This window comes from Populus euphratica, unplaced genomic scaffold (assembly GCF_000495115.2).
Source record: "Populus euphratica unplaced genomic scaffold, PopEup_1.0 scaffold181.1, whole genome shotgun sequence".
Classification (NCBI taxonomy): Eukaryota; Viridiplantae; Streptophyta; class Magnoliopsida; order Malpighiales; family Salicaceae; genus Populus; species Populus euphratica.
The window spans coordinates 201296-272475 of record NW_011499958.1 but is presented as its reverse complement, the minus strand read 5'-3'; the positions used below and the strand labels follow the sequence as shown (position 1 = coordinate 272475).

The 71180-nt window shown below is 33.9% G+C and overlaps 8 protein-coding genes and 1 pseudogene across 10 annotated transcripts; 4 read left to right on the top strand and 5 right to left on the bottom strand.

Annotated features, from left to right (window-relative positions):
- Window positions 1-14011: 14011 nt before the first annotated feature.
- LOC105138468 (uncharacterized) lies at window positions 14012-16327 on the bottom strand. Its single transcript, XM_011044547.1, has one exon. It carries the CDS (start codon window positions 15733-15735, stop codon window positions 14392-14394), a length of 1344 nt encoding a protein of 447 aa, XP_011042849.1. The 5' UTR covers window positions 15736-16327; the 3' UTR covers window positions 14012-14391.
- Window positions 16328-20102: 3775 nt separating this feature from the next.
- Window positions 20103-21903, top strand: LOC105138467 (U6 snRNA-associated Sm-like protein LSm3). The gene is made up of 3 exons (XM_011044546.1): window positions 20103-20299; window positions 20511-20606; window positions 21549-21903. Exons 1-3 carry the CDS (start codon window positions 20111-20113, stop codon window positions 21627-21629), a joined length of 366 nt encoding a protein of 121 aa, XP_011042848.1. The 5' UTR covers window positions 20103-20110; the 3' UTR covers window positions 21630-21903.
- Window positions 21904-22872: 969 nt separating this feature from the next.
- Window positions 22873-34357, bottom strand: LOC105138466 (exocyst complex component SEC5B-like). The gene is made up of 21 exons (XM_011044545.1): window positions 33734-34357; window positions 33357-33508; window positions 32962-33056; window positions 32126-32320; window positions 31806-31933; window positions 31557-31715; window positions 30592-30696; window positions 29926-30000; window positions 29638-29775; window positions 29340-29531; window positions 27961-28104; window positions 27011-27137; window positions 26728-26938; window positions 26129-26244; window positions 25800-26034; window positions 25577-25670; window positions 24972-25049; window positions 24809-24865; window positions 24349-24498; window positions 23710-23925; window positions 22873-23397 (listed from the first exon to the last, which is right to left on the bottom strand). The coding sequence occupies exons 1-21, from the start codon at window positions 34130-34132 to the stop codon at window positions 23158-23160; spliced, it is 3306 nt and encodes a 1101-aa protein (XP_011042847.1). The 5' UTR covers window positions 34133-34357; the 3' UTR covers window positions 22873-23157.
- A 1194-nt stretch (window positions 34358-35551) lies between these two features.
- Window positions 35552-40421, bottom strand: LOC105138465 (fructose-1,6-bisphosphatase, cytosolic-like; annotated as a pseudogene).
- Window positions 40422-47836: 7415 nt separating this feature from the next.
- Window positions 47837-54667, top strand: LOC105138464 (protein FAM188A-like). The gene is made up of 7 exons (XM_011044544.1): window positions 47837-48744; window positions 49081-49159; window positions 50897-51048; window positions 51922-52036; window positions 52182-52367; window positions 52754-52825; window positions 52964-54667. The coding sequence occupies exons 1-7, from the start codon at window positions 48296-48298 to the stop codon at window positions 53786-53788; spliced, it is 1878 nt and encodes a 625-aa protein (XP_011042846.1). The 5' UTR covers window positions 47837-48295; the 3' UTR covers window positions 53789-54667.
- A 2285-nt stretch (window positions 54668-56952) lies between these two features.
- Window positions 56953-57838, bottom strand: LOC105138463 (probable sulfate transporter 3.3). The gene is made up of 3 exons (XM_011044543.1): window positions 57584-57838; window positions 57197-57387; window positions 56953-57073 (listed from the first exon to the last, which is right to left on the bottom strand). Exons 1-3 carry the CDS (start codon window positions 57803-57805, stop codon window positions 56968-56970), a joined length of 519 nt encoding a protein of 172 aa, XP_011042845.1. The 5' UTR covers window positions 57806-57838; the 3' UTR covers window positions 56953-56967.
- A 608-nt stretch (window positions 57839-58446) lies between these two features.
- Window positions 58447-60501, top strand: LOC105138461 (cytochrome b-c1 complex subunit 6-like). Its single transcript, XM_011044538.1, has 5 exons — window positions 58447-58490; window positions 58740-58783; window positions 59620-59704; window positions 60108-60197; window positions 60275-60501. Coding segments are annotated over exons 2-5 (210 nt in total). The 5' UTR covers window positions 58447-58490; window positions 58740-58781; the 3' UTR covers window positions 60308-60501.
- Window positions 60502-61311: 810 nt separating this feature from the next.
- Window positions 61312-63665, top strand: LOC105138462 (cytochrome b-c1 complex subunit 6-like). 3 transcript variants are annotated; one of them, XM_011044539.1, is made up of 6 exons: window positions 61312-61642; window positions 61827-61874; window positions 62529-62613; window positions 62820-62888; window positions 63151-63240; window positions 63328-63630. In XM_011044539.1, coding segments are annotated over exons 2-6 (279 nt in total). In that variant the 5' UTR covers window positions 61312-61642; window positions 61827-61872; the 3' UTR covers window positions 63361-63630. The 3 variants fall into 3 exon arrangements, with proteins under 3 accessions (XP_011042841.1, XP_011042843.1, XP_011042844.1); XM_011044541.1 differs by lacking the exon at window positions 62820-62888 and adding an exon at window positions 62959-62987 and having other exon boundaries at window positions 61315-61642; window positions 63328-63665; XM_011044542.1 differs by lacking the exon at window positions 62820-62888 and having other exon boundaries at window positions 61327-61642.
- Window positions 63666-64153: 488 nt separating this feature from the next.
- On the bottom strand, window positions 64154-65316 carry LOC105138460 (vacuolar iron transporter homolog 1-like). The gene has a single exon (XM_011044537.1). It carries the CDS (start codon window positions 65179-65181, stop codon window positions 64516-64518), a length of 666 nt encoding a protein of 221 aa, XP_011042839.1. The 5' UTR covers window positions 65182-65316; the 3' UTR covers window positions 64154-64515.
- Between the last annotated feature and the right edge of the window lie 5864 nt (window positions 65317-71180).

Below are 71180 nucleotides of genomic sequence, written 5' to 3'. Positions count from 1 at the left end.
ATGGTAAAGGAAACACAAGGGGCTATGAGTTAATAAGAAAAGGAGGAGGGGGAAACGGGGTGAATATGATAGGTTGGTAAGGCATGCATCGGAAAGAAAAATGGCACCGTTTTATTTGATAATTTATATTCTAGAGATCTCCATGATAAATGACAATGAGAGGAGCACACATGCCTTTAAGATTCGTTCTTTTGCTTTTCACATTTGCCTTTTCGCCTTCAATTAATTACATATAACACTATGCTATTATTCTTCGTATACTTGGCTTCCAAAAGGAGGAATTCTATTCTTTCATCAAATGGTGTTTCCAAAAAGTGAGAATTGTAATTTTATATTATATTCTTTTCCTTGCCACATGCAAACTCAAGAAAATAAAGTTTCTTTTTGCAAGATAATTTTACATTAAAAAAATATTAAATCAATATTTTTCAGTCATATATATTTTTAAAACGTGTCTAAGCACGGATTTAAATACCGCAATGATAAATAACATTAAGTTTGACATCTATATGTAATATTTTTATCTTTTAGAACATGTTTAGTATTATGGTAGCTTTTGTAGTTATGATTTGAAAAAATCAGTTTAATAAAAAATACTTTTATGAGGTTTATTTAAAAAAAATTGATGTTTGATTAAAATTATGGTTGTAGTTGTGCTTTGAAAAAAAGTAGTTTCTTGTGTTTGGTTAAAACTATAGTTAAAATTGTGGTAAAAAAAAAACAGTTTTGTGTTTGGTTAAAAATATGGTAAAAAAATAGTTTCTTGTATATGATTAATATGCTTTATGTTTTAGATTTGATTTTAGAATTACTTAAAAGAACATACACACACATATATAATTGCAAAACATAGGTGTTTTGTAATTATGATTACATAACAAAATGAAAAATCCTTATATATATTAATGTATTCCTTTATTATTTTATCAAACTATTTGCAATTTCATCTCGTATAAAATCCATACATGAAGGCTTCTGTGATCCTTGAACGACCGAGCAATGAACAATATCAGGTAAAAAGTCATATGGGATTAAATTGAGATTGCGATCATACTCAGAAAAAACCGCATCATCTTGCGATCTCTTTCTAATATAGTTATGTAGTGCTATTGAGACAACTACAATCTCAACTTGTGTTTTGTATGGATAAGCAGGCATGTTTTGCAAAATTTTCCACCTATGTTTCCATACCGTAAAAGAACATTCGATCACATTACGTAGTGATAAGTGTGCACGATTAAACATTTATTTCCGACCACTTGGTTATCCACGACGCCTAAATTCTTTGAAGTGATACCTCTTGCCTTTGCAGGGACTCAAATACCCTTACTTATTTGGATATCTAACATCAATCAAATAGTATTTTCCTGCAAATAATAATAACATGGTAATTTTAAACAAAAATTTAGAAAAAAATTATATTCCTTCAAGTACCAAATCTTTAATTTAGTCAAAATCACAACCTTCTGGAGGTTTTGAAAATTTTATATTGCTATTGTCAATAATCTCAAGAAAAATACGCTTATCGTGTGCATTGCTTTCTCATCCTACCTACACGAACATGAATTGCATGTCAAAATTACAAGTGATCGTGACATTTTGTGTTGGTACACCTTTTCTTCCAATAAATGAAATTTAATTTTCAAATAATAAGTAGGCACGAACATGTGTTTCATCAATTGCACCGACACAATTCTACGAGCCACAAAAACATTAAGTACTCATAAACATTTATAACATATTTCATACTCATTTAAACAACTTAATTAAACTATTTAATTAAACAAAAATTCATCTTACCTTGAAATGTAACATCTTAGATTCATAGCAATTTCTCTTGGTGTGCTCGTAAATTATGGATTTACTAGTTTTATGACTTTCACAGCAAACAAACATAATAATTTAAGTATTTTTTTAAAACATCTATTAATAGTTTCACTTTAATGATGAAATCTTTCTTGCACTTGTTTATTTGACGCCAACTGCTATTGTAAATAGAAACATTGTCACCTTTTCAATAACGCTCATTTTTTTTATGGTTTTAAGCTATAATGCATTTCTAATTTAGTACACAAACTCAACAAAGTGGTTGTGTCCATCCTGAACATGTTAACACTTTGTTTCAATTACCTCTTAAAACCTCTATCAACCAATGCATTCCTGTGTTATACAAAACTATAAATGATTCTTTATACATATAATTAATACATGTAACTAATATAATACATGTTTATAGCTCCAGCTATGCATATAATTATTTTTTTTCATATCAAAATGCCTCTTTAAAACAAATTCATTGTCATCATCACTGTTATCATCATTATTATTATTTTCATCAGCGTCATTTCCATCACCGTCATCTCTGGGACCAGCAATTGAGGCACCACTACCTTCACAACTAGGATAATTAATATGGTTTACAATACGGTTCATTATATTATCATAATTACCATCGAAATCCCCATTAAATATGTCATTAAACCATGAATCATCCATAACTTCAATTGAATGTAAACAAAAAAAAAATTATATATTGTTAATAAAAATATTTAAATAATTTAAATATCATTCAATAAAAAAACTATAAAAAAGTTGGTGCAACATAAGTTTTTTCATACCTGTAAAGCTAACAAAAACAGAGTGTTCCACTTGCTTATATAAAATGCAGTTGAAGTTTGAGAGGTTTGTTATGAAGTAAAATAGTTCTTTGAAAGTTGACTTACAAACATTCCTCTTTATATAGAAAAAATTCAATGTTGTTTACGTCTCTTTTACAAGTTATTCAGCTTTCAACATAAGTACATTATCGCATATATAAACTATAAAAGTAACATATAATGTTAGTTTTACATATCATACATGGATAGCATTCTAGCATGTATTCTTTTATTTTGTGTTCTCATTCTATTATTCAATATTTCTTGACCTATTTTTTTCCTTTATTTATCACCATGATAAACCATGATAGTTCACACCTAAAAACATGTACTGTAATCATCTAAAAAATAATAGTAATTGAAATACAATTCACACCTCACAAAATAAACATAATTTATATATATAAACTCCAACAATAACTGCATCAAAGAGAACACGCATTCCAATTGAATCGGTGACAAATCTAGCAGCTAAAACAACAGTTAGAGTAACACATACATATATTTCATACATTGGCTCATATGCATACAGTAGCTAAAATAATCATTTTAATAGCATAAACAGCATAAACAAATAAGACAACAACTTCCATCAATCCTCATGGCAGAAAAGAAGACAAATGCAGGTTCCACACCTCACAAGCACACAGTAGCTGCACATGGCATATCAATGAATACCAGCTTGACAAACAAGGTTGTAGCTCTCATCACCTCACGGTAGTAAAGAAAACAAACCAATATTCACATAATAGCTACACATGGTGTATTACAATTATAGTTAGACACATAAGGCAGCAGCTCCCATCACCTCGCGGTAGAAAAGAAAACAAACAAGGTTGCACATGGTATATTATAATAAAATAAGCATTTTAATAGCAACACTCAAGACTTAAGACTTTTAGGAAACAACACAGTGAAGGTAAATTACCAACTAAATCCATCTAAGGGTCAACCATTTAACATTAATAAAAACCAATGTAATAGTTTTAATTCATCGATAAAATACAATATTATAAACCAGTAATATTCTCATATAAGTATATTAACTCCTAAAAAGTAGTTTGATATAAATACAATAGTAAACAAATTACCACAAATGGAAATGCCCATATATCTCACCATGAAATGTGGAAGAATACAATGACTTGGATAAACTTTGGCAATTGGAAAATACTCTTTTTTAAAATCGGCATCCCATTATTCTACAACAATAAAATAAACTTGTATAAATACATTAAGCAAGTAAATATAGTTAATTGATTAATAGTTAAGAAAATTAAATAATATCATGTCAATTAAGCATGTTTAGTGCGTGCATACATTCGTTACAACCATTTCAACTTCTACTCCTTATCACCCATACTACCCCACATTTCTCTTTTCCTTCTTAAACTTGAACTCATCTTCAATTGAAACTCTAGGAATTGAGTATAACTTTGCCATCACCTCGCGAATACTACAGCCTTCGCGATCCATATTAACAGACATGGAATCACTCTTAGTCGACATACTCTCAAGTAGTTGATTGCACTTTGACAGCAGCTGAACACCAATTCCAAATGCTTTTTTTTTTTTTTTTACCTCGCACCTCATAAGGATCTTGTTCTTTTCTTTTACCACCGCTTGTTGTGTTGCTACTGCTAAACATATTTGCCCCTTCAACCATTCGAGCTATGTCAGTTTGGAAATCTGGAATCACATTTTTCTTTGAATCATCGCTTTCTTCTTTCAAACCATCACGATTAATGTTGGCATTACTTGTATCAAGATCGACATCAATGCCAACAGGTACTCCTAATGAAGGAGCCCATGCAAATGCTCTAGTCATGATAATGTTGGAATATATTTTATCAAATTTATTCTTAAAAGATGGCTCAATATTGACTTGTCTAAATTTTTTAGCTCCTCTAATTTCTTGCATGTAAATAAAATCAAGGATTAAAGGATCAAAACTAGTAAAATTTTGGTGTTTGAATTTGACAATAATAAAAAAAATTGTTAGGATGACAAGGAATATACCTGAATTTTTTGTTTCCATAACTCATCGCTAGTTAAAATTGTGCTTAATTCACTATTTCAGCCAACACCAATTTCAGAAACCAGTTTATTCCATATCCTCCAATTATTTTTGCATCCATCCCATTTGTTTTCCAATTATGTTTTAGTGAATGCATGGATAGTATGTTTTTTGAATGATGTTATAAGAAATTTTCACCCCGTTTTATCAAAATAAGTATTAAGTCTCATTCTCATATCAATTTCCTTAATGTATATATCACAAAATATATGTAATATTTTCCTTGTCCAAATAGCTTTATAGAAAGATTCAAGACCTTCCATAATATCTTTTAACACATTTAACAAAAGTTTAAAATCAATCAATGATATCAATTACATTGTGGCATATATATAACCGTGGACTTAACCAATAATAAAACACTTCATGTTAAGCATTTACAAAAGCTGTGTGGTTAGCAACAAATATTGACCATGCATTTATCTGAATGAGAATGTTCCCGTTAATTTGTAATGAAAACTAATTGAAACCTTTTAATTTTTAACTATTCAGAAAATTCAGTTTCAACCATAATATATTTGAATTACCAAGCAAAACATCATTGTCATCATACTGTTTGGATGCTAAAAACAAAGGGGGAAAAAAACAAAAAGTCAAGAATTTATTTCTATATTCAAAGTAACACAACTTTCTTTCACAGCATGCAAACACATAAATGCAAACTTAAAGTTCTGATTTTGATGTCAAAAGTAGAAATCAAAGTAATCCTACATGACATTCTAATAGGTCACTCATTACGATTATTATAAACACACACACAATAAAGAAATCTACAGTTGCTTAAACAGAAACAACATCAATATGCACAATTAACATATCAAACCATAAAGAACAACACATAAATAAGATTTTTAAGCATCATATTATTTTTAATAAACAAATAATCCAACAGCAGCACTATCAAATGGTAGTAGACATCAAAAACCAAACCAGATTTAAACGAAGAACAACACTAATTATGCATAGTACACAAACCATGAAGCAGCATATAAATACATGTTTAGCTCAAGTAAAAAATATTTAAGAACACACAATACAGGTCATGAAAAATAGTATAAAGAAGCAATGAAATTTGTTAAATTCAAAGCAATTGATAAAGGCATGGTAAACAGAAGACAAGCAACAATAGCAATGAAATTTGTAGATTAATTCAACAATTGCAGAACACATAGTAATTGATCATGCAGCAGCACAGACATGCAATTTTTCATCTAAAAAACAAAAATAAAGATGGAGATAAGGCAAGAACTTACCTCAGTCTCTCTCTTTAGGTGTCCAAACTAGCACAATTCTACAACTTTATTTTGCAAACAAAAACAATAGAGACCCTGAACATAAATTAGATTTTGAGCTACATTTTAAACAAAATTGACAAAGATAATGCACAGTACTTATAGGTCTCTCACTCGTGGACCTTTCCCAGCATGAATCTGTTGGGTTTTTCTGCAATGGTAACAATAAAGGGATAGATCGATGAAGGTTTGTGTTTTCAATTTTTGTTTGGAAAGAAGAAGGGACAGAGGGGAAGAAGCTTGCTCTTGCGTCGTCCTGTATATTAGTAGTTTTTACACAACATAGAAACAGGGTTGTTGTAGCAAGAGATGAGAGAGGAGAGTAGTTTGGGGAAGGAAATAGGAGTTTAGATCAACGATAACATTGATCTGCAACCATAATAGAAAAAAGTTGGGAGGGTAAAGGACCGTAATTGACCGTGTAATGAAAAAGTATTGGTGGTGAAAGAAAGATAAAACACATAAAGGAAAAGTATCGATGGTGAGAGAATAAGAGTTTAGATCAATGGTAACATTGATCTACAATCTTTTATGAATAATTTTTTGTGAGGGTGACAATTGAAAAAGAATTGGAACAATTAGAAAAGTAATGAAAAAATATCGGTAATAAGAAAGAGGAGAACATGCATGAAAAGCAATGTGTAATTGCTTTTCACATATTGGAGTTCAACCTCATTTTGAATTGGATCCTACATAAAAAAAAATATAGTTAGTGTTAACCAAACATATATTAAACTGTTTTTATTTTTAGCCACAGCCATCCCAGCATATCAAATTAATAATTAGCACCATGTTTACAATTATAAGAAGAATTATAGAAATGGGCTCTCGAATTAATAATTAGCGGTAGCTGAATTTGTACAAAGTAATTATTGTATATTTGTATCTATTTTCATGGTGGGTGCGTATTGTTTTATGAGTTTTTTTTGCTTATCTCACAAGATAGACTTTATACTTGCTGGTTTTGTTTTCTTGCAATTGCTTCGCTGGCAAGAACTTCTCTAGCTCGGATGGTATAGATTGATAGATAGCAAGATTTAGATGCCTTGTAGAACTTCCCCAGCTGGATAGATGCCTGCCACTATGTTTGCCCCCCCTGGCTATTATTTACAGCCTAAATTCCACTGTTATATATATATACTTACTGTAGCAGGCTACCGCATCTTGTAATTGTTAGGGGAAAAAAGGAGAAAGAAAAGAACCACATGGTACAAAAGTGGAGCTTGTGGTTTAGAATTTAATGAAAGTCGAGAGGGGCTACATGTAACAAGTTGCGTATTTAACGTCGTCATGCTCTCAAGGAAGATCTGATCGATCGATGTTGTCTTAAGCAGGGGAATATATCAATATATGATGTTTGGAGATGCTGCTGTTTTTATGTTTGAATATGAAGGGAAGATTAATTAATATGGTAATTAATTCATATTTAAACTAGTTACTTAATATTGCTATATTAATCAAGGCACGATTAATTATTTTCAAAACTCAACTCTAGCTAGGAAAGCGAAGGGCACGAACATGTAGCCCAGTTTTTGTTGCTTCCATCAGATTCTATCCTCACTGAAACGTAGCAAAATTCAATCACTCACCGAGTCCACACAAAGTCTTTTATAAGACGGAACAAGAGGAAAAAATCCTGAATTAAAAAAGAAAAAGAATTGATAAGTTTTCCACTTCAATTAGTGAGATGGAAAAAAAAACAGTAATACACTAACATTTGTTTACATGAGGAGTGAGAGTATGATGGTAATTTAATCCAAATTTAATAAATATTTATAAATTTTATTTAAGTATTTTTTAAATTTGATCAATAATGAATAGGATATGAATATCATCAAACTCAAAATATATATTTATATTATATAAATATATTTATAAAATATTTAGATTTTTTTTAATACAATATAATATATTTATATCTTAATATTAGCATAAAATACATACATACATAGAGGGGTAGAGCTGGGTATATTTTAAGTGGAGACTAAAATTAATATAATAATATATATTATTAAAAAACTTATTTATTTAAATTAAAAATATTAAATAAAAAAATTTAAAATATTTTACAGGGCCGGGCTGCTTGCCACTCTCAGGTTCCGTTCTTGCATACGTACATATATATATATATATATACATACAAACATATGTATAATATTTATTATTTTATTATTTAATATACATATTTATACTTCAAATATATATTAACTATTTTAATTTTTATTCATTAATAAATAATAATAGATAATAAATATTCTCGAACCTGATTAATAATTTATAAGTATTTAAATGTTTTTATCAAATTGATTATGAACCGAACACAGATATTAAGAAATGGGATAGAGATGGCTAACTTTAATTTACTGGCCCATATGAAAAAGTTACAAGTAGACAAAAGGTTTACTTCACATGGGTAGGCATGTGATGTGAATGTACACTCACATCTTCTGTCTGTCTACCATGTGGATTAACCTCTCCATTCATCTGTCACCAGCTCAGCAACCACCAAGTTGATTCTCTTTGGGCGCGCTCCCTCCCCTTTTCTCCTTAAATGCAATTAGTACTGTAATCCACGTCACATATTCTCACGGGGAGAATTTTCACATTTTTACAACTTTTTCCTCCCTTTAATTGCCAATATTCACTACCTGAAGGACGCCCCACAAGCTCTAAAATAATGCTACAATGACTCTTCTACCCATCATGATACCTGTCACTCCTCCTCCTCCTCCTCCTCCTCCTCCTCCTTGTTGTTGTACTGCTCTGGTCTACTTGTTTTAAGAAATAAAAAATAAAAAACAAAATAAAACATTACAATGATTATATTCATTAGTGATTGATTGGTCATCATCCTCGTTAATTAACTTGGTGATTATTGTTAATTAATCAACACTAATCGAACCTTCCAACATGTTCATCTACCTCTTTCCATTATTTATTTTCCCCTCTCATTCCAAGAAAACCCGTCAAGGGTTCGCCTGCATTAAATCTCAACATTAAAATAGTGTTTTGTAATTAAAAATGAATAAATTTATTTAAAAACACGGTTAAATCACGAAAATAAACACCGTCAGAAATAAAAAAAAAAAAGAAAGGAGGAGTAAAATACAAGCAACATTCACTACCATGTGCAAAGATATTCATCGTGGTTAACAATAATGCCTCAGTACTTGACGCCACTGAAGTAGAATCATTGGAACATGAAAGCATGTGCATCTGCTGGTAAAACCTAAATGATCCCTAGGCCAATAATAATATAAATAAAACCATTAATTATTAGCATGGTTATTAACCCAAAAAAAAAAGAAATTAAAATAACCAGAAAAGTAGACATTTGTTTTGTAAAAGAAGTCACTGTGGATGGGACCCATGAAGGCAAAAAGAAAGCACTCAAAAAGCCCTTACCAGGGTGGAGGCCCCCATGTGACCACGAACGACCTCCAATGGGGAGGATGAAGGGGGCAGAGTACGAGCACAAAAAAACACGTTCCTCCCACGTCCACTTCTCTCTGACGTGAAGAGTGGGACGCAGTACAAATTGGATAACAGGATAAGCCTTGGCTCTGCTAAGAGACTACTGTGTTTTGTAATTCTCTGTAGGTTTACTTCCAAACGGCTCACAATCAAGCCGAGATATTATCCTATCTAGTAGCTACCTCTCCATCAATTTCAAAAGCGAGCACTAACGTTCTGCCCTTAATTATTTGGCACAGCAAAAGGTGCCAGATGGTGTTGCAAATACTAGCTAGTACTAGGAATGATTCGTACTGAGAAAAAAAGGCAGGAAAAATGGGTTCTTCAGCTGCGCCATGAATGCAAGATTATCCAAGCTCTTTTGGCCGATGTGACGGAAGACTTAATATAAACAACTTACCTCGAGAGCCTGCATTTACATCGAGCTAATTTATCATCCCCGTTGCACGATGCCGTCAGCTTTTTCTGTTTCACGGACAATACGATTACCATTTGCTGTATCTGCTGCGCATCTCTTCCATTTTTATTCTTTATTGCTTCTACTTGTATTTCCAACCATAAATATATATTATCTATATTCTTAGAAATATATCTAATTTAAAATTTGTTTTCAGATCTACTATTATTCATCATATAGTAAATTTTAACTGTGGATAACATAGCAAGTCAAGCGGGAGAGTACAAACTAGTTGCAGATTAGGCTTAACGTGTTAAGCCGTAACTGATTGGCAACAATTTTATCTTCGTCGTTCAATAATACGATCTTCTTCAAGAAATCGACTCCATTTGATAGGTTTTAGATCAAACGGGTGATCTGTGGCTGCCAAAAAGTCTATTCCCTACATGCTTTTTTGCACCTCCTACCCCCACAACCCGCTGTTGATGTTGAACATGAGGCCCCAATCCAGGATCACAAACTCCAAAGCATTCACACTTGTTTGCAACTCTGTACCCCAAAGAGAAATGAAAGAATACAGATAACACTGCAACCCAAGAGCTTGGCTTTCTTAAGGGCACCGAGTGATCAAGTAAGCTCCTCAAAGATGGCTGTGTGCCATATCCCAGAACCAGACCACTACCCTTCGTTATATTCTCCACACAAGAATGATTGGAGAGCACCATGATGCCTTTAAAATCTCCATGAATTCATGCGAGGAGAAATGTTGCAGTAGTGATTTATATAAAAAGGCACTTTAAGACACGCACGATAATGAAATTCATTCTAAGCATCATAAGCTCTGCAGAAAATTTTGAAGAAAGGCAGAGCTTGGCTGTCATGCTAAGAGCACTGCTATTCATTTTCATCTGTTTACAACTCATTCAGACGTGCATCTCCATACGTCTGATTGCACAACATAAACCGAAGTTATTGTCAATCTTTAAGGCATGAAAAGACCATACAACTACTAGTTGCAGTTCATAGCAAAACAGTAGTGGGTCATAGTAGTAATGTTTCCCGGGTGAACATTTGAAACAGCTACATGAAAGCTGCTGTTAATGGTCTATCATTGCATTGGCCTAGTGGAATACTACCATTAAACTTCCATTTAGAAAAAGGCCTTGAAACTAATTCTATTTACAAAGCAACCAATACTCTGCCATAGTTGAGCATTGAAAAAAGTCCAAGTTTGAAAGATCTGGCGAAGAAAAAAACATCAAGATTCAAGGTCCTAAAGGGAATCTAGTATCGAAACATTTGAAAGCCTCAGGCCATTCCAAAATATCCTTTCCTCAAAATATAAAGGCACTACCTTGGAAAGAAGGCACGCGGCACATGATATGGATAAGAAAATGTTAATCATTAGAAATAAAAATGTGGCGAGAACAAGATTTGACATATCTTCCTTGCAAGCACTTGGTGAACCATTAAAGCATAATCTGCAGGTATCGAGCAAGACTAGACACCATCTGCTGTATAAATAAATAAATAAACTAAGCAAATTTAGATACCATGAATGAACAATTTATCTTGTACTAATAACCAGTTGAGCTGCAGCTATTTGCCAGCTACTCACCAACAAGGTCAAGTCACGCACCCTCTGGCTTCTCCCAGAGTGAAAAGTCTTTTTTCTCTCTAAGCCTGAAGAAGATAAAGTGCATGCTCTACATGATGGATGAAACTTCTTTAGATATGATTAAAGAAGGATAAATCCAGCCAGAGGTCACTACTTTAATTCACAAACTGAGATTCTAACTAAGAATTTAAATACTGAAGTTTCCAGCATTCTCTGAAACAGAAAATGTATCATCTTAATATTGAAGTCCCGTTTTCAGAATCAGGTCCCATGTGGAATACCAAGCAATTTCGCCATCCACTAATCTGGGATGATTCTTACTGTTACTCAACTGCATGTGTCATATACCATCCAAAAAGCAACCTAAAGGGCACACCAGAGCACCTTCACCAATTGCAGCTCACTAATTTAAACATACTTCGTTAAAATCATTCAATCATCAAATCAGAAATGATCACCATTTCATGCAGTATCTGAACTAAATTGTGTGCATACTTGGGTCGCCTTTTAAACCACATCTTTAAACAATAAAACCATCCAGTACTAACCATTTCGTTCAAACAGAACGACCTACAAAACTCTGTGGGTGCTCTTTCACTTATGAAAGGTCATGTTCAAAGTCAGCAATTTTCAGTTCTATATCATTCAAACAAAAATTCACGGTGGCGAAATACAATCTACCACTGCCCTTTTATTTTGACAGTTTCACCTGCATTAAAAGAGTATGGCAACACCATTACAGAAGATTACAACCTACGTTGTGATTTTTAGACTCCAAGTTGGAATTTGCATGCTTGCAGACACACATAGATAAGAAACTAAATTTTATCAAGCCACAGAAGGAAACACAAGGCAGCCTCCAAATCAATATGAATAAGCATTTGATCACATTGAGATGTATTAAACCACCTTTTGGGGAATATTGGTCAATTCAGCATATCCAGTCAGTTTTTACATGCATAAATATTCCTCATCAAACAAAGGATGTGCACACTTAGTTCTTGACATGTAGCGTTACAATTATATTTATGAACTAAATAGAGACAAGTTTGAAGAGAAATCCGCGAAGAAACCCTTATGCATGAAGCTTAAAGCTGTTGTTTTAATTATTTTTCTAGTTAATTTTAAATTTTAATTAGTATTTAAGAATCCTAATGCTACATGAATTCTATTAATTAGATAAAAAAATTTAAGATTAATATAAATAAAGATATCTAGTTTATTTGAAGAATATAATTATTATTAAAAATTTTAATAAAATATAACAGAGTTTTCTCTAGATTTCTTTACGGATTAGATTTATAACCCACTTTCTCTGTAACCCAATTCCTCTACGGATTAGATTTATAACCCACCCACCGTGTCAGCTTCCTGCCAGGAAGCTATGAAAACAGAATTGTTTTAGAACACGAACTTTTACTAGAAATTAATCCAAAGAAAATTCTTCTCACAGAACACTGTTATTACTTGGAAGGACATTGTGTTTAAAAGGCAATCACATTACAGCTATGGTCCTACCTTCAAGATTTTTGCATCGAGTGGCTGTCCCTGAGACTCAGACCTGCATTCTTATGGTAGCAAACTCAGACTTTTTACCATCACCAAACAATAGTCCCTAGTTTATACTGTTCACTTAGAATTCTCAGGAACCCAAGAGCTTCATCTGTAGAATGAGATTTAATAATACTACACGTGTTAAAAACTGCTGGTTCTTCTATCCATAAAAAGACGCTGTTTCTAATGCAATGGCAAGTTTTTTAGCTTAATGATATTAAACTGAAACTTGATAGCTGATATTCTTAAACGCCATGTTAATAAACATCATTTATAATAGCCTAATGGTCTAAGAACATGAACTGAAAACAGTAACAGTAACAGCAACAGCAAAAGCGATGGTAATGATGATGTTCAAATATTGTATTCCAACATCACGCACAAAAAATGACTATTTTGTGAGCAGTTTAAAAAGTAAAAACATCCTCGTGGTAGTCAAAATTTCCACCATTCAACTCTCTGTCTAATCCCACCAAAATCCCAAATAATTGCATACTTACAGCGCAGATGCCTTTTTATTTATAGCTATCAGATGCAAACTCTGTTATTATCGCTCAGAAGATTTAGGATAGCATATTAAAGGATAAGTTGCTGAACTAAAATAAAAATACTAGACAGCAAAATGTTGTTGTCTCACAGAAGTTAATACAACCATTAAACAAATCACTGGAAAAAACCCTAACTGACAAGATGTGCCCCAGCAAGCTGAGAAAATATTTTTAAGAGGGGAGGCAGGACATGTCACATCTAGTGAATGACAACTACTTGTATATCTCCCATGATGAAAGGACCTTAAAGAACTTGTCCATCATAATAAGAACCAAAGAAGAGAAGTGTAGTTGAACAGGAAAAAAAGGAAACACAGTTATTGAAGTAAAAACCCGCTACTGCATGGCCTCTGACCTTGGGATTGTGAACAAAACTCTGGGAATTTTAACTTCATTGAACACGGTTTGCAACAATCATTAGCCAATACTCAAAGGTAAACATTTGAAGCAAAAATATGTTGCTGGATCATCAAGCTAATACTAGAAATTCAAACTTCAACTCAGAAAACAAAATACATGACAGGGGAAAAAAATATTGCCACAATATCTTTGACCATAGGCAACTATAATTCTACAGTGTCAACAACAAAGCGATGCGAGACATTATTGTGACTATCCTAAGTTTACACAATATATGCAGACAGAGTAACAATTTCTCAATAGATAGCCTTCCTAAATGATACACCAGTTCCAGAAGCAGCTTACCATAAACACAAAATTGATTTGCTTGCAAGTCCAGATGTTATGATGAACGAAATCAACAGGACCAGACAATCAATTAAAATCAGCACCCATTTCCTTGCGTTTCAACTCTAATGCCATCTGATCATTCTCAAGTTTCATCCTCTCATTTTCCATCCTCAACTTTTCTAGTTCACGGTCTCTTTTCTTGCTAAATCTTTGCCACTTAAAGCGCTGTTTTTCCAACTCCAACATCTCTTGTTGAATTTGCAGCTTCCGTTCTTCTAACTGAAGGGTGCGGGATTCCATCCACTGCTTCTGCAACCAAACTGCTCTTGCACTCTCACTTGAGACTTGATTCACATCAACCTGGGCAGCCAGTGGATGATAAGAAGAAGACCCTTTATTAGGCTCCCGAGATGAATTCCCAAAACAAGCATCTTCATGGCCCTGGCCCTGTCTGGGCCTCTTTGCAGAGCCCCCTAAAACCCCATGTATGCCCCTGCAATCCCCATGTGAAGCATGATTATCCTCAAATTCATCATGATCATCAGTTTCAATCTCTTGATCATCTTCATCAAGATCATCATGTTGGTGCCTCCTTGCATCATCATTATCATGATCATCTCTACTTCTTAGAGCCAACTGTAAGGAACGCTGCAAAGCTGGATCATGAGGCAGGTGCAACCTATTTCCATTGTGATAGGAACACATTTCTTCATAGAAAAGATGCTTTGAGTTTAATATCTTCCTAACATCATCTTTCTCCTTTTCTGTTAAGTAATCTATAACATCCAAAAGTGCAGGGTTTTCCACAACCTGACAAGAAGTGCCCCTCCCAAGCATATCATTGAGCCTTTTATACCTTTTATTAAGGTCATTGAATTTATCCTCACACTGCTGTGGAGAAACATGGAAGCCCCTTTCAGCCATGACTTTTGAAATTGATTTCCACTTTCCCTTTTTCTGCAAAACAGTGAATTTCCTACGCATCCCACCACCACAATCTGAAGTCCCGTCCTCACCTATATAAGACACGGCAGTTATCAAGAGCCTAACCATCTTATCAGTCCACTTAACACGCTGCCACGGCGTCCCCTTTTTCCCCGTGATTGCATCATTGTGACCATCAGCTCCTTCTTCAGTATAGCTTGGCTCATCTTCATCACTGACTGAATTTTTTCCCCTATCTCCTTTATTGTAATCAGTCATGGAAATGTTTTGATCAGAGTTGTGCATGAACCCCATCGTAAGTGGAAAACCTTCTTCAACCGAGGTGAGGGTTGAAGATCCTTGCCGATGGAGGTGGTGGTGGTGGTGGTGCATAGTGTGCGGATGCTGTGCTTGATGATGAACTCTCATTGATCCTTGCAAGTCAAGGCCTCCAAAAGGAGCCCCGCCTGGAACCATACCTCCTTGTGACAAATTCCCTTCCATGTTTTTTTCGACAACAATTTAGATCGCTCCTATAAACCCATTGCCCCCTTTCGAATCAACATCTTGGCTATGCAAAAAAAACAATCGATAACAGTATATGGTTTTCACCTAGAGGAAGCCAAAATAAAGCAAACCCAATTCTTATTTTTTCCTTCTCTAACTACCTAGATAATCAAGCACGAATCTTCAATTCGCAGAAGGCAAACAGAATCGTAAACCCATCTCCAGAACTCATAAACTTCAGAAAAAAAACTGAAATACTCACCAAGATAACCACTTCCAAAATTCAAAATAATGAAATAAAAAAGCACCGGGACATTCAAGAACAACTAAACAAAACAAAACAAAAAAGAAAGCCATGCTCAAGTGTTATCAGAAGCAAAGACACTTATCTGCGATAAGGTAACAAAAAAAAAAAACCGTGAAGCAACAGAGTATGTTGTCCCAAAACCAGGTCGAGAATCCAGGACTTTAGATCTCAGAAACCTCTCTCCTGTCTTTCTCGGAGTGTCATTGTTTACGATGCTACTACAATGCGTCCAGTTTGCACACAAAAAGTTTTAGGCAGGTTCAAAGAACGGAATTATACTTTGGGTATTCTTTATTCGTGTCGCAGTCAGCAATGTTCCTTATATATATATATATATATATATATATATATATTTTGTTACTTGTCCATCAAATACGTGTTTATATAATATTTTTTTCTTGTAATTAAATCCAAAATGATAAAGTCGAAACAAAATCCAAGATGATCGATGTCATAACCATGTGTCCTTTTTAATATTTTTTTTAAAAAAAAGAGTAGAGCCAACAAAATTGTAAGCCATGCCACATAATTGGATCCTAAATATTTTAATCGCAATTGGACATGCAACTTGGAGAAATTCATGGGGCAGCCTATTCTTTTCTAATACGAAATGACAACAAAAGTGTTTAAAGTTTGATGATTACACTCTTGTCTTCAGATGAATTGCCAGTACCAAGGGAGGGAGGGAGACATTTGTGGGTTCCTTTGTATTTTTCTTAAGAATGAGAAAATAGATATAAGACCAAAATACGTTACTTTTCGCTGGGAAAAAAACAAAAAATGTAAGAATACATGGAGGTCTTCTCTATAATCCTGTGGCAATGAAAAAAAAATATATATGTATACTATCAAACCATGATTTACTGGAGCCCACGTCAACGAAATTACATGTGTGGTTATAATTTTATTACACGTGTAGCTCGTGATTGACCATTCTTTTCTACTATTTGGGAAGGTGGAAGATAGCTGATATTAGTATCTTTGAAAATATTTTTGAAAATTTTAATTTTTTTTATTTTTATCTCAAATTAGTATTATTTTTATATTTTTAAATAATTTTAATGTGATGATAATATTAAAAATAATTTAAAACAAAGTTATACTACTATACACCTCTTAACATGTTTTTGAAAAATATAAGACCCACTCAATACATGCCTTCGTTCTTTTCCTCCTTTCTTTTTTGTCTTCAGGATTTAGTAATACTTCAGTTATGAGTCAATTAATTTTAAAATTTATGTGATTTGACACATGGATATAAAAAAATATAATCCTTAATGGGCCTTGGACACAATATGATGGAACAGAAAAGAAAAGGGAAATATGTATGTATGTATGTAATTCAAATACATTTTAATTTATTAAAGTTACACAAATCTTCATATCTCATCCACATTTAGTGGACGTACAAGAGATTTATGTATCCACTTTTTAAGATGAACTCATGAGCAATATATGTAAAGGGAAAAAAAATAGAGTTTGCAAATAGTTTCTTAGATATGCTATTTATTTATGTCGTAATAAAGTAGTTACGGTATATTTCAAAACACCTGGTTTTTGCCCCACGCTAGTATGAAGTTCACATCAAGAATAGTTTGAATGTAAGAATATTGTTTATGCGGCAATAAGCTATTTGCTAATTTTATTAAATTCTATCTTAATTTTTTTGTTTACTTGGCTTGTTATTAAATAAGCTATTTGCTATTTGTATAAAACATTTTTACATGGCCTAATTGACTTTATATGTTAGGACATTACTGGGATAATTAATAAAAAAATATAATTTAATTTTAAAAAAAATATAAAATAATATTATTTTTTTAATAAAACTAGTGACATTTTATATTAACTTGATTCCCATAGCTTAAACCACTAAACTTGTCATTTAAGTCATGGGTTTTATTAGGGTTAAAAATTTTATTTTTTTAACTATGTTTTACTTAATAATATAGTAATAGACACTCGCAAAATTACATATTTATAAAGTATTATGATATTTATTTAAAAATTACAATAACATTGTAAAAAATAAAATAAATTATAAAATTCAATTTAAAATTAATCAAATGTTAGAGAATAAATTTAAAAAGAAAAAAATCTTAAAAAATCAATTAAAAAAAAAGATGAAGTTCTAAAACAAAAAAATTATTTGCACATTGTTATTAAACACAACTCAGCATGTCAAACTTTAAATCTTTTTACTTAATTCCCTACCCAACTCGAGTTTAGGATTAATCATGTAGGATTTGCTTTCGTGTGACATGATATATTTAAAAGTAACCCAGATAAATGGTAAAAACATGATTTTGTTATAAAAAAAATTTAAGATAATACTTTTTTTTTAGATATTAAGAAAATAACATTATATCAACTTAAACTTTGAGGTTTTACTCGTCAAACTTGCAATCTTAACAATGGACTCTAACTCTACTAAGTTTAAAAATTTTATTTGTTAAACAATTTTTTTTTCTAATGATACAATAACAAAAATAAACACTTGTAAAATTAAACATCAATTAAATACCATAATATTTATTTGAGATTACGAATAACCTTGTAAAAAAAATGAAAATAAATTATAACAATCAATTTAAATTTTTAAAAATATTAATGGATGAAGTTGAAAGGAAAAAAAATCAAAAAGCATTCAATGGAAAGAATAAAAATCTAGAGAATATAAATAAATAAATAAATATTGAATTTTATCTATGAATAAAGACAGAAAAGAAAGAGAGAAGAGAAGTCCACCTCCCATCAATAATGAAGTTGGTGGGAAAAACCCAGCTTTTTTAACTTAAGTTTATTTTTATTTTTGTTATTGAAAGTGTTTTTGTAAAAGATTTTTTTTTATCTTGTTTCATATTATTTTTTAATAATTTTAGATTGTTTTGACATGCTAGTATATAAAATAAACTTTAAAAAATAAATAAAAATATTATTTTAATATATTTACAAGTAAAAAGTATTTGGAAAAGTATTTACTATCACATTATCAAACAAATTCTTGAATGGTTTATTATGAACAATGAAGTTGGCGGGAAAACCTAACCTTTTCGAACCAATTTATTTTTGGTGTTGAAAGTATTTTTGATTTTTTTTTTATTTTAATATTTTTTTTAAATTTAGATTATTTTGATGTAATGATGTTAAAAGTAATTTTTAAAAAATATAAATATATTTTAATGTATTTACAAGTAAAAAATACTTTAAAAAACAACTATTATCACAATATAAAACCCTTTTAACATAGCAATTAATAATTATTTTAGTACAATATATTATTTTTAATTAAGTTGTAATCCTTTTCTCATACAATTAGGTCTAAAAATATTTTTTAAAAAAGGGAGAAAAGTCAGTTTGTAAAAAAAGAAGTTAAAAAAGGCACCAAATCAGAAAGAAAGAAATCGAAGGATCTCAAAATTATCAGGGCTACTCCTTGAATAAAATAATTTCTTTATTCCAATTCAGCTGCTATTATTGAAATGAGAATTCAACGTCCCAGCATTTTTACTCAGGAATAAAATAATAACAGCAGCATTTTTCTTTTGCAGGCATGTTGTCAAACAAGGCATGCAAAACCCCTCACGTTTTTTTCAGGCCAGCAGCCAAAGTTTAATAGTTTTCTTTTCAAGATAACTTCTCCAGTACTAGCAGCATGCCTAGTAGTAAGGAAAAAACGCAAGCGGCAATTTTTTTTGTGGTTAAAGTTAATTTTTTTATTGTTATTTTATTATTTTGATGGGTTGATGTTAAAAATAAATTTAAAAATAAAAAATATTATTTTAATATATTTTTAAATAAAAAATAATTTACAAAATAATATCTACTAAAATATCAAATTGTACCGAAAACATTTCAATTTATCACCTTATTTTTCTCTTTCTTTTATTTTTATTTTTATTTTAGAAATAAAAAATTACTTACTAGGATACTGGGCCCGATTTGTAAGGAAATAAGGCCCAAAAAGGAGAACGAGAAACCTGGAAGCATAGTGGGTGAAGGGCCGAAAGGCTACCCAATGAAACCCCAGAGAAAGAAGGATTAAAATCCTTTCAAAGAAAAAAAATGGTAGGCGCCCCAACATTAATTGGAGCGCTAGACCTAAAAAAGACACAGAGCGAGCTAGAAAGGAAAAGAATGGCAAGCGAAGAAGAGAGTGCGGTAAAAGAGCCATTGGATCTCATCAGACTTAGCCTGGACGAGCGTATCTACGTCAAGCTCCGCTCTGATCGTGAACTTCGCGGAAAACTCCACGTACGTGTCTCTACTCTCTTCTACATGTACCCCCATTTCTATTTATTTATTTACATACAACAATGTCGTTTTGGAGAATTTAATTACGGGAAACCTAGATTCTCGATTCTTTTTAACGCCAACGGAATATTCTCAATTCTCTTTGTGTTGCTGCGTGGACTGTGGTGTTTCTCTTAGGGTTTTAGCTACATGTTTTAATCTGATTTTGCAGGCGTATGATCAGCATTTGAATATGATTCTCGGGGATGTTGAAGAAATTGTTACTACAGTCGAAATCGACGATGAAACCTATGAAGAGATTGTTCGGGTATGTTATGATTTCACTTTTAAAAGCTTTTTTCCCCCCTTAATGTTTGTTAGGTAGTAAACGCAGAACATGCATGCCTCAGTGTCTAGTATTGAATAAGTGGAAGGGGTCTTACTATGGTGAGCATTGGAAACTCGAATTGTTAACTCTAGGAATTTTATGGGAAGCACCTATTATTGCGTAAAGATGATAGGATTCACTTAAATATGAATGATGATGGCTTGGCTAAGTGGTATATTTCGAAGGCTTGCAAGTTATATAGGGTGCTGGCTGTTCATCGATGTCTGTTGCTGCCTTTACATCAAATAGTAAAGTTTTCCTTCGAATCACATCTTTTCATTGAAGATTGGAGGCATGTACCTGTATATCATAAATGTTTACATGCATTATCGGATTTGTGAGAAGGCAGACATGAAATCGATCTTATAGTTACAGATTCATATTGGAGGAAGAATTGTTATTAGTATTTGGAGGACGCCTGCAAATTCTTCATCAGAAAGCATCTCATATTTTCTGTTCTGCTATGCACAGGCACTTTGATACCACTTTATTAGCTTTTACAGCTCACTGGTATTCTTAATAGCCATCATAGAAAGCAACCTAGGGTAATCGTAGAAATACCAAGTCTCCATTAGGCGCACATTCCAAAGAAGTGGAAAAAGTAACTTTTGAATGAAGAATTTTAGGAACTACGCTAAAGATCGGAATATCTTAAAGAAAACAAAAGATGTAGAAACAGGGTTGGTTCAAAGGAAACTAAGCGAAACTTGGAGCTCCAAAGTTAAAAATAAAAATGATATTACAATTTCATATGAAGATTCTGTTTATAAAATGAAGTATAACTAAGCAATGAGGGGCCACTACTTCTGAGTGCAAGTAATCCATTTGCTATTATAGTACTTATTCAGGTGCCTACCTTTTTTCCTTTATCTTCTGTTTCAGGCTACAAGGCGAACAGTGCCTTTCCTATTCGTTAGAGGAGATGGTGTCATATTGGTCTCTCCTCCATTGAGGACAGCTTAACTTGGAGGATGAAATTCAATGTGCAATCTTCAGGAAGAGAAATCTACTTCATCATCTGTTGTTTACACTGCCATTGCTGTGCTTTAGAACCTGCCCAAGCCTAGTTTGCATCATATTATTAACGTAGTTTGGGGTAAAGATTGCGGAATAGCGTACAATTTTAGATCGTTTTGTGATTGACATGACTTCTAAATTTGGACTCATTTGTGCGAGTTGCCAAGCCGAAACTTTGTTTTAGGGAAATATATATTATGGAGCAACGTTGTCAGAATCTGGCTACTCTGTTTGAACTCCATTGACTCGAAGCTGATTGACCATCATTCAGCGGATCTGACGGGCATACTGGCTACCAGGATTTAGGAATAGGGCCGCAACTGTACTTCAGGTAGACTGAATGAATCAGATGCTCCAAGTTTGGTCTTCTTTCTTGTGTTCCTGTTTATGGCTCGGTTACCCGCATTTCTAAGCCAAGCAGACATGCTTCCATGGCAGGGCATGGTGATAAGGATGTAGTTGTTTTTTAAAATATTTTTTATTTGAAGATATATTAAAATAATATATATATATATATTTTTAATATTGATATGCCAAAACAATTAAAAAACACTAAAAAAAAATTAAAATATTTTTTAGTGAAAAGCATAGATGGACCAACAAGATAAACCGTCTCCACCAATGTTGCTGCGGCTTTTTATTTAAAAATGCAAGATCCTCAGGTTTTTGTTGAATGGAGCTTGAACTGGATTTTTCCAAATCCACTGCGATGACGGTGATTGTGTCAATAACAATAAGGTCTATTCAAGGAGTATTATAGATACGAAACCAATCAATCCTTAATTTGATTCCCTGTCGGAATACCTTTATGATCCGGTTGATAACAACATCCACGCCGAATATTCGATCCTGGCAAGCAACGGGGATCATATCCAACCTGTCTTCCACATGTTTTCTTCTTCACTTGAAAATAATTCGGGGAGGATTTTGACACGTGGTTCTTTAAGGCTCCGAGTTTCAGTCAATTGTCACAATTTAAAAGAATCCAATCGAGATACGAGAATACGGCAAAGGGGCTTATTTTACTATCTTGCAAGCCAGGGAAGGGAAGACAGTCCACAATCCCAAAAAAGAAAATAAAGGAACATAAAAAAAGGAAAGGAAAGAAAGGGTAGAAAAGACATTCAGTTTCAGGCTCCAGCAACCTTTCTAAACACCCGTCCTCCTTTAAAAACGTTGAGTTCTGACATCAAATAGCAATAACCATGGTTTTATTTCCAATAGCAGTAAAGAATCATAATCCAAAACTTAACCAGGAGCTGCGAAATATCAGAAAATTCACAGAGCAATACAACCCCACCCCACCCAGAAATAAAGAAGAAAATGAGAAAGACAAGCTCATGATGAGGAACATGCAAATGGAAAGAATAAGGGTTTCTTTCTACTAAATATATTACAACTACAATACATCAATTGCACATGCACAGAAAATTTGAAAAACAAAACTTGTAATCACCAACCACTCCTGACAAGGTCATCGACGTCTGTGGCGAGAGAAACCAGGGGAACCCATTGCTTGTGAGCCTCTATAGTTTCTTCCAGGGGAATCCATGTAGCTTCTGGGGGAATCCATGGATCCTCTATAGGCATAAGCAGCTTTAGCTGATTCTGGTACCGAGTCCAGGGGAATTGACTCAATAAAACATGCTGTATTAATACGAGTCCTCTCAAGCTCCGATTGAAGCAACTCGGAGCTGCACTGCTCAGCAAGAGCCTAAAATCCAAAAAAAAAATTAGAAGAGTTTAACTGAATGAGCAAAATATAACAGACGGGATGACTAGGGTTCCCACAGTGAGGATCCTATAGTGCCAATTTCCTCGTCTGCATATACACCATTTCCATTGAAATGAAATATAATTGCTCCATTCCTCTTCGCTCTAGAGCTTTTAAAAATCAGCACATTACTTTATCATGCCAAAGCAATCCCAATAAGCATAACAATGCACCCAAATGATTCGGGCAATTTCAAAACTTAACTCTCAAAACACACTGCATAAAAGGTACAACGAAAAATACAGTTCTTACAATGAGGTCATCTGGGGACACAGTCATTCCTTGCAGCCTATCATCTGCAAGTGCATCTTCACTCCCACGAGTTGGTCTACGTTGATGCCCTGGATTTTCGACAGCTTCAGTGACATTCTCAGTGGCTTTCTCCAGCAACACCCCTTGTAAGGCCTTAAGAGACTCCCTTGCATCGGGTGTGAGATAGGGATTTAATATGGTCTCGAAATATTCCAGCTGCCAGAGAAACATGTCAAGGAAACAAATGTTTACCCAGTTGTGCAAGACATGACATCTAGATGAGAAAGCTGCGGCCAGTGGATGAACTAAGCAATTCTAATGCCTATCCTAAAACTGTCACCGAAAAAATAACTCCGACCATCATTTTTTTCTATTTTTATATGCATGTACCAATGCAATTTTTTAGTCCTTTTTCCTTTTGGGATGGGAGGCATTATGGGGCCAGCAAGATGATTATAGATATTATATATTGCGTCTGAATGCATTAGAGGAGGAGAAAAGTTCAACAAATAAAAGCCACAAGGGAACTTGGAAGGAAATATCGTTCATTACACAGCATAAAACTGCAAAAATTATATGGTTTCAAGAGAAAGTTGCTGGATTAAAGAATTTGCCATTGGGAAAAAAACTATGCTTTACCTCAAGCATGAGCTGACAGAAGCCATTTGCATCAAGTGACCGAAGATCCTTGCTTTTGTTTTCATGGAAAAGGCTCAGAAAAGTATCGATAAGACCTTCAACAAGAATACCAAGCGTCTTGTCCAAGAGGGGCTTAGCACCAGCAAAAACCTGAGATAAGCAAATTAATATATCTCAGGATACATTTGATTGGGCAATAACAATGAAGGTTAGTTATCAAGAACAAGACCGTTCCCTAAACCTTATCAAAACAAAATACAGTCCTGGGTACGAAGTACATGATTTCTAAAGCAGTCAACTTGTCATGATTTCATGGAAGGGTAGCCCCTTGACACAGTTGCATTTAAATGAGCAATTTAAAAAAAACCATAAACTCAATTTCAATGATCCAGCTACAAAAATATGAACAATATTGATGCACATATAAAGCATATATACTCCAGGGATAAAGATGATGTACCTCTGAGTGCACAGCTACTAAAGTGTGCAATAACTCCACAGCCGCATCACGTACACCCTGCAAGGGATTAGTATTCCATGTATTGTTGTTACAAAATTGTTATCCCCGGAGCTATTTTGGCAAGCAAAGCGAATAACCAATTATAAAATCCATAAATTCTTACTTTAACTGCAGGTGCTGCTCCCCATTGAACACCAGAGTTCAGCAAATAGTTCATAGCTGCTGTTCTGATCAAATTTGCCTGACAGGAAGACACAAAATTACCTATTTATCAAGCCAAAACAAATGAAAGGACTTGCACTCACATTTGTAGTCAATTCCATAAAAGTACCACCAAACATATATATTTCCACTCTTGGAAGTTCCAAATGCGAATCGTAGTGTTCATTCTTATGGAAATCGGAATGAAAAGCAAGAGATGATTTTTCTCAAAATATGGACAAATGGAAGTTTAAGTCCCATATATTTCAACTGTACCAAGTACTAACCACCTAAAAGGTAACTTGTCCAGCAAAAGGCCCACAGGGAAAAAAAAGTAGGAGATACTCCCAAATCAATTTCCTCACACTAGCATAGCTATGACGTACTCTACTTGTGTTTGTATACTAACTAAATAATAGGTGATTCTGGTCCAGAAAAAGACACAGAGGAAGAGTAAGCTAGAGCTACCTTCTATATCAATATCCTAGCAGCAGCATAGCTACATGTTCTAATCTCTTTGTGCTCGTGTATGAACAAATACTAAATTAAAACCATGCTAAGTTATACCTTTGCAAAAGTATACTGGGCAAGGACCTTCTCTTCCAGTCCAGAGAAGGACATTACAAGATCTTGAATATCACTGCCCTCTTCATCCTTTTCCCTAGATTAGAAAATAAAAGATAGAACCTTCATAATAGAAAGCAACAGCTGGCATAAAAGAATGCATATGCACTTTCAAACATACATGATATTTCTGACTTTTGATGAAGAGAGGAAAAGAGGTCACTACCTGGACTGCAACCAAATGGTTTTATACTTGTTGAACAACTCGTATGAAAGTTCATCTTTGCAAAATCCAATGTTGCTCAACACTAACAGCAATTGTTGATGTGAATCAACAACACTTCCTTGGAGATTAGATGATATTTTTTCTTCTGATTCATGAGAATATCCATTCTGTAAATGCAAACTTTCTTTGCTTGATTTGTTTTGGGCAAGCTCACTCCCAATTTGTTCCAAATGGCCTGGCCAATGAGGGGCACAGACAAAGCATCATAAATTAATAACTGGATTAGTCCTTCTTCCAAATATAAAATTGGAATAAGTTATTCATTTTACCAGCAAAATCTAGGAAACAGTTTAAGAAGGCAAGTCGAACAGATTCTTGAATTTCTTGTAGCAGAGCAAACATATCTTCTGACCTTCCAGCCTCACTCCTTAAGGATTGAATCATTCTGAAAAGAAATATTCCCAAGAGCCAAAGACAATTCAAAAGACGTATATTAAGAACACAAGATAGTTTAAAGAGCGGAGCATTCAAAAGTCTTAATCCTATATATATCCTCATAAAAAAAAAAGGAAAAGCAAGAATTCAGAGAGGCAGAGGCAGAAGCAGAAGGTACTTATTAGCATGAATTACAATAAATATGATTGATAGACAATGTGGCTCTCACACCCAAAACATGTTACCACTGTCCACAATTTACAGGATTTCAGCAATCAAGCTCTGCAAAAGGTTTAAACCATTTTTCAACTTTTATCTAGCAATAAAATAGTGCGAAACACCTACATAAAAAATATGACATGATACACGAGACGTTCTTAACTCCAAACCTTACATTGAGGCTATTGGCAAGCTCCATAAGTTTCTGCTAGCCTATGAATCAATTCCAAAGGCAATAACTAATTCTTTGTAAAGGTAAGCTCTCACGACTTACTGACTGATTTGATCCATAGCAGAGGCAATAACTGAGCGGAATGCTAGAGGCAAGAAAGAAATTGTGTAAGGAGATTTATTCCTTTCAAGAATAGATACTGGAATCCAAGTTTCTTCTTTTGATATCTCTTCTGTCATTGCCCTCATCCAAGAGCAAAGCCTAATTATGTAAATCTTTGTAATCTCTGCCTGAAGGGTTCTAAGTGCCATCACTGTCACAAAAAGATGAAACACTCAGAATTTGGAAACTGAAGAAATGATGGTTAATGGAAGAGATTACACACCAGCAGTAGGTGGAGCTGATTCTTTCACTTCAAAAGCTTGGCAGGCTTTAGATATTTCCTTTATAGCATCACTCATATAAGACTGGAGAATGTTTGATTCCTCAAGATCATGAAATGTGTTATGGACCTGCAATAGAAGGAAAGACATTTGAAATGACCTGCCAAACTAACTGTCTAAATTGACAAAATCAAGAAAAAGGTCAAAATTGCCAGGCAGATGCATTATCAATGCCTCATTTGATTATCTGCCAAAGATAATTTCAGTAGTATCATTAAAACACAGGTCATAAAACTTTCAAAAATAAAGTCTTTCCAGCAAACCAAGGTTATCAAAACCTGACCAGACTTGCTTAAAACATGATCATCTGGGAACACGTCTGGATACAGGCAAACAGCCTCACTGACCCCTCAAACCCAGAGGTGATCAGGCACATGCCCAACTGGGAACACCTCTGGAGACAGGCATACAGCCCAACTGACCCCTCAAACCCAGATGTGGTCAGGCACATTGAAGAACCAGTTAACCTGATTGAAAAAGACACAACAGGCCGTGATCTGGTTAAAGATTGATAAGTGATCTGTTTGTGAAGTTACAGTTTGGATTAACTATTAAAAGTTTCTCCACTTATACCCCTCATTGATTGCACTTCGATCCTCAGTTCCCTCTAAAAGCTTAAGAAGCTCTCTCTGTTTTTTCCTTCTAATTTTATAGAACATTCACTATATTTATACATTTTACTTAGCAATCCTGATTTAAGTTCAGTTGAGCCTTCAATCTTAATCTGCTCCCTTCTCAAATTCCATAGCTGGGACAAATTTGAAACCTTGCTTCCATCAGATTAGAAAAACAAATGACTTCCATAAAACACAAACCACTTCTATCTGAATTAAAAAGGTTTAAAGAAACAACATCCAACCATAAATTAAATGAATGCATGATGCATACTCACCTTAGTTTCATATGCAGATATGGTACCTCGTATCATACCAGCAACTTCATCAAGAGAATGAGCAGAGTACCTCCCATCTCCCACCTTTTCCTCGCTTTTAGTTGCTGAAGCATTAACATTTGATTCAGCAGAAACTTGGGAAGACTGGAAAAGCAAGATCCACAAGATCAAAACCAAGGCTGAAATTAACTTTTAAAGAAGAAACGAACAGATCTTCATATGATATCAGAATTGGCTTTAAAAGATAGAAAAACCAGCACAATTATTTTAATGCATGGCTTGGAGAAGAGGTTGCCACTGCATTTATCAAGGCTAAGAGATAACAAAATTATCATTTTGCTCCTTTGTTTTAAATTTTCAAGAGCTTCAAAGCCAAGCAATTCCAATAGGAGGGGGATGCCAGTACTAAGAGATAACAAAATTATCATTTTGCTCCTTTGTTTTACATTTTCAAGAGCTTCAAAGCCAAGCAATTCCAATAGGAGGGGGAGGCCAGTGCCTGCATCTTAGCAACAAAACCACTATTGTCTTAGTAGCAGTAGAATTATTAGATTCTGCTTCATGTCTTCTTTCTTACTTTCCCTGAGCATAGGCACTCTTGTTGTGTTAGAGGGACTTGAACCCTTGCAATTTATAACGTTCATGGATTTTTCTTAACTATAAATTTCTTTGTTGCCAAATATTGCTTATTTTGGTGTTTATCAATGGTGCTATACAATACATGCAAAGGGTCCTGTACCCATGTTTCAAAATTTCCTTACTAAGCTTGAAAAAGATAAAACATAAATTTCTCAAATAAAACATCAAATGACATTTGACTTCGGATTGGATTTACATATGGGTAAAAGAAATCAAGGTTGTCAAGGAAGAATACTATAATGGTGTAATGTTCAGGGAGACTCTAAAAGAAGGCTACTTTCTGTTTAGAGTGACTCCTCAATGTCATCTGATTATTATAATTTCTTGATATAACATCGATGCTACAACATAAATTGCTGCTATTAATGGTGGATCTGCACACGCTGAATATAAGGTTGCAAAGAGCCTATCGACACTGTCAAGGACTATATGTCATAACCAAAATTATTAAACCAAATATTGGCTTCTTCAGCTTCTCCCTGTCCATACAGATGGCCAGTAGATGGTACATTAGAATATCTAAATCGATTCTTCATGATAATGGTACCGAAAAAAGTACATAAAACTGAGAGATATTAAAAGTAAAAGCATAGACGGTAGAATGTAAGTGTCAGCATGAAACAGATGTCATAAAGCTCAATGTTCCATTTTTTTATTAATTTTAAAAAGCATTAATCAAAGACAATTAAAGTCCATGGATACAAGTTCTTATCTAAGAATAAAGACAATATCCAAAATACCTTTGCAAATTTCCCACTGAAAACAGACAGAGAAACTTTCCAGAAGGCTGGTATGTGATGTGTAAGCACAGCAGTCAACCTTCTGATGTACTTTCCTCTAAGAGCATCAACTTCTTCACCACTCAAATCTACTGGCTGGAAATCTACTGGTGGAGGGATGTTCCCAAGCGTAAGATAGTGGTCATCATCTGACTGCCAGTAATAAGAGATAATACAAAGTAAAATCATTGTTCAGCACCAACCCACGGGTTACATGATACACAAATGTAACAGAATAATTTCTGATGAATGCACATACAGATTGATTCAGATTTTGTTGAATTTGCCTCCACTTTGCATCAGAAAGAGCTCTTTCACGCATCTCATTATGCAAGGTTTCCATTCTTGCTTCATGATCTAAGGTGCACTTCTCAAGCAATCCACGAATTCGGTGATTCTGCCAGAGGGACAAAGCTTGAGAATCCATAAATTGGCCTTTCAATTGAGTTTAAATTAGAAGTTACAAAACCTGTATATTTCAGTTAATCGGACTTTTCAATTACATGCATTGCATGTCATATGAAGACTAGTTTATGGATTCACTGACCTGCACATTCAAATAATGCCACACGGGATCGGACTCAGGTTCCAGCTCCAACAACAGCCTCACTGTGTTTTCAAGCTAAATAAACAAGACAAATACTTCAGTAACCACAAAAATAAAATAAGAATAATTAATTTCATGCAACCAGAAGTTCCACTCGGGCACAGCATGGTCGGTTTACTGGTTATGCATAACCAGACCAGACATACCACCCAACCATGTACATTGGTATCCACAGCTAAGGCAGCATGTCTGCTTGAGTTGTTTCACTTAAATGAATTTCTATTAAAGCACATATAGTACAGCCCGTAAGCTTAGTGTTGAAGGGTGTGATCATCACTGTGTTGATCATCACTGTGTACTAGATTATAACGTTATCTGCTATTGCACAATGGTTTTTCCAATATATGATTGTTACCATGATGAGCCACCAAAGCAAACAAACTATCCAGAATATAATTATTTATAATTATACTTTTCCTCTACTCGAACCGATAAACAAACCACAAACCATGATCTTATGCACCGATATGAAAAGGTTTATATTAGTGGGTAATCCCATTACCATATTACTGTATCAATAAACTAGAACAAGCAAAGCCTTGGAGCAATGTTGATTTAATTTCCTGTACAAAAGATGACTTTGCACTTTAAAGTTAGTAACCTTACATTTGTAAGATCTATTTGTGGATCTTCCATAGACTTGTAAAGTGTTCCTTTGAACTCATTCATCACCTTTTCAACCTCTTCTAGAACACGTTTTAGTATGTTCACCTGAAATTGACATAAAACAGCAAGAATTTGTAAGGGAAAAAAAAGCAAGAAGGAACAGAACAATGTTCTATAACTGATTCAAAAGAATAGGGACATTCAGACATTGTTTTAAAGATGTTCTGTCAAAAAACACATGCTATGGGAATTACCTGTATCTAAGATCTTTAGAAGATGCAAAATAGAACTATACAAGGACATAATTAGATATAATGGAGTAAGGTACTGTTATTGATGTGAAAAATCAACAGGAGAGGACATTTCATGTTTAAACATGGATGTCAACAACAGTCCCACCAATTCATTTCATTTCCTCACCCAGAAGATGCTCAACCTTATAGACCCTATCCCACAAAAAGGACCTCCCAAAACTAAGGCCACAGCTCTATATCAGATAGTTCTTACAGTTTATCAAGCAGATCAAATGATGAAATGATTAAGCCCAAGAATATTCATTCATCTTTCACAAATGACCAAAACTTCCTGATTTTGCTTCATAGTTGTTCATAACAAATCAATTTTGGAACGAAATGCAGCATGAAGATTATGGCTGAGGATGACTTTGCTCTACCATACCAAATGGGAAAATACAATGACTGGCAATTGCAAGAGGAGTGTATGATGATCAATGCATCAACAATAATTGAGATTACGTGTGTCAAACTAGATATAAATGGTAGAACATGCTCCATAACAGAAGTCTTTTAACAGTAAAGCTTTCAGCATTACCATAAATCAGAAGAACAATAAACATGTACAAGAAAAGTTCAACAGTAAAACCCTTGAAGCCTAAAGATTATACTTTGATGCATCTGCCTCAACCAAACAATGTAACAGTAAATTAACTCTTGATTCTTGCATACATGAGAGGGTAGAGCAATTGACTTCGCCTTCTTGTATTCCCGAACTGCTAGGTCATATTCACCCTTACCAATACTTCCACGAATTGTACTAGGCAAGTTAAAAAGTGTTCGAAATCTCTGAAGCATTCCTTGCACAGATCTTATCTTCTCAGCTTGGGCCTAGTTTTAGAAACAAAACAAGCTAAGTGACCTGTGATGCATCAAAAGGTATCAAGTTCAACCAAGTTATAAATGTTATTTCTCACAAACCTGTCTCTCAAATAGAGGCTCAAAAGCACGATTAGCAAGTGAGCTTACTCCTTGCATGCAGTTATACAGGTGAGAAGTCCCAGAACCTTCAGGGTCTTCTTCAATCCGTCTCAATTTTGATTCTATATCTGTAAATGAATTAACGATTCCAACATCAATATCAATACAACACTCAGCATATCATTACAGGTTACAACTCCAATAACCTTGCATAGCAAAAACCATGCCCACTGCAAGCTGGGTGTAAACAAAAAATCTGCAGCTCACTTGACATGCTTAAGAGTAAATCTAGCAAGCAATGCAACATGATGATTGCATACCATCAATTGTAGTCTTGCAAGAGACAAAGCAGTCAAAATTGTCTTTAACCAACTGCTTTCTCTGTTGAGTCCGTCCTTTGAGATCAGTTTTTAAAGCAAGCGCACCAGCCTCCAACTCTGCTGCACTTGTATCTTGATGTATTCGGGATAGGAATAGCTTTGCATCAAAGTTTTCAGAGAAATATAACAACTTCTCTGCAAATATAAACATTAAAAAGATGTAGCCGGACATCATAACCACTAAAATAAATAGCCTCAAAAATAAACATCTATTGCTGCCTTGTGAATTAAATCTATCAAGTTCTCAAAAAGGCTTATGCATAATTTATAGCAAAAATTTTGTGGAAGACAAAAAGGCAAGCAGCTAATACACCCATTGATTATTTTGATAGGAATATCACTGCTGAAGGATAAATTCTATCAACGAAACTCTAAGGATCTTAAGACCTTGCCCCTTCTCTCATGGCTTTGAGAATTTCATTTCATTTATTGATTGCTGATGGGTGGAAAACATGAAGATCAGCGCTGAATTTAAATAACTTTCTTACAATTGCTAGTTTTGTTGAGCGAATAGCCCTAATTTAACAAGTATTTATGATTATCCCTTTTAGCATTACACATAAGAGCACCCGTTTAATATGCAGACTTAATGGCTGTGCTCTAATTTAAAGAGTATTCAGCTCTTGATGATAGTACATGATACTATAATGAGAGAACAAATTATTTGGTGATGCGGAAATGTATATTATTGAGAGCAATGATGTGTAGTTATATAAAACGAACCAAATAGGTAAGATGAATGGAGGAAAAGTGAGAGAAAGGGAAAAGAGGAATACCACGAAGGATATTGTCCAAGTGATCTCTATCAGATTTTGATGGAGAGCTTTCTGATGAATCAGTGATCAACCTTAATGATTTGTTATCTATAATCCTGTAAGTTCACAACAAACTCAGGATAACACTTAGCATAAGTGACTTTGAAAGGTAAAATATAAAGGAAACCTATACTTCAGTCTCCTAAAGGATAAGATTTTATAGTTCTATGTTTGAAAGGGAATCTATTAGCATTTCCACTTTTGAAATATCATAAACTCCTGTTCTTCAAGCTTTGACAAATGTCTAGAAATTTGGAATCCTCAAAATAATCAACTAGCGCAATCCATGAGCCAAAACAAGCCTCAGAAACTGAAAAATGTTGCTTATCAATGAAAATTGCATGCGAGGAGCTTACCCTAATCCAAGTGGATCAATGCATTCCATGCCACGGGGAAATGATTGCAGAGTGTTGAGCCCCTTTCTAGCCAATGCTGAAGGCTTCCGCTCAAACTTTTGAGCCACTGGTGCAGTTCTCGACTCTCGCATGTCACGAACCCTACGAGCAAGCTGTCATAAGAGCACAGCTTCAGCACCTTCAATAAACTAACCATTTTAAACTAAATTTCACATATTATGATTCTTCCTGCATCATCAGTAATGCCTAACATATCATTCTCCAAAACAAAGAATCAACTCAACACTGCATAATTACCAAGGGTTTCTATAATCATTCACATCTATGATTCAGAATATAGATACATTGATAAAAATTGAAGAGATTTCTGTGTATACCTCAGCTTCGTCAACTCTTTTCCAACAATCAGGCTCTTCGCCATCCCACCCTCTCTCCTCCTCCCTCCCTCCGGCACCGCGTCCACCTCTCCCTCTCGCTGCCGCACCTCCTCCACCACCACGGTCCTTACTAACCTCCTCATCACCGCTCGATATGCTCAGCATTTCCACCTCCGAATCATCGTCATCTTCCACTACTATCCTATTCTTCGTCTGATTCGCCATGTTCTTCGTCGGCGCCGGCCTCTGCGGGGGAGGCGGTTGCCTTGGCTGCTGGACGAAATTGACAACCGGCTTGCGCTGATTCGACGGCGGGCGCTGGTAGTTGAGATCGCGTTGAGATTGTTCCTTTAATGCCATCTGGAGAAGCTCGTCTTCATCGTCGCTATCGCTTGACATTTTCGTAATTTAATGGAGTTCGAGGGGTTTTTTGTTTTTCGTTTGGGGATAGATCTGGTCTGCTATGGCTGATTATTTGGTATTAATTGAACGTTCGAGGGGGAGAGAGAAGGAGAAGAGGAGAATATATCTGGTGTAGTTTACGGCTTGGTATGAGTGAGTGGGTTTTAAGACAAGTGGCGCTTAAGAAAGAAAGGTGCGTAGGAGGACCGTTTCTATTAGGTCGCTCTTTTTCTTTCCTTCTTTTTGGTTTTCTATAATTGTAAATGATTAACTAAAATTATTTAATTTTTTTAATGCATTTTTTTCATTTTTTCATTTTTTAAGCGTGGAGTTATGATGATGGTTAAAAGTTTGTTAGGAAAGGATAGCTCTTTTGGAGGGAGTAATTGTGATCATGTAAACATTTTTATTTATCCTTTTCTTTTCCTCTGTGCGCTACGCGTAGGGGAAGAGAATGAGAAAATTTAAAGTGCCGACAGTAAACTTCTAGACGTTCGAGCTCGCAAGTAAACATTGTTGTTGCTAGGAAAATTCAAAGAAAAGGTTTGCTTTTTCGACGAGCTTTTGTAATCGCGAATATGGTGTTTGGAAGACTCAGAATATTTGTAGTTTAAAATGTTTTTTTATTTTAAAATTTATTAAAATGATATTTTTTATTTTTAATATTAATAAAATGATTTGAAAACATAAAAAAATTAATTTTAAATAAAAAATTAACTTTTTTTAAAAATATGGTGTGAACCGTTTCCCGAACACTGCTTTCCTTTATAAATCTTTTTATCCCGCAATAAGCATTGTCATGCATTGAACATGGAAAAGAACTCATGTAGTGCGGTTTGCTCGACCAAACGTCAAGAAAAAGGGTTTAAAATTAGCATGATTGCAGATTTTTGTCATCATAGAAACGAATGTGAAACAGATAACTTTGGAAAGATGAGATAACATATAAAAAAGACTAATCAAATGAACCATGCGGTGCTAGCAAAGGGCCCATTGCATGATGCGCCACATGGCATCTGGAGTATTTGAAACTTTGAATTAGAAAATGATAAGAAACACTCGTGGAAGCACAAACAGGAAAAAAACAAACAATTGCCGCGGAAGTAAAGCGAAATCACTCCGTGCCATTTCCGTGTGCGTGCCATGATGTATTTGTTGCTCCCTGTTCCTGTGGACAGCGGCACTCCCTTGCGAAGCTGGAAAGCTTCTCTAAAAATGCACACTTCAGAGCGTGCTTATGCGCACTTGCTGCCCAAGACAAACAAGTTGCATGCAACATTTTCCCGCATGGAGAAATTAATGAATCTAGCTTCCTATGTGGTCATGATGTATTAATCTTGTATACTCACATCCGTCCTTATTTTTCCAGTATCAGCCGAAAGGTTTGTTTATCCCATTAATGAACACACATCAGAAGAAATGAAAACGCTTTATCTGATGAAATAGATTATCAGAAACAGGTCAAATGCCCATAGAACAATTAAAGGCTACGAAAATATTATAAGTACTATAATACAAGTAATAACAAATAACCCCCTTCGGAATTTCGAGAGCATTCTGGCATGGAAGTCAACTTGGCCACGGACTGGTGCAGCGCGATACCAAATATAGCCACAGTACGTATAGGTGTTTACTCTTTCTTCTCTTCAGCATTATAGAGTGCTTTGATTTCCTCGATGTCATCATAGCTGCCAAGAAATATAGGAGAGCGCTCATGTATCTTCGTTGGAACTAAATCCAGTGCCTGCCGAGGAAAATGATTACATCAGACGCTATAGAAAAGGAACTTCAATCACCCCGGTCATTCTTTTTTTTTCCCAATTACTATTAACTAACTTTTTTTCTTTTTGTTTTTTATTAGAATGGCACAAGCTAACTTGGATCGTGCTACTGCATATTAACATATGAAATTAATATATTACCATTTCCATGCAGCTTCAACTATAAACTACCATGTAACCTATACAAGTTCAAAAAACAATGTATCCAATTTAGAGCAATATAATTAATTTAGTCTGTGGTCCCTTTACATGAGGGCAGGACAAACAAGCAAGGAAACAGCTTGATAACTTTAAATAGAAGCACATCGTCGTGGTGGTGGTGACGCACATTGAATACTAAGTTTTCATAAATCTGAGTAGCGAAACAGCTCAACAACAAAAACAACGAAGTCAGTACCCGTTGCTTGCCAGTAAAAGCCTGCCCTCCTGCTTGTTCCATCAAAAAGGACATTGGGAAGACTTCATATAGAACACTAGTTTACACAAATATATCCACAATGAATCCCAAATTAGAACAGGTAGAGACGAAAGGAAATTATACCAGAGGCTTCATCAAACATTTTAGGAGAAATACCAGCACCAAGAGTGCATAAACGTACCGCAGTTTCCCATTGGGGCTTTTCTTATCTGCAGGGTACAAAAATATACCCCCATAAAGTAATGTGCGATGGACATCAGCTACCATGCTGTGTATCATACGAAAATGTCATAAAAAACTATGGATCTCAAATTGAAGACAGCAAAGCCATATGAAAAGAGACAGATATTGTCGGTTTTCTATATGCAGAAAATAATCACACTGGAATATTTGATTTCATGATGAACAGTAGTAGTCGTCAACTGAGTATCAATACTCCTGTAAAAATAAACTGGAATATATGACCCAAATAATGAATTGTTCACGAAGTAATTCAAGTAACAAAATAATTAGTTAGTTGGAGTTGAGGCTTTGCTAATAAAAACCTTCGATATGCTAACTTTTGACTGCATCCAAACAGAACGATGAAATGGGTGATGTTCTCGGAAGCTAGATACAATAATCTGAAGAGAGGCTGGAGCACTGAGGGGGGGGGGGGGCCCCCCAGCCATAACCTAAATACAGAGACTACAATATTTTCTAACTTCAATCCTGTTCCTTACAACTTTGAATGCACTAGAATGGGATGAAATTCAGATTCGGGTTGGACTGAAAAGATTTCTAGGTAGAAAGGCATGTGATTCGTTTTACTTATATTTTTCGTTTAACAATCAAGTGTGTATTTTGTTGGGAGTAGATAGCCTCAAAAGGTAACTGCAGTAATTAAATGACAATGACTGATCAAAAGAACATAAAATTGTAGTTGCTAGAAAGAGAATCAAGCATACCTTCCAACGTATCTTAAAGATTTTGCTGAGGATCCATCCTTGGGGAACTTGCATTTTTCAACATACCTAGAGTTGTAAAATACCGGTAAACAACAGCAAATAATCACCGGAAATGTAATCGATGATCATAATGAATACTACATACTTGGCTGTTGGACCATCCCAATTAATTGCATTTCCTTCATTCACTGAATAAATCTTTCCTTTCTTTGGAATCTGTCCAGAAAGAAATGTTAGAAACAAATACCTCCATAATAAACCGAATCGGTGTTATTTTAAATAGCAGTTTTCTACTATTTAAAAAGAAGATATACGGTAGCAGCCTCTAAAGAATTAACGTTTGGCTGTTATTTCACGATGGAGATAGTTCCTTGAAAGTACAAAGATAGAAACAAAAAAATAAATTTATTTCTGAATAATTTTGAAGTTGATTTTTTTATTTTCCAAAACAAGAGATCATATTTTAAAAAATAATATTTATAAATAAAAATTATTATTATAATAATTTTAAAATTTATGATAAATTTACATGAGACAGATTCGGGCCACGAGTTAGCCCAATAAAAAATTAAAAAAAAATAAAGCAATCTTGTTTTGATAAAAATAAAAAATTTAAAAAATTTAGGTTTTTTTAACTTTTATTTTATCCCAGGTGTGTGAATTGACTTGGATTTTTTACTTAATTAGCTAAGGTGGCCTTTTTAAAAAAAAAAAAAACTTGAACTAGTTTAGGCTGTAAGTCAAATTATTGCATTGGTCTACATTTTATAAATAGAGTTATTATACATTATAAACTAAAAAAAATTAATTATTTTTTTAAAATATATAAATTTAATTGTAATACATATTAAAAATAAAGTAAATGTTTTTATATTTTATTTTATTTTGTATATTATAATCAAACAGGATATAAAAATAATATGTTTATTTTATATACTGTAATCGAATATAATTTTATTTTCATCTCTTATCTTGTATTTTTTATCTTCATTATCTCTACCTCTTTTATCTTTTATTCTAAAACCGTAATCAAACACAAGCTAAACATCCACTTAACCGCAGCCTGCAGTTTTGGTTAAGGATAAACATGCGGTTCTTGCAATTAAAGAGGATGGATTGAACTCCTGGTATGTGCAGCTAACTACAGCACGTAATCACACAATTAAACTGATCGCAATTCCGCAATTTAATGATGAAAACAGGATTTACCTTTATATCAGGGTGAGTAAGTATGAACTCCCCAAGGGATGGATCCAGGGTGAAACCGTTAACACCAGATCCGGTGCTCAAAACAAGCTGCCAAATCATACGATGATTAATCAGTAGATGACATATCAAAGTGCAAGTCATGGTGGCAGACAAAGAACCCCGTGAACCATCATCATCATACCCTAATCAAAAGAATTCAAATTTCTAATTATACATAAAGAAACCTCTCAAATCAATAAGGTGATGTAAAGGGATATACGACCTGTCGTCTTGAAAACCCCAAATGACATTTAAGAAAAAAACAAAAAAGAAAAGAAGAAGAAGAAGAAGAAGAGCCTTTTAACCATACGAAAGCTGATTTATCATACCATTCAAGAGCTTCCATACATGCAATAGCCGGCTGCAAGCATGTTCTTCCCAGGTTGCAACACATCATTTAGAGTTGGTTCATGGCCATCTTTCACCATGTAAATCCCAAAAATCTAGATGAAGGAGAAGGCATTCAATATATAACTGCAATATCCAATTATTCTGTAACAACAATCACTCTTCATCTTGTCAGTTAAGTATTTGAATTTAAAAAATAGAACAATGTCATGTTTCAGAATTAGACATGATACCGTTCCAATAGAAACACCACAATCAATGTTGGAGGATCCATCCAATGGATCAAATACAACACAGTACCTGCTCATATATCAAAACCGATACCGTGTGTTAGTCTAACAATCCAAAACAGAACCGGCTGTAACAAATAGCGAAGAAAGGAGAATAGTTGCAGATACCTTCCTCGCCTTGAAGGCTCCACAAATGTTGCTTCATCATCTTCTTCCGAGACAAGGATGCACTGCCCCAAGATCCAAAATCTTACACAAATTCCAACAAATTCAGTTCATAGCTACAAATAGATTACCCCATTACTTATTGTTCGGCCACTGCTTACTAGGGCCTTAATGAACATTTCATTTGACAGAACATCAAGCTTCTTTTGCTCTTCACCCTTTTTCCAAAAAAGTGAAATATGATCGAATTAGCCATTGTATTTATATAACAACAAATAGCTTGGAGTTTGGACCCGGTCCTTAACAACTTGCCTGAACATTGGTCTCCCCAGCAAGTCCAATAAGTTTGGCTAGCCCCGCCTGCATGAGTAAAAAATTGGAGATGAATAAATCTTACTTATAGGACCTATAAATTCATAGACAAGCATTTCATTTTTTATTCAATAATTTATTCAGCCACCACGGGTGATAGAATTGTTTTTTTTTTTAAAAAAAAAAAAGATTTTGATTCTGATTCCAGATAAAACTCAAATTTTACTTCCATTTAAAAAATTAAATCCACTTACTGGTATTGGTAGGGGCGCAGAATCAGAAGAAAAGGAATTCTCGTTTCATTTCATTTCCAATTCGCCGGCGATCAAAGGTGGCTAAAGAAGAAGTCACGTTTACGTGTTCAGTTAAAAAGAATCGAACACGCTGAAAGGGACCTACCTTATTAACAGCAGAGCAAACGAACTTGCAGCCAAGAACAATGTGATTGAGCAAAATAGAGAAATCACCAAGAGACTCAGGATACTTTGATTGCTCGTTCAACACGAACCTCGTTATGGTCATCAAATCCGTTCTATAAGCATCTGCTGAGTGATCCATCTCTCTGTCTCTCTACTTATATTTCTCTCTCTAAAACTTGAACAAACCCGTCTTTTATTATAGTTCGAGGGGGATAATATATACCTGTGCGAGTGCATGTGAGGCGAGGAGATAAACATGAGAGCGAGGAGAGTGAGGGGACTGGGATGGGGCTATCTGGAGTAAGCGGAAGTTTCGGATGACACGTGGAGACAGGAGCGTGAGGGACTTAGGTGTGTGGCCGTCACCGCAGATAACACCTTTCGTCATCTATCTCTGATTTCGACGGTTATGAGGTTTTTGTTTCGCCGGTGCTATGAGGATGATGAGGTCGTGGAGCACTTGGAGGTCGTTTTATAGCTTCCGTACTCGTACTCCTATTTCATTTTCTTTTATTTTTATATTTCCTGTCAACTGAACTGCCTTCTTTTACGCGGTAGTAGCTAATGGGGAAAAGAAATTTACTGAAACAGAATCATTTTACTACTCACTGCAATTAAAACGACGTCTATAGCCTTCTTAAAAAATTTTGATTGTCTTTAAATCGTGGATATTTTTGTTGTTTTTTTCACTCAACGCATTGTTAATTATTGTAGGTTTATTTAGAGGTATTTTTTACTTTCAATTTTTTAATAAACAGTGAAATAATAAAAATGCCTCCCTAGCCAAAAAAATCCAACACTGAGAGGCAAGTGTAAGTAGTTTTTTTTTTCTTTTTTATATGCAATGAAATTACAAATATATCCTTAAGGCAAAAGGTAAAAGGTATTGGCCATATAATCAACAGTAGATTAATCTTTTTACCTCGAGTTTTTTTTATAATTATCATTTGGTAAAGGTAATAATTATATTATATATTTAATTAATATTATTTAAATTAAAAAAAGCTAATACAGGGTGTTGCACAGAGATCAATAGTGTTTGATACTATGTTTCAAAAATATTTAAAAAATAAATAAAAATTTTATTATAAATTAATATATTTTAATGTTTTCAAATTATTTTGATGTGTTGATCTCAAAAATATTTTTTAAAAAATAAAAAAAATATTATTAGTATATTTTTTTTATTAAAAAACTTAAAAAAAACAATTATAACTACACTCCCAAACACCCTGAAAAAATTATGCACAATACCTTCTAATAGTGAAAAATAAACTTTTATCATCTCATTTGATTCTCCTGCATGTCTTTCTCCTTTTATGGATGATATATATAAGCTTAAAATGTCTAGTTTATAACATATCAGCTTTTATTTTATTTTATTTTTCTTAACTTCTCTTTCCTGTCTAAAAATTTAATCTCGATCGTTATTATTATTGGTGTTTTAAATTCAGTTATTTTGATATTAATTTTTGGTTTTGATCTTTTTTATCTTATTGAAGTTTTATTTATTTTAAATTTTATTTGTTATGTATAATAATTTCCATAAATATCAATGATGGTGTTAATCATGGTAATAATAATAATAACAATGCTAATGATAATGTTATTGGTGAGGATAGGATGATGATTATAAAAACAACAACTACTATAATGAAAGTAATAATAATAATAATAATAATAAATTATAATAGTAATGATATTATTGATGATAATAGTCATAGTAATGGCAAATGTGACGATTACGATGATAATAATACTAATAATAAAGATAGTAAAGTAACAATAATTATAATAATAATAGAAATTGTAATTATTATAATAATAACAACAATAAAAACAAAAATATGAATAAAAGTAATAGCTGTAGAGACAACAATAACAATATTAATATCTATATTAATAATGATAGGTTATTATAATGATAATAATAGTAATAATGATGTACATAATAATAATAATAATAATAATAATAATAATATCAAAAATGATAACCAAGATAACAGTAACAATACAATGAAGATGACAGTAACGATAGTAATAGCAAGGTGCCAAAACATCTCGCATGATCTGGGAAGCTAACAACCTACAGTAATTCATGAAAATGCAGATGATCAGGAACGTACTTCTACCGGAGGGGGGCAGATTGATTATTGGACATTCATGACGGTATAGAGCGCAGGCTTGAAAAAAGATTCTGCCTCGGCGAACCAAGGAGCCAAACCACTGTAAGTAATTTTTCATGCAGCAATCAAAGGTTTTTGTTTGCGAACCCGAAGTTATATATTTTCTTCATTGCTTTTTTTTTTCACACATAAAAATATCTAGTGATCCATCCTTTTTATTGCTTCTATCATCAGAAGTCTTAACCCTACAAATTAATTTCAAGATTACTCATTAATCAAATTGTATATAAAAGAATAGACAATCATTGAAATCAATTGATCAAGAACACGCAGAAGATTTACTACAAGTTAAGAACTAAAATAAAAATGCATCGCACCAGTTTTGATGCAAACCAAGAAGAACTTATGAACTACAAACTCCCACCACAAGCACTTCTCTTTGCATGACTACCACTTGAATTTTCAGACACAAACCCTCCACTGTCCACTCTCTCTCTAGCTTCCTTTTCACTATCGTCTATTTCTTGTCCTTCGACAGAGAGAGGGACAGGAACAGAGTTGAAGTGAAACTTGTTGTTTGGCGTGGGCGTGTGACTGTTGTATCTTGAAGCAGGGATTTTTATCCCTGATGGAAAACGTCGATGTTTTCCTAAGAAAAAAAAAAAAAAACCGCCGGGTCTCACTCTTACAGGGTCTCGAAACATTGATTTTTTTTTTTCCAGGTGCCCGGCCCCTAGTTACGCCACTGGGTAGAAAACCTTAACGGCAACAAAAAAAAAGCACAACATATAGCCAACCATTCCTCGTGAATTCAATTAAAAAAAAATTCAACAACAAAATCAACACATAATCCACCCATCAATGTCCATGAAAAACACAAAAAACAGATGGAAAAGGTACATATAAACCAAAACAACGAAGATTAATTCAAAGGTCGACATTTATCATTTAGACTTCTTTATAATTATAATAATACAAGGAATTTGAAATCCTAGAACAAGGCAAACTTCCCATCCAACCCAACAATTACAAACAACCCTCACCGATTAGCTCAAAACAAAACCAGAGAAAAACAAGAGATTGCAGGTGGGAGATTGACTAGATGAATCCGAAAGAAAAGCTATAACAACGAGTGGTAAATTATCATGTTTTTTTAGTTTTTTTTAATAGTTTACTATTGAATTGCTTTTATATGACTGGAACACTATATATGGGGTTCACCGTAACTAGAATTCTACATTATTTTAATTTAAATACAAGAACATGGATTTTTTCAAAAAATCTTTGATTTGTCCTGAGAAATTCACATATTTCATTAAAAGAAACAAGGGGCAGGTGTACATTCATAAGAAAGTGGTGTCAGCTGCCATTTGCATCGTCATGGTACCATTCCTTAACTCTCAAGAATCAACCACGCACAAGAACTTGGCGTGCTTATTTTTAATACTCACGTCGCTCCTTTTACTTCATGGTTAAGGTGAATGCCACCTCATTGCATTGATAATTAACATGTTAATTGTTGACATACTTTGCTTATTTTAATAATTGAAAAAAAAACTTATTTTAGTTCCAAATTTACATATTTATTTTTTATTTAATTCTAAATCTACAGTTCTATGAATTTGATGTTGAATTTTCAACCCTTTTATATCGATATTCTTTGATATTTTTCTCAAATTTCCCAACGTTTTAAGGCATAACCATTGATCCATCGCCCCGAGAGGTGGAAAAATACATGCTTACAAGGAAACGAGAAAGGGGATTACAGTATGCCATAACATGGCCAAGGTTATTATTTCCGAAAAACAAAATTCAAATTCAAAACTAACTCCCGTCAGCCTCCCTTCCATGCTGTTTATAACTAATTATCTATTATAAATGAATTAAATTATAGTATTAAAATTGAATTTATTGGTAAATAAATCGAGTTTGTATATCTGGAAGAAATACTATATTATTAAATTAAATTCATTTTATTTTTATATTATTCTCATCACATTTATTTTTATTCCAAATCTATTCCGCTATAATTACCACAAATAACCCATAAAATCAAATTCATATACCTTTTCCTAGGGTCTTATTTTCTTAAGACCATACAAGTTACAAAAATGAGGACAAAGAATGTGACGAGAAGAGAAGTAAATAGTGTCTTGCTGATGGTGTAGTTGAGTTTTAATGGTGGTGCATATTTACTATTGTCGAGAGGGATAAAGTAAAAAATAAATAAATGAGTAGATGGATATTTTAAAGAATTTATTTTTAATATTTATTTAGTATAGTAAATTAGAGGGGTTGATTTTCATTTTATTTTTATATTATTTTTTAGATTAAATCTCATTTAAAATTTAATTATTGATATTTAAAAATAATTACAAACATGAATCTTCAATTAAATTTAGAGAGTTACAAGTTGCTGTATTTTCCAAACAAATTTTGTTCATGTATTTAGCTTTTGATGCTATTCTAGATGGGAATGTAATTATAGTTATTTTTTAAAGTAATTTTCACTTAAAAATATATTAAAATATTTTTTATTTATTAAAATTATTTTTTATATCAACACATCAAAATAATTTAAAAATAATTTAAAAATATTAATTTAAAACAAAAAATAAAAATTAATTTTTTAAAAAAAATTAAAACACAAAAACAAATAAAAATACTAATTCAAATATTGGTACTGAACAGCTGTTTGCGAAAATTTTGGTAAGTCATAACTGTGATCGTGTTTTTAGCAATAGCAAAATTAAGATTATTACCACCAAAAAAATAAAAAAACTAAACGAGCACAGTTGTTTACAATGCTTTCTGAGTGGAAACACCATAAGTTTCAGACATTATATGAGCCGTTTTGCCCTTTATTACTGTTATTAAGTGTCCTGGCAGTTGGGAGTAAAGTTGAATTGAATTGAGTTTTTTTTTTAATTTTGATTATTATTTTTTTATTGTTTGTCTATTAGTTTTGATAATAAACTTGGTTTAAGTTTGTTTTTTTATAGTTTTCTTAAATTATTTTCTATTTTTTGGTATTAAATTATTGAGTATTAAGTTTCATGATTTTTTTTATTTTTTTTATTGGGTTATCCAATCTTATATCTCGGATTGTAAATTAGTTGAATGTAATCTGGATTAACTTGGTTTTTTTAAATTGATTTTTTTATTTTATTTTTTACGATTTAAGTATTGATCTTGAGCGTGTTTTATTCAATATTATTTAAAAATAGCCACACGTATTAATGTGTGATGAGTTATTCCGAGAATGAGGTGATTAAATTAATCCAAGTTAACTTATGTGTTTTGTTAAATTTTTTTATTTAACTTTTTTTTTGTTAGGTGTTTTTTTTGAAAGCCTAATTTTTTTAGGAGTTTTTTATATTTTTTATTTCACTGTTTTGCATGAAATAATTTGTTCTTAAACTTTGTTATTTATTTTCTTTTTTTTTATTTGGTTACTTGGATGGTGAGTCGGTAGAGATAACCTGGGTTAACTAAGGTTTTTTTAATTTTTTTTAATTTAATTTCATATCGTAGATTGTAGGCTTATCAAGTTAGGTTGAAATTAGATTAAGTTAACTCAGGTTTTTTTTTCAATATTATATTTTTTAATTTTTCTACTTTTCACATTGAATTATAAAATTTTGAACCGTACGATTTCTTTTCACTTTTCTTTTGAGGGTTGTTTTGTTTTATATCCTAAATAGTGATTTAGTATATTTAATTTAATTTGTATCAGATTGTCATTGTTTAAGTATTATTTTTTGTGTTAAAAAAATTTGAACCGGTCTATAGTGTAGCTTGAGTGATATATGTATGTGTGTGTATATATAAGGGCGGAGAAGCATAAAAGGCCAGAGTGAACTATAGTCTAGGTAAAATAATAATAATAAAAAACCTAATACTCTCCATAATAATGTTCTGATCACTATGTAATTTCTTAAGCCTGTTGGAGCCTGATTGCAAATATAAATGTTATTATGCAATTAACAATGCCGGACACGGGTTAAGCTGAGCATGTTACTGGAAACTATCTTGATATCACGAGATGACATGATTTTATCATCATGTAGTTTACATTTCATGAATATCCTGTTAAGGTATTAATATTTTTTTTTACCTTGCGCTTGTTTTTTCCAATCCCCTATTATTTATTATAAACTATAATAAAAAATTAAGAAAGCATAAGAAGATAAATTATATTTTTATTTTTTAAACTAAATGAATAAACATCAACCAATAAATAACTTTTTTTATTTAATATCAATATTTTAAATTATAATAACCAACCCCCTTTCAAATTTCAAAGAATTAAAAGTAATGTTAATATTCTTAAACAAGATTATGAGATACAAATTTTATTACAACACATCTTATTAATTAATAAAATAAAATTAGAAGAATTTATATTAAAATGAGTACTTATCAACCTAAGTTAATAAAGCATTTGAGGACTGAATCACAAAAATAATATTGTTGATTTCAATATATCTAGTTTGATTAAATTTTTTTATTAGAATACTTTCTATCAAATAATGTAATATTTTGTTTTTTATGTATTTTTTTCAAAATAAAGTATTTCGTCATTCTATATTCACTCTCGTAGGCTTTAGAAGTTGAAAAAGAGTTAATAACAGGGTTAAATATTTACTTTCAATGCATATGAAAAATCCCATTTCCCTATGTAATTTTTGATGCATGTTAAAAATATAATTCAAAATAAAATAATTTTTTTTTTAGTAGATTCTATAAAAAATTATACTGAACAAGAGTTTATTAAAAATATTAATTTGAATTCGATTATAAATGGATTATATTTTATAAAATATTTAAAATATAACTTTAATAATATAATTTATTTTTATTTTTATAATTTTATGTACCTTTTATATATATATACACACACACACATGCAGAAACGCTATTTCAGAGCCTGTACTGGTGGTCAGGATTGGCTTACTGGATCGAAAGGAAGGCTGACAATAGCAGATCCACCGTCAACATGCCTAGCCAAAACGTTTCGCCTGAGAGGGCGACTTGCAACAGCACGTGAAAGATCTTGTGCGTGGGCTTTATTAAAATGCACTGACAAAGTTCATTCATGATTCATGGGCGGCAACTTCAGCGCGTTCTTCCACCTCCTCTCAATCCTAAACTTCTTTTTCTTCTTCTCTTTTACAAAATGAAAAAGAAAAGCCCAAATCCATTTTACAGGTTACCATTGTCTACTCTCAATCCCTCTTACCCCGCATCGACAAGAACAGACTTTCTTCCACCTCGAGGACTTGCAGTCAACATCAAGCGTTCGGCCTCAAGCACTCTAACATCCGATGGTTACAAATCCATCATGAATATAAGCCTACCTGTCCAACCATAACTCTCAATCAAATCCCAGTTCCAATCCTGGCAAAGATTCTCTCCAGTCAACTAAAGCAAATCGCTTTGCTCTCCGAGGAAGAAAAGAATTAGCCAGACAGGTCACGGAATCACACACCCATTAATTAAAAGATAAACCAAATGTTCTTTGATTATATAAAAAAAATGTTCTAAATTTAGAAATATATTAATATATTGTTTTTTTAATTTGTCTTTAATATTAATATCTAAAATCATATAAAAAAACTAATTTTTTAAAAATAATAAATGTTCAAAATCACTTCTTAAACAAATAAACAAAAACACTATTGATGAGCTACCCTGATCCTACATCCAAAGACGCCCACAGCTTAAACTCAATGAACGAGGTCGAACGTATCATCTCGTAGATAACCTCGACAAAAAGCACACAGTTGATAAAGCGGACGACATCGTTCAGGCACCTGCATCTTCGCTCTCAGATTAATCTTCTTTCCGTTTTTGACCCTATCCAGAATTTAAAATACCAATCCTACCATCGTTCATCTCGTCGAAAACCAAATATCTCTTCCCACACACAAATAAAATCCAAATCCATTCACGTACTAAATAAAAGATCTCAAACCCTAATTCACTAGGGTTTTTATAATTGCAATATTCTTTAATATCTTCATCTTTAAATCAAATCTAATCCTCTTATCCATTGTAATTACTGGATTAAATCTACCTGTATATACGTATGAAACCCTAAATTCGCCAAATTGCAAGCCATTTTGGATCTACGATTCTGATTCTGATTCTGATTTTTTCTTCAATGGCGGATCAAGAAGAAGAGGAGTTGAGAGTGGCTCTAAGAATGAGCATGCAAAACTCGCCTCCTGAACCTAAGAGGAGCAAGCCGAGAGACGCTGGAGCTCCTGCGCCGTCACCAGAGGAATCGAGGCGGATACAGCGAGAGCTCATGGCAGCGGCCGCTGAGAAGCGGATGCTTGCGACGAGAATTGCCTCTCCTTCTCCTTCCTTGTCGCATTCGCCTTCTCCTTCTCCTTCACCATCGCCGTCACCCTCACCTTCGAAAGCAACAATTGATAGAAATCCTGGTAAAAGTGCGGACTTTGTTAGAAAGGAGGTGAATTTTGGTGCGAAGGAGGGGAATTCGGGACTTGAATTATCGAGTGAGGAAGCTAATCAGTTGTTTTCGATGGTGTTTGGGAGTGGAGTTTCGAAGGACATTCTTGCTCAGTGGAGTAACCAGGGCATAAGGTATTGGATAATGTGGTGACTTCCATATTGCAAATGGTTTTACATGTTTAGTTATGACACATTTTGATGGGTCATAATAGTGGATTTTAGCAATTTGATTCTTTGTTCAGCAACTGAAGTGGAGAAAAAGAGGTCTTATTGGTTCAGTGCAGTGATGAAGGGGTAGAACTGTGTGCTTTTAAGGGCTATCCCCATGGAGATCCCATAGGAATTTGTATACTAAGTTATTTGTCTTAGAACTTGTTTGAGATCTGGTTCGTTTTCAAAATCATGATGTTGCAGAAGTTTCATTGGCTTACCCATTATTGGCTAATATCATTTTGAACGTTCATATAGGTTTAGTCCTGATCCAGAAACATCTATGGGCCTGGTGCAGCATGAAGGTGGGCCATGTGGCGTATTAGCAACTATACAAGTAATCCCCGTGATTTCTAACTATGCTGTTTTTCTGTTGTTGCTAGTATCTTTAATCAATTTCTACATGATGTGTGTTATATCGAATAAATCAAGGAGTAGTTTTTTCTTTGTTTCTTTCTTGTGCTATGGGAAGAAGGGGGGTTACCGACTTACTGTCTGAAGGGTACAACTCATGCGTCCCTGTCTTTTAGTGAAGTGGGGTGCAAGTGCATTTTATGCTGCTCTGCTTTTTGCCCTTGGACAAAGCTAATTACACTTTGCATGCTTTGATGTCATCTTTTTTAAATTTTCATGCTTTAGGCGACAGTCTAGTCATTCATAGAATTGATTTTTAAATGGATGTCTATGCCATTCATTTTTAGATTTATTTATAATCAGTGTTGTCAAAGGTGAAAGGTGCTAAAAGAGTCCAAGCCTATAAAATGCTCGAGGCGCACGCCTGAATGAACCAAGGTGATATGCTATAAATTCAAAAAAAATATGTAATACTATACTATACTAAATTATATAAATCTAAAATATATATCTTCCCAATTAAGATTAGATCATTAGAAAATCAAAAGAAAATATAAAATACCATAACATAGTCATGTAAAGTTATAACTGATGGTGGAATTTATGGGGGCTCATGGCAAGTTGAAGTCAAGGGCATGTGAAAGAATTTAGTTAATTATCAAAGAAGCCAATTGCAGGGTGAGGATGCTACAATCAATGCAGCAGGTGTCACAGAGATGAGAGAAAATGCTTTGAATTGAACATGAAAATGAAAATGAACATGAACATATTTAATCCCGGTAGGAGTTTACTAGAAATTTTGCTTGAGGTCAACTAAACAACAGGAGCCAGTGCCAAAATATTAGCTGTATCTGTTGATGTTAAGTTCTCTTCAACTAACATTTTCAGACTTCCTGACACGGAAGATTGGTTGGATTCATCTAGTAGTCAGTATTAAAAATGGACTAAGGCTGACTAAAAGTTATCTAATTGCTGATAGTTTATAGTAAATTTAGCTTTAATAGAATTGTAATATATAAGAATGATTCATGTGATTGATCACAAACTACATTGGGTTTAGCAAAGTTGAGTTTAGTTATTGTGTTATGTATCCATTCCCTGTGTTTGTTGGTGATAATCTTTCAAAACACTAGCTAACACGTGATTTTGACAATCTGTTGTAAATCAGATGATTATTTTAACTATCTAAATATTTGAAATAATTGTTATATCTTTTGACCTTGTGGTTATTGCAAAAAATTCTAGGCATAGCCCTTTTCATAAATTGTTTTATTTTCAAATCTATGGATTGTGTGTCATTAAGGGTTTAGAGAATTTTAGACTACCTCAAACTCAAGGTCCATAGGCCATAACCAACCAAAGTAAAAAAAAATTTCACTTCATAATGGTATTGAGCCATTGGCCTGATCATTTCACAATGCTATGGCTGGTTTTTTGAACTTCTCCAAAATGAAGTAGGGTTGGAGTTTGATTTCTTACTTGGAAATGGGTAGCCTATGTTTTTGTATAAGGTAGCAGTTGAAGTTATATAACTGTATCAATCATCATTCCTTTGAACCAGGTATTGGTTGCAATTTAAGTGTGCAGTTCATAATCTCCATATACCAATTCGTCTTTTATTTTAGTTTTCTTGGTGCTATACTGATTTGCAATTTCATAGCTTCAGAATCAGTTCAAAATCCCTATTGATTTTCTTACAATATTTTGTGGGATTGTGCAGGCATTTGTTCTCAAATACCTTCTTTTCTTTCCGAATGAAATAGGCAAAGTTACATCAAATGCGCCACAAAATTTGGGCCCTGGAAGATTGTCTAAAGGTCAATATGTTGCATCGGATAATTTTGGTTCTCTCACTGAAGATGCAAAAGCAAGGTGATTATAAACTATCGGTTAAATATCACAATGGAAGACCTTATGCACTTAAAAATTTGCCACTTGTGGTTTCACATGGTTTTCCTCCTGCCTGTAGCCTACCCTTTTTATCAGTTGCATTTAAAGCTTGGAGCTCCATTTTTTGTTTGCTTTCACTTTATGCTATTATTTATGATCCTTTGATTTACAAACAATGAAATTGTGGTATTCATTCCTGAGATGTGCTCAGTTGCTTTTTAAGTGCCGTGAACTGTTGTATTTTTAAGTTGTCACAGTTTAATAACTTCATATCAAGGTTTTTCCATTGTTCTCAAGTGAGTTATTTTCTGCAATGATATTCTTTATCAGTGAATTCTGATTTATATGCATGGTTGAGTCATTACAAATTGCTAATTGGGTGGCATCAAGTTATTGATACAGTGTTCCTTGAGTTTGTGATGGAGTTGGTTTCCTGGTGATGGATACCATATGAGGTGTATATGCTTTTTCCTGTTTATGCCACTTGATCTTTTGTAGAATATTCAAACCTCTTTGATCTTATATTTGCATGTGTCATGAGCAACTCAGTCCTGGTTAAAGTTTAACTTTAATAGCTTATGTTCCTGTGTACTTGAGGTTTCTGAATAATTTGCTGCTGCATATATCTAGACTAGTGGGCAAGGTTTAACAGCAAGTAGTGGTTTGAAAACTTGTTATACCCTTGATTAACTATCAATCATGTGTAAGTAGCGTTCTGCCTGTTTTAGTTGGAAATGAATGTTGGGATGCGTTGAAAAAATAGAATGGTTCATGATCAATCTTTTATAGAAATTCATTTATATTTGCTCACTTTTCCATTTTCATTTCATTTCTGTAATTTTTTCCCATTCACAGAGCCCTGGTCAAAAGCATGGGCGAGATATTGTTTATGTGCGGAGATAATAAAAGAGCTGTGATTGCCACCTTGAATGTTGTTGGCCTTGACACCAAGGGCTTTGCAAAGAACGAGGTAAGTTGGTTTAGGTTTGATATCAATGTACTTGCAATAATAAGTTTAGAGATTGATTTAATGGAAACATCATGATTGTGATGACTATTTTGCACAGTTGTTTTGGATATTTAATTGCTGATAGGGGCTGTTTTCTACCTTGCAGATTGTTGCAAAAGCACTTGAGGGTCTTTCAATTGAATCTGCCTTTGATTTACAAAAAATTCTAAGAATCGAAACACATACATCACAAACAAGTGCATTGCAGAAGCTCCATAAGGCGCTTCCTGTTTTCCAATCTCGTATGGGGGCACTACTGTTCCTTATTTCTGCATTACTGTCCCGGGGATTGGTATGCTTACAAAGCTATCTCTTCATTCATTTGCCCTGTAATATTTTCCCATGTGAGAGTCTGATCTAATCCTCATCATTTTATGCTTGGAAATGGGGTAATCGCTAGTCCATTTCAAAACCTATTCCTTTTGTGGAAGAAGGTAGGAGTGGGGTGGGATTGAGGTGTCTGATATTTTAATTTCAAAGCTTTTTGAAATGGGAGTTTTGAGCTTTACTTTGGGGTTATGTTATATTAGTGGAAAAAAAAGATGGCTTCATCTTTCTCCAGTCTTATGCTGTAAATCACTAACAGCCTTTTGAAGTTTCCTTGTGAATTAGTGGTTCTCCCTTTTTAAAATTGGATGCTTATGCCACTTATGCTTGAAAAATGTCTCTTCTATTCAGGACTCCATTCAATCTGACAGGGACGATCCCAGCCTTCCCCTAGTCACTGCTCCTTTTGGGCATGCTTCACAGGTATAATACCCACATATTGATCTAGGTTGTGTTATCTCGTCCCCCTCTGCTTTGATGGTACCTGTCCTTTGGTTAATTTTTGAATAATGATTGGATTTTTCTGGGATGATATCATTTCTTTTGAACATTGTGAAACAGGAAATTGTGAACCTTTTGCTCTGTGGACAGGCTGTCCCTAATGTATTTGACGGTAGGATGGACTTAGGTGGAGGCATGTTTCTAAAGGGCATATTCACGAGTGTGGAAGTTGGATTTCTCACTCTACTGGAATCCCTCAATTTTTGTAAGGTTGGCCAGCATCTAAAATGCCCTAAATGGCCAATATGGGTTGTAGGAAGTGAATCCCATTATACAGTTCTATTTGCTCTTGACACCACTGTTCAAGATGAGAATGAGCTGGAAGAAAGGGAATCACAGATCCGGAGGGCATTTGATGCACAAGATCAGAGTGGCGGTGGCGGCTTTATCAGTGTTGAAGGTTTCCATCAAGTCCTTAGGGAAGCAGGAATTAGACTTCCATCCGAGAAACTTGATCACCTTTGCAGCACTGGCTTTATTGTATGGAGTGAGTTCTGGCAGGTTATTTTGGACCTGGACAAAAGTTTGGGAGGCCTTAAGGATTCAAGTGGGTTAATGGGTAAGAAGGTGTTTGATCTTTACCATTTTAATGGGATTGCAAAATCTGATTTAAATGGAAGCCACACAACCTCTGGGGGTGAAACACCGGTTCAGAGACCTAGGCTCACAAAATTGAGGGTTTCAGTTCCACCAAGGTGGACTCCCGAGGAATTCATGGCAGATGTGGTAGTGACTTCTGGGCCTGTTGGGAACGAATCAAGTGGTAAAGACACTGAGGTGACAAAACCTGAGCCTTCCCAGCATGCACCACTGGTGGACTGTATTAGAACACGTTGGTCACGTGCAGTTTGCAATTGGGTGGGAGATCCGCCTAGTATAGTGTGAATGTTTACCCTTTTTGTGATCCTTTAATGTGCTCCTGTCGGTGGAAACACAGATGCCATATAATCCAAAAAAGAAAGAAAGAAAACAATCACAAAAGAAATCAGCGCAAGGCATCCTCTTTTATATTAAGCAGGGGGGGGGGGTGTTCATGGTGTTATCTTTCGCAGGTATGTGCAACACCATTTTCTGCTGTGGATTGTTGTAGCTTGCTCATTCTAATTTGATCTTGATAATGTTAGATACTCAGAGAGGGAGGTATACTGTCATGTTTAATGACAATCTGATGTGTAAAATTCGTTTATATTGCCTTTGTGTTGATTTGGAAAGCCTTTGGCGAGGGATTGTAGGAATGCCAAAATAATCATGCATGTTCTTGCTCTTGAATATGTTGTAACAGTTAAACTCTGCCCTGGAGGAACGCAAAAGGGCAACGGAACAGAGTATTGGAGAGTTATTAGATCTAAGGAGAGATCCTGTTGTCATATTTTTACTTTTTATTCATAATATTCAACCATGAATTCCAGCAAAAGAATGGTTACTAATTTTTCATTGCTTCTATGGAACCAGCCTGGCGGATCCGGGGGAAAGTCTGGACGGGGCAGTCAGCCTCCTACTTTTTTTCGTTGCTAGGGCATATATCATATAGGGTAATGACTGCCCTCTGCATCGAAACAGCAATATACAGAGACGCACGCTCTTTTCTATATATATCTAAATAATTTTTCTAGATTGAACTTTACATTTATTTGAGAAGAGTTTGACACTTCTTTGAATTGAAAAGGATGTTAATTATTTTAGAGTATACCAATGTTTGGAACAATTAAAAAGCTATTTGTACTCTTAAATAGGAAATTAATTGATAAGTTTTGTATGATGAAATTATGTTGAGTATAATTCCAGATATTTAGTGGAAGAATAAATAAAAGAACTTATTAAGCATGCCATACTGTGTTTCTCATTATAAACTTACGAATGTTTGAGGTTAGTAGATTATTTTAATATATTTTTTTAGAGGAAAAACTTAATTATTGTACTCTTTTGCAACTCCCGAAGCTAAATTTTTATGTTCGTCATGTGTCCACAGAAAGTTTTATAGTTGTTGATGATGAGTTTGAGTCATGGGCTTAATGTTGTTTAACTCAATAAGAGAGAAGTTTTGGGTTCCCAGATGATTATTTGATAAGGATTTTGCCTAGTACACCGATATGTTCATGCTTGTTAATCATAGCGGGACAAGGAGGTCAATGTGGATTGAATTTTTATCATGGAACCTTGATTTAACAATTTCTGCCGTTGAAATCTCGGCTAGAAAACAGGGTTCTTCTAGTGGTTCTTTGCCTTCGAATTGGTTTAAATCATGGGGACAGGTTTCATGAATTTAATGCTACTCTTTGTATCTTTCCTTGTATTTATACCTCTCAAGGTTTTATTAATTGATATATAACTTTTAACACTCTTTTTGCATGCAAGACTCTTTTTATTTATAAAAAAATTATAAAATAGACTCAAACTCTTTTAATCCAATAAAGATTTTAAGTGCTACTTTACGAAGGATTCTGAATCCTTTTCCATCCAGGGCTCTCATTCCTTGGAGTAGGCAAAGCAATGTTGACGTCGTGGACAATTAGAAGGCTCTGTCTGCTGGAAGAGGTGTTGAAGGTTGGGGAGTATGGTCTTCCATTGGCATATCATTACAAACTTTAATTGGCAACGACAAAGATTTTGCTTCTTTAGCTGACCACTTGCAAATCCCATCTTCATGAAAAATAACATCTCAACATATGATCATCCTTTTAGTTTTTGGATTATACAGTTTACCTTTTGTCTCATTACTTTAATAAAGAAAGATATATTTTTCTGACTTGTTATCCAATTTCTTCGTTAACACATTGGGAACATGAGAATAAGCAATCCAACCAAATATCTTGAGATGACTAATATATGGTTTCTTTTGACTCCAAGCTTCCTGAGGAGTTATATCATGAAAACTCCTTGTAGGACACCCGTTCAAAACATAAAATATCACAAGCAACTGCTGCTTCTCGAAAAAATTTAGGTAATTTTTTATTAATATACATCTAATCATGTCCATCACAATTCTATTTTTCCTCCCCACCATCCCATTTTGCTGAAGAGCGTATCTAGCATTCAATTGATGCTGAATACCGTACTTTTTCAAGAAATCATCACAAACATTATATTCTATAATTTTCCTATGAAGTAGCCGTTTAATATATTGCAACTTTTATGATGCCAAGTTCTGCAGAGTGAACAATTCAGTTGCCTTGGCTGCTCCAACAATACTGGTGAAAAGCTCTTTGGAACTGCTGGAGGATTGAAGCATGACAACACTTTGTGTTGGTAGGTTGATGCAATGGATTATCGAGCAGGATCTAAAGGATCGGTTTTATGACCATCCACACGTTGGGATTGAAATCATAGAAAGCGTGTGAGTCCCTTATTGGGATTGAAACGGGAGGAACCAGTGTGTAATTGCATGACCCAATGGCACCAAAAGCATCTCTGTTGGTGATTTTAATCGATGTTGTTTTGGTAGTTGTTCATCGAATACTATGTATATTAACATAACATTTAATAAATTACCTACATTCACGAAAAATATTTATATGGTTAAAAATAAAAAAATAATACAATATAAATATATGAAAGAAAAGGATTATATCTACTTTACTCAACTTCCATATCTCATTATTTTCATTGCAATCCTTTTTTTTTTTGTCACTCTTGTTCTCGCTCTCTCTCTATTTTTTATCTCAAATAATATTTTTATTTATAGGTAATTTATAGCAAATAAGAGATCATAAATTATGACACAAACGAATAGAGAGACAAAAGTTATAAAACATGGTATAAATGGTGGCAATAAATAAGCTTTCATGAAATAAAAATGGGGTTGCCATAAAATGGCAATTCCTAACATACTCCAACTGCATTTTTGGTTCATTGGTTGCACTCATGACCCAAAAAGTCCTAGTTGGAGTTGCTTCTGAGATATATCTTCTCCCTTGTATCTAGTGTGGGATTGGGGCATTCAAAATACCAGCAGAAGGGAATGCTTTATCAATGCTCGCATCTTAGAAGAACGTGCGTGTGCTCTGGTTCCATGCCCAGGTGGGGACTTGCGTAGGATCAGCTATCAAGTGAGAATAATCTCCTGGTTAGTGAAGCATCAGCAACAAGAAGAGCAAAAATATATCAGAAAATGAATACTTTACTATCTCTGTGTCTTCTTCAGTTTCATATTCATCTACCCATCTCAGAATCCTGTTACAAAGTCAAAGGAGAGTTACTCTCCAAAAGAAAAGAAGGAAAAATTAAAGGAGAATTGTTAGAGTCATGATGGGAAGTGCAAGTATGCCTTTTGAGCTACTGAGTGCACAGAAAAACCTTTCATTGAGGTAGGTTGTATTAGCAAAGTTGATTGGAGCTTCAATGCTTAAAATGAAGACACCAGGGATCCTCATAGCTTCCTTGTAATGATGAAGATTACGGAATATATCTGTCCCAGGTATGTTTCCCAGAACCAGAGTCTTTGGCCTTGTGACTTGAAGAAGGATCTTGAATATTGATATCCCTACCTGATCATCACCAGCATCATGGTTGTTTTGTATCATCAATAATACGAAAGCAGGAATCACTCTATAGTGTCTTTTCCAAAGATAATTGGAAAAAGGAAAAGCAACTTAAATCCTAATTAATAAGTATTTCCTGTTTACTTTTTCAAGCCGGTGCAGGTTTGGTTCTGGTACCATTATCTAAAACTTGAAAACTCACCGCAATGGCAAGGCCGTCCCGGATAGAGACAAAAATAACACCAAAGAATGCACACAACATCACAACAAAATCAAATTTGTCGATCTTCCATATCTGGCAAGCAGCAGGGATGTCTACGAGGCCATTTACTGCTGTTACTATGATGGCACGCAATACAACAGTTGGGGTGTACTGGAATAGAGGCATTAGGAAGAGGAGGGTCACCATAACTGTCACTGACATTGTAATGTTAGAAACTGCCGTTTTGGCTCCTGCAATGTGATTGACAGCAGTACGAGAGAAAGCTCATGAAATTCAAAGTTCTGTCATAACACCATTGATGTGTCTTCTATTTTTAAGCATTTAATAGCCATAACAGAGAAGAAAGAAAGGATAGTAGACTGTATATGTTAGCAACTGTTGTAACACAACAGGAAGTGGCGGAGCCAATTACATTCATTAACCCAATTGTCATCATTTGCTTGTCACCATCTTCCTGGTAGTTCTTCAAAGCAGCAAAAATATGTATAAAAGTACAGTGCAATCCAAGATTAACCTCCCTCCTTTAACAATTCATGTATTTCCAGTGAGTATTAAATTTATTCTTCATATAAAAAAGCTGATAATCCCAAAGTAAATAGAATAGTAAAAAAAATTACAATATTTTTAGGAAATTGTAAAAAAAAGAAGAAGAAAGAAAGATATTTCTTAATGTTTTCTTTTCTAAAATTTACCACTCGAATGACCGAACTGAGTGGGTCAAATTAGGGCCCTTTATGTAGTTATAGTCAAATCAATGTTGCAGGCCCATTACACCTCCCAGTCCCTGTCCGAGGTCTTCGATTAGAAAAGTAAATCTCACAGAACCAACAGTCGCTTTGTCTGCGACAATCTGCCGATCATCGTTTCTCCAACTCCCCCGACCAAGGTGCGATTTCTTCTCCTTGTCACGTTTCTCTTCTACTTCCCTTAACCACTCCTATTTCGATCTCTCGTCGTCCATCCTTTGTTTTCAGTACTCTCTCTAATTCGACGGTTGGTTTCGTATTTTTAATTACAAACAAATCACCCCTCTCCAAATATTCAGGTCTCCATCGCAGTTTTTGTTTTTTTTGCTTTTGGATGTCGTTAACAATCGAACCAATCCTTTCCGATGATTGATTTCAAATAATTGCAGGGAATTCGCGAACTGTCTTACCGTGATTTTTAGTTCTAATACATGTGAGTGAGTATTCTGTATTTTATTCAAATGTATGTGATGATTCTTAAGCTTATAGCAATCTATCTGTTTTTCTCAATCTTATCTTCTTTTTTTCATTTGTTAAATTATGTGCTACTTGACGTAACTGAGATGTGGGTTTTGGATTTACAATGGAGTAAACAATTATTGTGTTATGGCCTGGAAACTGCAGGGCCACACTGAGTGCTCCAATCTAATGGGTCTATTTGTGATAAACCGGGACCTCTATCAATAATTTTTGTGCTCGCTCGTGTGTGTAGGTAGGCGAGGTTCCTTTTACATGTATTCCTGCTGTTTAAGTGAATGAGACAAAGATAGATAGATTAGATACGCTTCCTGCTTTTCAAGCATGCAATAAAATCTCCTAGAAAGTGGCCATGTTGTCTAGGTTCTCACTTTTTTTGGTTTAGGTATGATGTCTTAAGGGTCCTGATCATGAAACTGTTTTCCATAACAATGGAATGACTATGACTATCTTGTAGCACCATTTGGGACAATTATGCTTAGAAACCATTAAAGGCTTGTGTAAGCGTGTTTGTTCTGGCTTAGTTATTTTGTTATGCAGATATCGTTTGTTGGGTCAGTTTTAAGCACGAACTTTGTTTTGCTGTTTGTTAAACTAGCATTGTTATGTTTGGAGATATGTTTGTCACCACGTTCATGCAAATGCATTAGTCATATGGAGATGTGCTAATAATAACTGTGTCAGGAAAGATAATGAATTTATATACCCGCATGGTTTTGAATGCATTTTTGTAGTTCACACTAGTCTGTTTCTCACCTATACATGTATTTGCTCCCTTTCAATTAAATTTAGGGCGGATGAGGAACCTGTTGATCCGAAGAAGTATCTTGAGGAATCCTGCAAGCCTAAATGTGTGAAGCCTTTGCTTGAATATCAGGTAAAGCATTTTTATATTCAAACTTGTTTATTTTGTTTATCTTTTCATTTTTCCAGTATCTAGATATCAAATGAGTGTGGCCTTCATTCAGCGACTTCTGAAATCTGGCGTCTTATAGAAAAAAAAAAACTTTGGGTCCATCAAAGCACCTGTTTTGCTTCATTTTCAATCCTTCGCTGCTTGATAAGATATAAGATCATGTTCGATAACTTGTTCGAAAAGTGTGGATCATCTCCTTGTTGGTTCCTGAATTTTTGGCTTTATGAATTTTTGAAATCATTTCTTTGGTAGTTACTACTGAAAAATCATTTCTTTTACTGGTTTCTTCCGAATGGCTTTTCTTGAGCTTTGAGGATTTGATTTTATGGCCAAAAGCATATAACTTTTGTGGCACTTATTACAGGCATGTGTTAAGAGAATTCAAGGTGATGAGACTGGCCACAAACATTGTACTGGACAGTACTTTGATTACTGGTCCTGTGTTGATAAATGCGTAAGTTGTCTTTCACTGTTTCAAATTTCGTCAAGATTTTGATTCAGGTCATGAACTGAATTTGGCATTTTGGACAGGTTGCTCTGAAACTCTTTTCGAAACTGAAGTAGCAGGGATGCTGCTAGATCATGGGCTCATTTCTACTCATCTGCGGCGCTTCTTTTCGATTTGATCAGCATACATTTTTTGAATTAAAATAATGGAAGATGTCTTAAATTGATTGCTTTGTAACTTGCAAGTTGTTGAAGGTGATATCATGCGAGGTCATGCTGGTAATTTTAAAGATGGACGCTATATATTGCTCTAGGCTAGGGGGCTTTTGTTTTTCTGCTTTGCCGCGTTTTAAAAAAAAATAATATTTTTTTTAATGTTTTTGAATGTTTATTTTGATATATTTATAAATAAAAAATATATTAAAAAGTAATCATTATAATATCATATCAACTTGATAAAATCTGCTGTAACACTGCCTCAAGATAACTGTGCCCATACCTTTCTATAACACTGCTAGGAGAGGTGATGCTTCCGATGATATTTGCTCATATATTGTTGTGTTGATATGTACAATTCAATTCAGGTTTCGCTTCATAGCAGGTATTAACTGTTTAAACTGATATATTCCGCAGTCATGCATGATCTCTGCTCGCACGCTAGATTGACATGTTTAGACTTTTCACTGTCGTAGGTTTGTAGATCCTCACCATTTGTTCATGTGGTATGAAAGTGTTTTTGAAATAAAATGATTTTTTTTAAAATTACTAATATTTTAAAACTTTTATATTATTTTAATACACTGATGTACAATATAAATTTTAAAAATAAAAAATATTGTTTGAATTTATCATTAAATAAAAAAATATTTTAAAAAATAATTAGTTTTTCGGTTTCAATTTGTAAACCTTTGTCCATTATTTGATATCCAGGATTTGGGATCATTATTTGAACGGGATGTCTTGACGAGATTATTCATCAATAAAATGGATTCAATCTTGATTTATATATAGATATATTCAAGATTACTGATTAAAAGAGGCTAATTTTTTCAATTGAAAATGGTAGTGAAAGTAAAGGAAGAAATTTGTTAGAAGTGAAAAATCTAAAAGGCGGTGGCTAATATTAAAACCGCAGAATTCAATGTGATTGGAAACGGGGAACCAGTGGGACCTCCTACTCCTCCGCCATTAGACGGTGTATCCTCCGCCCAAAACGGATTGCAACCAGACCTAACCTTGGTCATTTTTCAGATGCGAAATTGTCGCCTCACACACGGAATGGATAGACCTCGTCTTATCGTTTTCACCAACCAAAAAAGAGAGCCCCGTTATGGCCCAACAAAACTCAGCCCAATCTCAGATCACAAATCTCTGCCAATCATCCTGAGGTCAACAGTGACATAGTTTGCATAAGTGAACGTTCTCTCTATCTGTCATTAACTCGAATCCAAGGTACAGTTCCTTGTCTCTCATTAACTCATCAAATCATCAAAGTCTCCTTTGTTTTCTCGTTCAATTTCTCCCTTATTTTCGTATTCTGACTTATAATAAATAAATAAAGAAGCATTTCTAAAATTCAAGGTCTCGACGTTAATGCACGTATCCAAGATTAAATTAATTGCCGTCCTCTCTGCAGGGAACACCGCAAATTATCATATCGTGCCTTTTTTTAGCTCTAATACATGTGAGTATTAGGCTCCCTTTATCTTGTTAAGTTACTGCTAATCATAATTGAATCTGGGTGTATCAGAATTTTGATGGGCTTTTGGCTCGCCATGCTGTGGTGTTGCACAATTTCTGATATTATCTAGTTGTAATCAATATGGAATTATCTGTTAAGTGTTGTTGTGCTGGTTTCAGGTTTAAGGTTGTTTATAAGGATGGGTGCATTAGGGAAACCAATTGCTGTCGTGTTTTATATGGTGCTGAATCCATGTAATTAATGGGTGTAATTGTGATAAACTGGGATCTTAGACCTATAAAAAATATTTTTTTGAAAGAAACCATGAAAGGCTGATTTGCTCATCTTAAGCATTCTCAATCTCATACTGGTTTTTAATTTACTATTCGAAGGCAAGGATTTATTTGTTTTTAAGCAAGATTTTTATCCATAATAAGAATTTTATCCATGATTGGATATTGCTTGTCCCAAGTCCCAACACTATCATGTTTTCAGACACAAAAACATGGATGCTAAGATTAAAAACATGCTTATACCCGTGCTAGAGTCAGTAATGAACCTTATCTGCTCGCATGGTTCTGAATTTTATTTTGCATATCATAGTTTTTTCATGTCTTACTATGCATGCGCTTGTTGTTTTCATTTAATTAAATTTAGGGCGGACGAGGAACTTGTTGATCAAAAGAAGTATCTCGAGGACTCTTGCAGGCCTAAATGTGTGAAGCCTTTACTTGAATACGAGGTGAAGCACGTTCACAATTTAATTTGTCATTTCTTTTTCCTTGCCTTCTTGTTCTCTAAATAAGCAATGAATATGATTCTTGACTTTATGTCTTCTGGCCATTGACTTATATCCAGTACCTTCCAAAGCTATTTGATGTTATACTCCCTGAGATTTCCATAACAGAATTGTTTTATGCTTATACAAGTACTTAACAATCTTGTCAGGAACTAAAAGAAATGACGCTGCTTATTGTTTTATGTGGCACTTCATCAGTCTGGGGTCGTGAAATGAGTGTGCGTGAGAAATTTGGCCTCAGTTTCCTGTTTTAATTAACTATATGTTCAATCTTTTGCTGCTTCATAGGAGGGATACATTCTGTTGGTGGTGTGCGGGTATGCTGTACATTGAACCCTGTAGGTGCTATAGTTTGTGGCAGTATAGATCAAAATTCGCTAGTCACTGCTGAATTGAAATGCTGTCCCAGTTGGTTGGAAATTTCTCAGCTTGATTATATGTTCTGCCATTGGAACTATAATTATATTCCACTTATTACAGGCATGTGTTAAGAGAGTTGAAGGAGATGACAGTGGCCACAAACATTGTACAGGGCAGTACTTTGACTATTGGTTCTGTATTGATAAATGCGTAAGTTTTTCTTTCCACTTCTTAATGCTTTCTTAGATTATTATTGGTCTGGATCATCAGCAGCATTCGGGATTTTGGGATATGCAGGTTGCACCGAAGCTATTCTCTAAACTGAACTGACAAGGAGCGCTTTCAGGACACCACTTTCGTTTCCAATTCGAGTTTTTTGCTATCTTAGTTATGTGAAATGTTGCTTGGCTGATTCGTGTCAACCCTTTATCATTTTGACAAGGAAAACCTGTTGAATTAGAATAACAGAGAATGTTGTGACTTGATGGATTTGTAAGCTGTTGCAGCAAATATCATGCGAAGTCACGATGAAAAGATCGAAAGACTCATGATTGGGTTTATAGTATCAGTAGTTCTGCCCTCTTTTCATAGAAAGAGGTACGGAAGAGTGTCTCGAATCCAGAAAAAACAGAGTAGAAAAACTATTCTTACAACTTCTTTTTACAGTGGATTTCAGAACTAAAACAAATAAAAATAATAATTATAATTAATACTAGAATAAATTCCTTTTTAATTAACTTTGATGACAAGCCAAGCCAAGTTGATTAAGTTTAAAGTTTATTTTGCCAAAATCTTCTCCACTTTGAAAATTTAAGTGCTTCTTTTGCATCTAATTTTAACCTTTTATATTTTCACTAAATAAATAATAAGCAAAACTTATTATGAGGGATATAATTTAAAAAAAAAATTAAGTTTCTACAAAACATGTCAATTAATGTTTTTTTAAATTAATTTCTCATTTAATTTAAATCATATTAATTAATGTTCCTTAATTATAAAAGAGCTCATGTGTTGAAAATTAAATTCTAATAAAATTTTAATGTTAAAAGCGAATGAATCTCAATTTTAATTTGAATTCAAATATATACATTAATCATGTTTAAATTAGATTTTCTAATAAATATAACACAAATTAAGTAAAAGATGGATAGAACTCACAAGCGGGGGCATTCCTTTGGTGTGATTACAGTTAAATATTCCCTTCACAAATGTGAGGAGTGAGAGAGAGAGAGAGAGCTCTTTCCAATTTATAAGCATTTGATACTCCAATCCAATCACTTTCACTCCCCTTCCCTCCTTGGGTTCTAGTTCGTAATAATACAACAAGCCACCTTCAACGTCCCATGCATACAGGCGTCACAACGGCCAGATAAAAAGGGAAAGGAAAGAACTGAAAACAAACTAGACAAACAACTTGGTTGCTGCACGAAAATTACTTGGAAAAATAAAAAAAGAAAGCTAGAAGGGAGAGAGTGGAAAATTAATTCACAGTCCACTTGATCCAATCAACTTGGTAAGACCAAAGGTGATAGCCATAGCCAGCCATCCTCCAACCAAAACCCTAAGTGATGACCTAACAGCTGGTGCCTTTCCCAACACAGCCCCTAACCACCCAAAGATCATCAAAGCCAAGGTCACTGCCGCAACCACAACTCCTAGCCTCACCTTGTACCCTCTTATGAAAGAAGCGGCTAGCAATGGCACTAATGCACCAACTGAAAAGGCAAGAGCTGAAGCTGCAGCTGCTTGCAATGGATTTGGCAAACTCTCCTTGGCTCCCTCTTCTTGTTCCTCTTTTCCTCCATTATTTCTTCTTTCGTTTTCTCTCTTCATTTGGGCCAACTCAATATCTAGTTGTGAGTGGACAGACACAAATTCACCTATTGCCATGCTACAAGCCCCAGCTACCAAACCGGCAAACCCGGTTAGTATCATGACCTTAATGTCTTGTTTCACAGCCCCCACACCCATCATCAATGATGCGGTGGAGACCAAACCATCATTGGCTCCGAGGACTGCAGCTCGTAGCCATTGTGCTCGTTTTGAGTAGTCAAAGTCTTCGGTTTCAATCTCTAAGGTCGCTTGTTGCTCAACATCATTAATAGGGAAAGCAAATTTGGCATCATTGAGGGATGTTTGGTTGCTAGCCATGGAAGAAAAGTAGACTGAGAATTATGGAGATTTTGTTAGAATAATCAGATAGTAAAGAGGGGAAGGTTTGGAGAAGTGTGGATGACACACGCCTTGAAGAGGTTATATATAGATGAAGATCTTTGCTAATTATGGTGGAAGGCAAGGCAAATTGAAGTGGGAATGCCCACTACGGGAAGAAAAGGCTTTTATATAACAAAAGATCCTTGTAGTTGCCAATTGTATGCGGTCTCACAATTATTGCGCTTGTATTTTGTATGTGTATATTTCAGGAAAAGTAGGGGTAATACTTTACCATACTCAATATATTAGTAATTTTGAAGAATTAAAATTGCCAGAGAAATTAATTAATTAGCAGTAAGTTATGTTAGATGTTATGCAACAAAACTTTTATAAAGAATAATTGAAAAGGAGAATTTAATTTCATTGATTAGTCATGGCTCATGATCGATGTGGTTGCCACAGTGCTTTAATGGTGGGTTTGCCTACGAAGAATGAAATGAAATGCGAAAGCTACATGAAACTAGGGAAACTTTTTTTCGTCGAACATGGTGTTTTTGTGCGTATGGAGTCATTTGATGTATTGCCCTCAATGGCCCTCACAGTAACCTTATCACCATAACTAGAACTCATCCATTGATATCAAGCAGGAAAAAAAAAACAAAAAGCATGGTCGATCGAGCCCCAAGAACCACCCACCATGCACACACGGGAAATATATAATCCAACCTTTTGTCTCTCCAAGTACTGTGCTTCTGAAGAAATTAAAAGAAAAGAAAAGGATTATGATTCGATTAGGAATACTAATCATAAACAGTCACGAAAGAATGATAAGTAAGAACAAAGAAAGAAAAAGGTGAAAACTATTTGCCAATGCAGGAAGAGAGAAAACAACTCCAGTAATTCCTCCTAGATATAGATATATACCCCAAGAAGAGGAGGTTCGCTTTTAGGCAGTTAGTCCAGAGACTGGAAGTCATGACTAAAGCATGACCGTGGAAGCAGGACAAACAACTATCTTAACAACGGCAAACATATAAATGGAAACTAACATAAGCAAGCGTTTCAAAGCTTCGGTTTCCTAAACTCTATTTGCACTCTCAAGCATTCTATTCTAGTCAAATTCTCAGGTCGGAACAAAAAGAAAAAGAAAAAGGGTAGTCTGCTATTTAATTATAGGCGTAGGGTATTTTCCTGAATATAATCAATTAACATGTTATGGATCTACGTTCGAAATCAAGATTTAGGGCATTTTCATGAATATGATTAATTAATTAACTGTGTTGTGTGTCCAAGACGACTTTCCATCATTCAATGTGATCTTGAAGGATTTTCATTTGTTAAAAGATGATGTTTAATTAAGTTCGGATATTCTGAAAAATATATAACATTATTCAGTTCTGAATATTATTTGGTGTATTTGATCCAGGTAGGGGTTTTTGGATAAATTTTATCTTGGATTAATTAATTAATATTTGATTATTTACAATCTTTTCTTTTTAAATTAATAGTTGAATGATCTTAAAGATGACCAGATATGGGTGTAGAATAATTCACCGAAATTAATAATATTTTTAGAGAAGTCTAAGTACTTACGAGGAAAAGATTATATAAATAACTGCAACCTTTTGCCTTTTAACTTGTTGTAACGTTTTGATAAAGCAGAATGTGTCTTGATGAAGGCAACTCGTCTTGAAGATTGCTTTGTCATGCTTCGCCTCATTTATGATTTCTATCTAGTATAAGACGATGATCTGAGTCAAAATGCAACACGAATTTTGTGCCCTAGCACCTAACCATGAAAATTGAAAGGCTAGACCCCCACCAGTTCCACGCATGAATGCGGCTCATTTCCATTTCTTTCAGAGATGGGCCAAGGCCCTTAAGAAAAATTCTTCTTCATCTTCTTCTTTTTTTTTCGGCCTTCTGTTCTTGTTCAGGTGATAAGGAACTCGAGACTCGCTTAATTTCCCTGAGAAGAACATCATCAGCGCCCTTTTCAACAGCGAAGCTCATGTTTCCTACACGCGGTAATTACCCGATGGTATAAAAACAGGCCAATATATTTAAAGCTAGCCCAACAATTCCTTTCACACACACACATATCTGTGATACTCCAATTATAATAATTTCAAAGGATCAAAATCATATATCTTATTAAAAAATAATATAAATTATATTTTAAAATTTAATTTAATAGTTTAAATTATTATATTAAAATAATTTGTTAATATGATATTTTAACAATCAAGTGATTATTGAATTTAAATTTTATCATTTTTATTTGTTTGATAAAAATTAATCATAAAATAATATAAAGAATACAAGTTTTTGAGATTTCATTTGAGATTATTTTAAAAAATAATAAATTATATTTTAAAATCTAATTTAATAACTAACTATAGTTATATGATATAAGTATTTTTTTCCTTAGCATGTAACATTCATAATGGATTGCTGAATCGGAAAGCACTCGGAATATAGTTGAGAGAGAGAAGTGTTGGCGAAAACGATAATATTAGGAAATGCAAGGAGTGTGCTTTCCACACGAATGCCACCTTCTCTCATTATTTTATCAATCAAAAACTACTCTTAATGGAAGTCCTATTGTTGTCCTAATTTCTCTTTCGACATTCCACTCAGGCAAACCGGCCGCTGCTATCACTGTGCTTTCCATCTTCTTTAATGGAACCCCTACGACTTGTATGCGTCACCATTTTAATGGTTTTTGTCTATGTTCACGGAGTATGCACAAAAGGATTGGCCTTTAATCCTTCATGCATAGAAATCTAGTAATGAAAGATTTAGTATATATAATAGTACTTTTATACCGCAGCAGTCCAGCTTAATTATTACATAAACAAACATTGCAGTCATTATCAGCAGGTTTCTGGGCAGCTAAAATTAACTTCTAGGAAGAAGTATGAAATCCATTTTTATAATTTATAAATTTATTACTAGAAGATGCTGTAAATCAATGCCCCAAGTCCAAGCTCATCATGATAGGTTATGCCTGGCAATAAAAAATCTCAACTTTTCGGTGGATGTTGCACTACTAATTAAACTTACATTAAGTGCCATCTATGCTAGGTCTAGATTGATATTCATCATCATGTATGGTGGATTCCTCAAGAGATTCTCTTACTCGAATCAATGCCAGCTCATAAAATAAATATCCCTCGTGCAAAAAAATCTATAATTGGCCAATATTCTGTGTCTTCTACTTAACCAAGAACGTTACCAATAATCAACAATAGTATTTTTTTTTCTATTTTTGTAATTAACTTTGGGGTAACATGCCCAATGAGTACTGCATTTTAATTGGAATTATTTGTGGGACCATATAAAACCCGAACAACTTCGTGTAGCTATTTGTGGCTACATTAGTGGCATGGTGTGTACCAACATTAAGGCCCAGCTGGAGACTGAACAAGTGATGGTGGGATGAGAATGGGAGGCGGCATCATGTTCAATTTGGACAAATCGAACACTAATACGTACTTTCTTGTCTTCCTTGGCATCAAAAGGATGCTATGTGGGCATCCATTACCTCTAGCTAGAAAGCCCAAATCTATGAGTGGTGCGTTTTACAGGATAGACCTGATTCATATCTTGTCTGGTTTGTTTTGGGATACTCGGGAAAGCACCCTAAGATGGCAAGGGACCTGAGACCTCAGAATCGAAGAGAACAAAATCTGAACGATCTGTCTTTCATTTCTTTCCCTTGCATTATTTTCTCCTGACAACTCTTCCAAGAAAAAAAAACGGGAAGGAAAGGAAAAGGCAAAACCAGGATGCTGATCTAGTCTCAACGAATCCATAATTTTCCAATAATTGAGAGATGAGCTTCGTCCCTTGTCTCCCCCCACCAGCCTTTTTTTTTTTTTCTAAGAAGACGAAATAGGGGAGTCCCAGTTACCTTGAAGGCCTGAGTTGTTTATAGGCTCTGATGACAACTGGATCAGTAACCAGGACAATGTTCCGATAGGCCTTAAGAGAACAATGGCACAGTATATACAATCGGAATCCAGCCCAACAGTTACAAATAGCATCAACATATTAGCTTAAAAAAGTCAACAAGATAAGGGTGATAATATAAACTTAATAGAATAACAAGTCTGGGTGATGGTGATATGGATATAGTTTTTTTTGGTACCTAATGCTTTTAAATTTAGTTATGTATTGATATTAAATATTCGTTGGTCTGATAAGATATCATATATAATTCTTTTAAGCTTGGTTTTACATCAATCAAATTATATATAGATCTAACAACTAAAGGTTCGACTCAACTTTTTTATTTTAAAATTTAAATAATAAATAATAATACAAATAGTATATGTAATCATATAGTCTGAGTGGTAGTCTTCTTTAGGAAAAGAAAAAAATGAAAGTAGCAACTATTTTTGCCTGCCTAGAAATATCTGAAATTCAATGAATAGGTAAAAAAAAAAAGTTGCTGAAACCCCAGATTTTGAGAAATATATATCTTGCAATCTATGAATTATGTATTATCTTAATCATTTTTCCTTTGTTATTTTATTTTCAAATTAATCTTTTGTTTTTCTTAGCATTATTAAATCTAGAACGTATCTGCTAGCCTGACTGAAAATCCAATGAGATAAGCATCTAAAAGTTTGGGTTAACCCTTATATCTTGTTTGTTTATAAAAAAATATTTTTTTATGATTTTTTTTTTTGATATTTTATATTTGTTCATTTTCCAATCAAATAAAAATATAAATTTTGGATGGAAAATATGTTTTTTAATTAAAAAAATAAAATAACTTTCCAAAAATTCAAAAACTGAAGTGTTACAGTAGTTCTTTCATATAATACTTCAATTTAGATAATTAGAGAACACAATATTCTAATATGAAATATGTTATATTATGTAATACCCATACATTTTAAATAATATAAATTTTGTTATAAAATTAGGATACCACAGAAAAAAAATATTTTATATTCTCCAAACAACAAAAAATGTTATATGTCAATAATATTATATTTAAAATATTTATATTATATTAATGGTTATATTTTATAAAATAAACTATATATAAATATATGATATAAAAAATAAAAAATCAACATTAAACTTTTTATATCTTATTCTTCTCTTGTAATTGATCAAACTTATTTAATGTTCTATTTATTTTCAATAAATTTGAGAAAAAATTAAAAAAACTAATAAGTGATTTTTATTTTTTATGATACAATCAAATACTAAAAGTATCTCTAAATTTATTTTCTATGATAAAATCAAATATAAAAAATAATCTATATTTTGTAGCAAACAAATGAGGTCTTGAGACCAAAACCGATAAAAGACTTGTTAAAAAAGTAATGAAAGCCTGACAAATTTAATAAAACCCGACCATCTTACTGGCATGGGTTGACACTGGAGACAGGAACTAGCAGGAGCTTTGGTAAAAATAGATGAAACCCAGCCAAATCTGGTAAAACCTAGCTTATTTAATAGGTGGGTTAAGCCTTGACCTGTTTTTTTTTTAAAAAAAAAAAAAACCTTTCATGCATGAACTTGGTTTCAATTTTCTAAAATTGTACACTCGCTGTTTTATCATTTCTTATTTATATTTATTATGGTGCAGAATACATGTATATTTTAATACAATGGATCCAATGATCTGACCACTGGTCCACTAATTAAATCAATGATTCTGCGATCCAGTAGTTTAACAGAACCATTATTTGATACGGGTTCGACAGCTTTGTTTTTCCACGTTGGTGCCTTATTTTCTAAGTTCTAGCTATATCACAATTTGTAAACCCATAGTTTAATTTATAATTTAATTTGTCTAACTCATAGCCCAAGCCTTTATCTATATAATGAACTGGGGCATTTTTCAGAATCATCAATGGAACTCAGCTTTTAAGCCGTACTAGGTCAAAGAATCAGGGCCCATGTTAGGGTAAAGCGTATCAAAAGCTTAAATTTCCATGTTAAGCTCCATGTAAAGATAACAAACTAGGAAC

Coding starts and splice junctions, on each gene's coding strand:
- LOC105138462 (XM_011044539.1), top strand. Junction 62,889..63,150: donor TCTGGGGTCGTGAAATGAGT/GTGCGTGAGAAA, acceptor CACTTATTACAG/GCATGTGTTAAGAGAGTTGA. Junction 63,241..63,327: donor GGTTCTGTATTGATAAATGC/GTAAGTTTTTCT, acceptor TGGGATATGCAG/GTTGCACCGAAGCTATTCTC.
- LOC105138461 (XM_011044538.1), top strand. Junction 59,705..60,107: donor AGCCTTTGCTTGAATATCAG/GTAAAGCATTTT, acceptor CACTTATTACAG/GCATGTGTTAAGAGAATTCA. Junction 60,198..60,274: donor GGTCCTGTGTTGATAAATGC/GTAAGTTGTCTT, acceptor CATTTTGGACAG/GTTGCTCTGAAACTCTTTTC.
- LOC105138468 (XM_011044547.1), bottom strand. CDS start 15,735: ATGGAAGGGAATTTGTCACAAGGAGGTATGGTTCCAGGCGGGGCTCCT.
- LOC105138467 (XM_011044546.1), top strand. CDS start 20,111: ATGGTAGGCGCCCCAACATTAATTGGAGCGCTAGACCTAAAAAAGACA. Junction 20,300..20,510: donor AACTTCGCGGAAAACTCCAC/GTACGTGTCTCT, acceptor CTGATTTTGCAG/GCGTATGATCAGCATTTGAA. Junction 20,607..21,548: donor CCTATGAAGAGATTGTTCGG/GTATGTTATGAT, acceptor CTTCTGTTTCAG/GCTACAAGGCGAACAGTGCC.
- LOC105138460 (XM_011044537.1), bottom strand. CDS start 65,181: ATGGCTAGCAACCAAACATCCCTCAATGATGCCAAATTTGCTTTCCCT.
- LOC105138464 (XM_011044544.1), top strand. CDS start 48,296: ATGGCGGATCAAGAAGAAGAGGAGTTGAGAGTGGCTCTAAGAATGAGC. Junction 51,049..51,921: donor ACTGAAGATGCAAAAGCAAG/GTGATTATAAAC, acceptor TCCCATTCACAG/AGCCCTGGTCAAAAGCATGG. Junction 52,368..52,753: donor CATTACTGTCCCGGGGATTG/GTATGCTTACAA, acceptor TCTTCTATTCAG/GACTCCATTCAATCTGACAG.
- LOC105138463 (XM_011044543.1), bottom strand. CDS start 57,805: ATGTCAGTGACAGTTATGGTGACCCTCCTCTTCCTAATGCCTCTATTC. Junction 57,388..57,583: donor GGGACGGCCTTGCCATTGCG/GTGAGTTTTCAA, acceptor GGTGATGATCAG/GTAGGGATATCAATATTCAA. Junction 57,074..57,196: donor ACAACCTACCTCAATGAAAG/GTTTTTCTGTGC, acceptor ACTTTGTAACAG/GATTCTGAGATGGGTAGATG.
- LOC105138466 (XM_011044545.1), bottom strand. CDS start 34,132: ATGTCAAGCGATAGCGACGATGAAGACGAGCTTCTCCAGATGGCATTA. Junction 33,509..33,733: donor AAAGAGTTGACGAAGCTGAG/GTATACACAGAA, acceptor CTCTTATGACAG/CTTGCTCGTAGGGTTCGTGA. Junction 27,138..27,960: donor TATCTGCATATGAAACTAAG/GTGAGTATGCAT, acceptor CTTCTATTGCAG/GTCCATAACACATTTCATGA.